This window comes from Papaver somniferum, chromosome 9, assembly GCF_003573695.1.
Source record: "Papaver somniferum cultivar HN1 chromosome 9, ASM357369v1, whole genome shotgun sequence".
NCBI classification, from domain to species: Eukaryota; Viridiplantae; Streptophyta; class Magnoliopsida; order Ranunculales; family Papaveraceae; genus Papaver; species Papaver somniferum.
This window is the reverse complement of record NC_039366.1, coordinates 92,508,021-92,580,109: the sequence shown is the minus strand read 5'-3', so window position 1 is coordinate 92,580,109 and position 72,089 is coordinate 92,508,021. Positions and strand designations below refer to the sequence as shown.

Here is a 72,089-nt window from a genome sequence, read left to right as displayed (position 1 = left end):
TCTCTTCATCTCAAACTTTATTGATTTCACAGGTTATATACTTGTGAGGTGAATAATAATCTAGGCTACACTTCTGGTTGCGTAAGTATGGATTTTGAGGTTAGCTAGACTTTGTCTATTGTTATCGATTTTTACACCTCTGATCAAACGTTTTGATTGTAAAAGGAAATCATATATAAATTAATCTATGAGAGGGGGATTGGTTCAAAGTATTCAATTGATTTGAAGCAACTCTTAGTTGGTGTGACGTCGACTAAGGGAATCAATTGTGCGGAGTCCTGCTGAGATTCAAGAAGCGTAAGGAGCGTGATTGTACCTTAATCGGTGGAACACCTTTTAGGGCTCAACTAAATTCTAGTCCGAAGTTAATTGGTAGTAGGCGAGTGCCTGTAGCGGATTAATACAATTTGGTGTTCAATCTGAACTAGGTCCCGGAGTTTTTCTGCATTTGCAGTTTCCTCGTTAACAAAACTTCTGGTGTCTGTGTTACTTCTTTTTCCGCATTATATTTTGTATCTTTATAATTGAAATATCACAGATTGTGCATTTATCAATCATAATAGAGACATCTGGCCTAGTTTGTTGGATACGACTTAATTGATTTTTGGACATTGGTCTTTGGTACCGTCTAAGTAATCTCTTTGTGATTAGGTTCACAAATTTGTTTCTGTAAATGTTTTAATCGCAAGAGAGAGATATATCTCTAGATATTATTCTTGATTGAGTTTGACTCTCGAAGTTGTATTGAGTTTGTCCATACAAATTGCCTAAGAAAAAAGTGGTGGTGTATTTTGGTACCCCCGCGTTTTCAATTGGTATCAGAGCAGACAAGCACGCTAAGACCTAATAATTCTGTCTCTGAAGCAGTCCGACTATATGGACAAATGCGAAATCTCGAAAAACGTATCACCAGTTCAGAGTCATACATACATGATTCAAGAGTTAGGTTCACATGAGAAAACTATCACATCATCTAAAACTGTGAATAACTGGGAGACACGCCTAGAAGAAAAATTTATGAACTTTCTGACGAAAGTGATTCTGATATTGATGTTGATAAGGAAGTCTCACAATATATTAAGTTGTTTGACCATCTCTTAAATGGAAAAAGACCAATATATTGTCTGACTCCGTTTATGATTCCTTTCTGTCAAGAAAATAAGAAATTGAGAAACATATTAAAGTTTATGATTGTGATTACCACCTAATACAATTCCTTCTTAAAGATGACGAAGAAGAAATACGTTCAAAGAACTCTGAATGTGAAAAACTTCGTAAAAATCTCATTGTTTTTGAAGAAAAACTTGTAAGGAATGAGGCAATGTTTGACTATCAACAGATCATTTTTAAAGACAAAGAAAGTTTTTTTCCTCACTCGAGAAAGACAACTTGAGACTGATTTAACTGCTAATAATAATAATATCAAGTTGTTGGGAAAAAAAACTTGAAAAAGTTCAAATCTAGTTTAAACAAATCATCTTATTTTCTCGGAGCAAGTAAATATCATCGTGACACACGAGGATTGAGCTATAAGGGAATAAATGCTCCAGGGATTAGCAAAGAGATAAAATTTGTCAAAGCTAGTGCTTCCTCTCAACCAAGGGTTTCCATTGATGACAAAAGTGAAATACCTATATCATCAGATGATGTTCGAAAGAACAAACTTTATCAACCTCCAAAAACAACACACGAGGACCTAGGTAATAACACTTTTCGTAAGTGTTATTATTGCGATAAAAACAATCACCTGCAAAAGGAATGTCGTTTTCACATAAGGAATGGAAAACTTCATAATGTTCTTATTTGGGCATCACAAGAAGTAATCAACCCAAAATCATATGTTAAGACTAATACTCTTGACATTATGGGTGGTCAACATCTAACTCTTAGGCAACGGAATCAGTGATGTGATAAACCAAGATTTGCCTATAAAAGTCCTACCAAGCCTTTTCACAGTTGTAATGATTTTCAAAAGGTTAAGCATATAGTGACAAAGACAAGATCCGATGCTCCCTATTAGATAAAATCCAACTTGAATGGTCATCCAGATCTCTATCCGAGATACCTTGAAAAAAATTGACGGAAAGAAAAGATTACCGAAGAAGGCTGTCTCAGAAACACATATAACCACATTGTTTTGATCCTTCGCACAAAGGTTGAACATACTATTTCTGAGCTCAGAAAACAGATTTGCAAATTCAAGGATTTCGGGAAGGAAGGGAGAAGGCCGAATACAGATAACAATTATACATCCTCTTCCCTTAATAATGAAAACTTTTTATTCACTAAAACAGGTACAAATCATGGAAGCTTACCAAAGAATCTTGTTGTTTATCATGGGCATTTGACGGATACCTAGCATAAAATAATTTGATTACAGTAAATTGTGTTTCCTCCTGGCATGAAAAGGGGGAAGCACAATATGTTCAAGAATGATATTCTTCTTGACACATGATGTTCTTGGTATTGTATACCTTATATTCAGTTTTGAATTTCACTTTTTGTAATTCATCTTTGGTTATGTCTTCTCAACTATCTCTTGTGCACTAGATTTTTCTTATCTATCGAGCTAAGGACAAGGTTGATTATATTTGTATGCTTAAATGAGTCTAGACACAATTCTTGTGCTTGCGGACCTATATGCGTTAAGTTCCGAAACCGGCCCAAACCTACGAAAGTAACGAGTCAAAACCTCTTCAGAAGATTCTAAAGAATCTCTCTTCCCTCAAGTTTCTTAACCTAAAAAATGTGACATATATATATACAAGGTTTGCTTACCTTGTATTATATAAAATAGTGCTAGAATAACTCATGAACATTCACGAACCATGGATGCTTCTAAGTTCTCAAACAACATAAAGAAAGATAGCAAGAAGAAGAGGATGATGGTTCCACGTGTATTGTTGAGTTATACGATAATCCTGTTACTTTGCTCAAGAACATACAAGGTCAAGACCAGTTCAGATGTCCCGAGATTTGGTTGGAAACATTATGAGCGACATCAAAGTGGTGTTCGAACAATTGCCTGCAGTCAAAAGGGATCTCAAACTTCTCAATTCGGAACTGAGAAAATCCTCTGATGACCTCGGCTCTCTCAAAACGCAAGTCGCAGACTACATATGAAATTATTTTTCTTTTTTATCTAGGAAATTTCTTGTAAGAATTTATTCTTATTTTTGAGAAGGATAACTAGGGTTTGGTATAGAAAAACTTGTGATTACACAAGCTATTTCCAACATTTTTCATCTTGCATGTTTTTAGATTTATTTATTTAAATTCTAGAGTTGTTGGAAGATGAACTTGCAACGTAATCATTTTTAGTTTAATTATTGCAAAAGTCTTATGATATATATGTGCCTTTACGTTTTCGTGAATCGAGATGATATTTCATATATGTCCAGAATTTAAATCTATTATGTTTTTTATAAACGGAAAATAGAACAAACTCTTTGAGAATTTTCTCGCAGTATTGATCTACTTGTGATCACACTTTTGAGTTTTTAATGCTTGACACACTCCGTAAGATTTTATTTTGTCGAGTCATATCGATCAAAATTATCTTTTTGTCCGTAACTGGCGTTGAGATTATTTTGAGTCTATTTTCGGATACAAATCCATGTGATTTGTTAATGTCCAACAAAATCCTTCTTTTCATAAAGCAATGTCATTCATGTTGTTCTCTTGGGAATGACATCAAATGGGGGAGAATTCTTAAATGAACTTGTGCTTAATTGTTATATCTTTGTGGGGAGTGTGGCTGTGGAATTGAAAAGGGATGCTTGTTTCTTAAATCTCCTAGATAAGCGCTAAGTATTTTCTTACTATGTGGTATCATCTAAATAAAGTTGATATGAGGAGTTGAATTTGAACTATGTTATAATGTGGAATCTCAAGACTTCCTTTAAAATTTCACATATCTTTTGATTGTATTCATTACAATCTCGCGATTTTTCGTACCTTTGTTAATTATACTGAAAAAAGGGGGATAATTATGTAGTAGTTTTATACTACATATATATGGTTTATGGATCATTATGTGTGTGGCGTGGGGTGGGGTGGGGGTGGGGGGTGGGGTGAATCAATCATCTATAGGTTTCACCTATTATTCAAAAGATGTAAGTATTGATTAAGGGGGATAAACATATCACTGTAGTATATTACTAAAAAGTTGGGATACAATTGAACTTTGGAGAAGGAATAATATTATGTTTCTGTATAACGAAGATTAAGAATATTTGTTTTCAAAAGTTGTTATCGCTATGGAATCAGTTCTTCAACAACAACGATGTTGAGTTGAACACGTTCAGAATCATTGCAGCTTGAAATTATGAAGAGTTGAAGGAGTTGAAGAAGCCAAGGAAATCAAGACATGATGGATTTGAGAAGTTGTCAAAGATTTATTTTTTATCCATATGTATTGATAGTTTTGTCACTAATATTGACAAAGGAGGAGATTTTTAGAGCATTGCTCGGTCGAACTCACAAGTATATATATCTCAAGCTTGTTATCAAATTTAGTTGTCAAAACTATATCTTGATTTCCAGTCTACAATTAGTTAAGTCTCAGACAAGGATAAAAATGTAGTTGAGAAACAGTGAATCACGGAAGTTATCATTACGTTCTCCCATTTGAAGGCGAAGATCAACCGAAGATTTTGGATAACTTCATCAACAAAAGGTAAGGAAAGACTGAACCACCTATATTTCAAGTTATATTCACTTTTCTATCATTTGAGACGATGTCGCATAACTAATTAGACTATTATGCATAGACAAGAATTTCGAGTCAAGTTTATCTTGATAATTAATTATCGAAATATAATGACTAAGCTTAATGAATATTTGTTCATACTTGATGAATTTCGGTTAAGGACAATTTATTGTTTGGAATCAAAATCATGATTCACGTTTTATCGCTCGAAAATAGCCTAGAACAGTGATATGTGTTGTTGATGTTATTCTGGAATGTTTTAAATTGATTTGGAGAAAAATATTGAACAACTGTGGATTCAGATATAAGACAGTGTTATAAGTCTTACAAACAGAGAAAATTGTTATAAGTCTGAACCCGTATTACATGTACTCGTACAAGTAGAGGTGTGGCTATATATCAACTTCAAATTTTGGTACACATGTTCTTATGTATATTAAATGAAAAATATGTTTAACTCGTGAACCGGATTGGTATGCATACTCGTATGCAAACCATTATGGAACTGTGGTTACGGAACCGAGATTAGTATCCAAACCGGTACACAAACTAAAACAGTTTTGTGTTCCCGAACTCGGCTGTGTATTCAAACCGGTACGTAAAACATATTAGTTTTGTGAACTCTGGAGCCGGTGACAGTCTTAAGGTTTCCAAACCGGTACGCAAACCTAAAAAGTTATGTTAACTATGAAACTTGGTTTGGTTAAATATCTACAAACCGGTACACGTACTGTGACTGAACCAACTCACGAACGTCGATGGTATTTGTACCTTGTACACCTACTAACCCTGTGGATTATATTTTCAAGTGCGATTTAATTATTACGAGATAATTTGCATTTGATTAATTCTCTAAATACACTAGACTTGTTTGACCACATGTTTGTGACTCAGAGTTAATGTCTTATGTGTTCATGAAAATGAATATTAAGCTTTTAAGTTCAAATCGGCTAGTTCCGGCTAACCATGTTGAACATAGTCTTTTTACACGGTTCGGTTACGGTTTCACCTACCATAGTGTATATCTTTTTTATGTAAATCAGATTCAAAGATTCATCTAATGGTGGATATTGTTTGCTTGGTGACAAAGCTATCTTAGCTTAAACCTAAAGAAACCTATTCTTTGAATGTCTATAAAAGGGGAACTTCAAGCAACTGGAATATTTGAATCCCGACACTACGTTTTGGTGTGTCCTAGTTGTATCTAGAGTCGTCCTCTTCCTGACCCTTTTAAGGTTTAGCGACTACAAAGACTTTATAGAGATTCATGAAGCCAGGTCCAATTATCTTTCCTTGATAACTCGTGTATCTTGATCTTGATCGATTGTTAAGATACTCAGTTGATCAAAATACATAGAAATCATCAAAGTTCTCTTCGTCTCAAACATTGTTGATTCCGGGTTTTATACTTGTGAGGTGAATAATAATCTAGGCTGCACTTCGGGGTTGCATAAGTCCGGATTTTGAGGTTAGCTAGATTTTGTATATTGCTATCGATTTCCACACCTTTGATCAGACTACTTGATTGTAAAAGGAAATCATATATAGGATTAATTTGTGGGATGAATATTGGTTTAAAGTCTTTAATTGAATTGTAGCATCTCTTAGTTGGTGTGATGTCAGCTAAGGGAATCAATTGCACGGAATCCTGCTAGGATTCTAGACGCGTAAGGAGCGCGACAGTACCTTAATAGGTGGGATACCTTTTAGGTATCAAATACATTCCAGAGCAAAGTTAATTGGTAGTATGCTATTGTCTGTAACGGCTTAATACAGTTTGGTGTTCAATCTGGACTAGGTCCCGGGGTTTCTCTGCATTTGTGGTTTCCTCGTTAACAAAACTTTTGGTGTATGTGTTATTTATTTTTCCGCATTATATTGTTTATCTTTATAATTGAAATATCACAGGTTGTGCGTTGATCAATCATAGTAGAGTCATTCGACCTAGTTTGTTGGATACGACTTGATTGATTCTTGGACATTGGTCTTTGGTACCGTCTAAGTAATAACTTTGTGATTATGTTCACAGATTTGTTTTTTGTAAACATTCTAATCGCAAGAGAGAGAGATATAACTCTAGATATTATTCCTTGATTGAGTTTAACTCTCGGAGTTGTATTGAATTTGTCCATACATATTTCCTAAGAAAAAGTGGTGGTGTATTTTGTTACCCCCCACGTTTTCACACACAATTCACAAGATACGAAAAATAATAAGAAAAACTCCATCGCCTTCATATCTTCGTTTGTCTTCAATAATAACCTGCACAACACCACTTGAATCCTCTTGTGATCTATCACACACAGAACGGAGTCCGTTAACAATGGATTATCACAAGATGTCTTTAGATTCGAAAATGGTTCTAAAGATCCCGTCGATACTTTGATCTAGTGTGAGTGAGCCTTATATCATAAGAGAAGGTTCTCAAGAATAAACAAACTAGGTGCAATCAAAGTTTCAAAAAACGTTAATAAAGCAACTCAATAATCGAAAACTACAATAACAATGCAATTATCTAGTTTGAAAAGACGAGGCTACCCAAATACACCACAATCTTTAAATTATCCACCTGTAAGTGCTCTTATCGAAAGTGATTTTCTATGGACAAAGTCGACACAATACGACAAATCGCTATTCACACTTTGTGTGATCATATATGGATACAAGATAGAGACAATACAACAAACAAAGTGTGATTACTTGATAATACGTTCGAACTTAACTAAACTCTATAGGATCACTATCAAGTAATACAGAGTTAACGTTTGTGTGATTTACTTTAAATAATAATAATTACACTTATAATTGCGGAAAAGAAAAGTAAATGACACAGCAAGATTTTGTTAACGAGGAAAGCGCAATTGCAGAAAAACCCTGGGACTAAATCCAGAATTGAATACTCTCAGAATTAAGCCGCTATACAAAATCTAATCCAAACTTCGTATAGTTGAGACCAAGCAACTAAATCTAGTTCACTGAGTTTCTTCAGTATCCCTGCACTTCCCACATTAAATAAGTGACGCACTGGAACAATTCCTTTGGATTGTATTCCAAACAGTAAAGGAACAATAAATCTGTTTGGTAACAGCTCTATTGTTTCTTTCCAGATAAAGATATCTCAAGTCATATGCAAAGGCTCTTCCTTTTAAACTTCTTTGCCTGGTTAGATCAATCAAATCTTTATTACCTAAGTAATAAGGTTCGTATTTGTAACAATCAAAATAGAACTCAAGAGAACTATTAGGTGTTACCGATCTCACGTAACTAATCAATCGAATAAATGCGATTCTAGTTGGATCCCATCCGATCAAGGTTTGTGCTACACAAAGATATGAGAAACCAATAAGAAATCTTCTTCGTTTTCAAATTTTCTTTAATCTTCAATTAAACCTGCACAACAACACTTGAATCTCTTATGATCAATCACGCACAGAACGGAGTCTGTTAACAATGGATTATCACAAGATGTCTTTAGATCTACAAACAGTTCTAAAGATCCCGTCGACACTTCGATCTAGTTTGAGTGAATCTTATATCAAAAGAGAAGATTCTCGAGAATAAACAAACTAGGTGCAATCAAAGTTCAACAACCGTTAGTCAATCCAATCAATCGAAAACTAATAAACTGCAATTATCTAGTTTCACACCAACGGTACTCGTAGAGCTTCTATCCCACAGAAGTATTTAAACGAGCGGTCGTAAGAGATTTCGCCTAATTAGGGTACTTTCCTCTTCGGATAGACGGCTCCACCAGAAACAACAAAAAGATGAAGTTTTCCTGGCTCTTAGGATAGTTTGCTAGAAATGCAAACTTAGGTATTTATAGACCAAGGATGTTTGGACACCAAGGAATTTCCGAAATCGAAAGTATTCTCAAGATATGCAATAAATGACCAAATCGGCTTTAATAATTCCTGGAAATGCTTTGTCTAATATGTTCCGAAATCTCTCAATAGAAAATCTCCAATTAGTAAATGCACATTACTAATTTTTATTCTATAGTAATATGCATTTAATTTTTGGTAATTAAAGCATATATATAAAACTAACAACCTTAATTAAAAGATTCTTAATTTATTTCGGACCGGGATCTCCTTGAGTAATTAAGGAATAACTTTGAATAATAAAAGATAAGAGTTATTGTTCGTATTCAAAGTATGTTGACATATTTTCTTTGTAAATCATCTTTCATATTTACAATCTTGGAATCGATTATACCATACTTCCAAACAAGTTTAACATTAGTTCATCTGTATTCCAAGACAACTATGTGATTGATCAAATAACAAATCACAATCATGGGTTCAATCGGTTTTACCAATCACTAGGATCGGTTATACCTTAATATGGATTACTTGTGATCGGACACACAAGTTACCAGGACCGGTTACATCAGTTACCAGGATCGGTCACATCAATTACCAGTACCGGTTACCATATACCCATGGTATTGCTTGTGATCGGTCACGCCAGTCACTAGGATCGGTTACACCAATTACTAGGACCGGTTACACCAATTACAAGTATCGATTACACAACTCTGTTGTGATCGGTCACACCAATTACTAGGATCGGTCACACCAATTACAAATATCGATCATACCATCTCAGGTGATTACTTAGGATCGGTTACACTAATTAATCAAAACTAGTCATACCAAATCATAAGTCGGGCATTGTGATTAGTTATATCACAATGCATAAAAAGTTATGATCGGTTCTACTAACTCACACATATTGGTAATCCAAAGATATGCAATAAATAACTATACCAATAAGCCTAACGATTTCCCTTTCGATTCATAAAACAAGTTCATGAATATACTTCCTTTAGACAAATGTAGACATTGTTTCCTAGGATGAAATCTTCACCTTTACCCATACACATAATCACAATAGCATTCATAAGATTATGTCGATGTCATATCTACGAAGTTCAAAAGATAAGTGTTATACTTCATAGTCTAATTCCTTAATACTATGATCATATGATCATGTCTCACTACATTCATTCACAGCTTCGCAGTTATGTTTTTAATATAGCACGACTTGAAAGATATGTTAGAAATGAAACAGTTCAAGTCAATATTACTAACCTCAAGAGGAAGGATGATGTTGTCGTTGTAGCTCGTGACTTCTTCACGTGCTTCAGGTCTTCGAGTAATACTTGTATGTCACATATTCTTAGACTTTCTAGTCTAACCTATACGAAGTTGTCTCTAGTACATAATCAAGCGACTCTTAGATGAGTTTTGATTCACTAAAATATGACAACCAAGCTTGACATACCAACGCTTGGTGGGTTTAACCGAGCTATGCTCTAACAATCTCCCCCTTTGTCAATTTTAGCGACAAAACTCTTAATACATATGGATAGAAAAATTACAAGAATTCATTATACACACGCTTGATTTCAAGTTTCAACAGCACGATAACCTGCATATATTCAATTAATAAATGTCGTTGTTGACATCTGAATAACAAAGCTTATACTCTCTCTAAAGGTAACATAGGTAGATATTCAATCCGAACATCTTTGTTATTCCCCTTTTGTAGTCAAGATAACTACACAACGATATGAAATGTTTCTCCCCCTTAGTTAATGCTTTACTCTTTCATTAGATATAACGTTTAAGAACAATTGTCATTTCCTTAGTGATTCCAAATCCCTTGATTACTTCATATATTTCTCCCCCTTTTTGTCACAAAATGACAAAGGTTCGAGCAAGACAATGACTAAATGCAATCCATGTTTAGTTTAAATACAACCTTCTTTTAAGTAATTGATAGTTTTATTCAAAAATAGACCTTCTACAATAATCGAAGTAAATCAAAAACTGATGTCTATTTTTCTTGGAAAGATCTTTAAACAGTTTTTCTCAAAGATCATCTTCAATATCCTCAAATTTCTCAGGATCTTCATCAACAACATCTTGAATGATTTCCCGGATTTTGTACACAGTACCTTGATTATGTTCACAGGCTAAAGCATTAAACCTTTCGATTAATATTCCGAGCATACTCCTATAGATGGTGGATTTTCAACAAAGGTCAAAACCGTAAAATCATGATACTGCATGTTTCTGACACGGCTTTCAGGCATTTCGTATTTTACGATCCATGATGAATATGTTTCTTGAAAATCCTCCACTAGCTGAGCGTTCGATGCCTCGCATTTCATCATGCCCTCTATGTAGAATAACATAATTGGGCGGTTCTCCGTAAGATTGAGAGCAGTAACGCCTTCAGGACGTCGGTGATACTCGATGTTCCCTGACTACATGAGAGAGACCCCCCTCTACATAGAAGAACGATTGGGCGGTTCTCCATAAGATTGAGAGCATTAACGCCTTCAGGTTGACAGCACTATGCACCTCTCAGAATGGGTATGACGCTTTAACTGGCTAATATCCCTTCTGCAATAGATTAATTCTACCGTGACATTCACCACTGAATTCCTAGAAGATAATCTATTTTATCTCATTACTTCGATTCCATGGTCGAATCAACGGCTTGATCTCATGGAATGGTAATAGATAATTATCTTATCTCATTACTCCGATTTCATGATCAAATCCACGATTGATCTCATGGAATGGTAATAGATAATTTTATTACTCTGATTCTATGGTCGAATCCATGATCCCATGGAATGATAATGCTCATTTTATTATTCCGAATGCATGGTCGAATCCACGTCTGATCCTATGAATTGATAATAAATAACTACTCACCTTTATTACTCAGTTTCATGAATCATTCTCCACTGAACTTCATAAATTAGTAATAAATACTCAACAACCGGGCATTTGGATTATCACTGAGTAAGCCCCAAGAAAATGGTGCAAGTGTACTCGACAATGATGCAGGACCGAGCACCCGAATGCACGAACGAGCATTCAAAAATATGGACAAACGAGAAATCCTACACAAAACAGGAGAGACAGAATAATAATATTAAAATAATAAAAAAGAGGCGCTCATGGGCCGGGCCCACCGGCTGGCCGGCCGTGCCCTAGCCGTGGCTGGTCCCATGCCTCTTCCATTATTTTTCCTCATTTTGTTATTTTCATGAACTCATGAAAACTCCTTCATTCTAGCAACTTTCCTTGTTTGAGCAAAACTCGCAGTTTCTCCATATTTTCATGGTTTCATGAGAAATAATAATATAAAATAGGGAAAGGTATCGCGGGACCGGGAAACCTAGCCGTCCGTCCATGCCCTGGTCGTGGCCGGTCTCAACAGACATGTTCAATCCATGAATCACTGAACATTCGTCACTCATGCTCAATTCAACAAAAACCTAGACTCATTGTCTAAACAGTCAACAACTGACTAATTAAATGCACGTCCGTCATGCAGACTCCACGATTCGTGAGACATCAATCACGTCACATGGGGGGATATCAATTAGGGTTTTGGTCTGGCGGCCTACGGCACGTGGATTCATCCACGATGAGAAATGTGAGTAAGTCGTGCAAACGGTTGAAGGAGTTAGCAAAGTAGTGTGTGGATGGTTAACCAAGTCTCCGCATGGCCTGGAACTGGTTTCACCACGATTTACCACTTCCCCACTCTTTCACTCAATAAACCGTCACACTTACAGGGATCAAGGTGTTTTACTATTCTGACAATATAAATAAGTCTCTGAATCCATGATTGAGGGGACATCAACATTCGTCTACACATAATTTCTCGAGCAATTACTCTCAAGAATTCGTCAATCTCCCAGAACTTATTCGAACTCGTCAGTTTACAGAAAACTTGCAGAAACCTTCAACACATCCACAATCCTTGATCATCATTGATCCCACACAATTCTCAGCTTTCCTTATACAGATCAACCCATCTCCCTCTTTGTGACCGAATTGACTCTGGAACGGCCATTGACTTGGTTTAGGCCGGAGTCCTACAGATTGATCTCTCGAATCCAAGCACTCCCTTTGCAGTGCATCTGTGTGAGGTTGAATAGTTTGCTCGGTTGAGGAGTCTCGACAACACGCTCGTCTCTTCAATTACCTGAAAAACCGGCAAATCGTTTTTCCCCATCTACAGATTGGCGACCACAGTGGGAGATTAATCTCTCGGTTGCAATCTCAAACTTTCACAAAATGGTTGATCTTAGGTCAGGATCAGTTACTAATCCTGACACAAACAACGCCAGCACTAGCAACAATGGTGGTACTCCAGAAACCGTTCCTGCTTCCAACAATGGTACTGGCGGCACCACCCCTCCTCAAACAAACATCAGAAGTAATCCGCTCTTCGGCAGGACTCTTGAAGAAGTCAGAAAAGATCCGCCTACCATAATCGATCTCATGAAGATTCAATAAATTCTTGACAAGAATCAAATAGATATGGAAACAACATAAAAGCAACTATGCGCTCATCTCAAGGACCTCACTGACAAGATGTCAGAGACGACTCAGGAGAAGGGAAAAGCCAAAGAAGCATCTCCAACTGCTGATCCTGAAGTTGTTCCAGTAGTTGACAATGATAAAGTCCACAAAGCTGCGGAAAAGTCATCAACAAAAGAGCCTGCCGGTTTCATCACTCATGAAGATCTGGAACGTTTTATGAAGGATCAAGGGAAAGGCAATGCACCATCTGTCTGCCGTCATCAACCTCCATAACCTGCTGCTACGCAGAGAATCCCTCTCCCAAAAGGCTACACTTCTCCTATGTTCACACTGTACAACGGATCAGGGAATGCTCGAGAACACGTCTCTCGATTCCTGGAGGCACTAGGAGAGCATGAAAACAATCATGTTGTCTGTCTGAAAGAATTCTCGAAATCTCTGACAGGCCGAGCATACACCTGGTACAACAACATTGCACCTGGGAGCATCGCTAACTTGGGAGAAATAGTTAACGCCTTCTACAGGAAGTACTTCTTCGTCTCTGAGCAGATTACTCTTTCTGACTTAGGAAGGATGGCTCAGAAGAACAATGAACATCCGAACGATTATGTGAAGCGGTTCAGAGTCCAAGCTTTGGATTGTCATGACCCGAATGTCACTGAACAACAAATGGTGGACTTGTGAATCAACGGAACGATGCCGGTCTACAGAGCCTTGCTGGAAAATCTCCGGTTCCAGACTTTCTCAGAGCTTCATGAAGCACCCAAACGATCAGCGACTACTGCACCTGCTTTACTGGAAAGAGCAAAGTCTGCAAGGTCGAGGAACCTCGAAGCAGCCGATGTTTAGTCAACGATCAGTACAATCCCCAGCCTTTAACAAACGTTGTTGCTGAAAGGAATGAAAGGAAAGCCAATATACAACATCGGAGCGCTTCTCCAACATCCCAGGCTTCTTTGAAGGCGCAAAGAAAAGATAACCAATCCTAAAATGCGCAAACCTCGACCAAGCATCAACGAACGGGGAAGTGATTAGACAGACTCAAAATTCTCTCTTCTCATGAAGGAGTGATCGAGTTACTGGAAGTCTGAGTTCAAGATGGTGCAATCAAATTATCGTTCATCAGGAGAGAGCCAACCGAAGGAGAAATGGAGAATCTCAGGTACTGTCACCTTCATAAGTCCATCGATCATCCAACAAGTAACTGAAACATTTTGAAGCACATCTTCAAAGAGAAGGTTGATCGATAATAGCTTCAACTGGGGACTGAAGGAGTACATAAGAATCCTCTCCCAAACCTTTACACTCTCTGAACAACCAGTCAAAGAAGCAGTCCAATTATTGATCGAGCATATCTGTGAAATTGCTCTATCTGTCGAAGGCACAAAGGAAAGACATGTTCACGACACCGAATTACATTGTGTTAGACGTCAGTCCATCCCAGAAATGCTCCTTGAACCTTCATCCGCAGACAAGGAGATGTACGACTGGGGACTGCTTACCACAGTCCATCTTAGAGGAAATGAATTCGGAAGAATGTTGATTGATGCTGACACCGCCATCAACATCATTCTACTGAAAATCCTCAGAGCCGCAAGCATCATTCGACAAGAAGCTACTCGTGATCCCATCTCAATCAGAGACCTTGAAGGAATGCTCAGAAAGATCCAAGATATGGCATTGTCTTCAGAAGAGCGTGGATCCATGCTGAAAAGATGGCTACTGAAAAAGTGCCTTTGGTTGCACATCTCTCTGAAGAAAGTTCTGATTCAGAAGATTTGGCGGGCGTTCCATCATCAGAGCACTTGGAGGAATTTCGAACTTTGACGAGGTTGAATCAAGAACCTGCAAAATATGCATAAACATTCATCAAGAGGTTCCACACTCAGGCAAGTCTCATTCATTCCATGTCTATGTCATTTATTTACTCACATGTTATCCTAGCATGGGGACTCAATTCTGCTAGCAACTCTGTTATTGCAAGACAAATGGTAGCTTCACCGTATTAGTATTTTACCAAGTGGTTGAGTCTGACATTTCTTCGAATCGAGCACTGAGACATTCATTACTGAGATGATGTCCAAGCATGGAAAATAATACTTTGGACATTTCTCCATAGCCTTGCAGGAGTGTTCATGTGTGCCACAAAATCAGAAAGCTCTGATGTCTGCACAAGTGTTGAATCCCGCTATCGCAGTGAAAGGAATGCTGAATCAACAGAAGATAGTTGGGGCCGAGACGATCAAACCTAAGACATGCTCAAGGGATATGACACTTCAACGCTCAAGCATCTAAGAGGCCTTCAAATTGTACTCCCAATCGAAGAGTACACCTTCGATAATAGCGCATCTAACTTTAGCACAAATATCTTGACGATGACGCACTGATCAACACCAGCACGATCGAAGTGTAACTGAACTACAATCGATAAGTCTTTACTGTCCCATGATAAGACTTTTGAAGCATATGCAACATCATTCATAAATGAATGGCACTAACTCCTTCAACATACACTGGGCAACCTGAGGTGATTCCGTGAAACTTCATCAACGAGACTCCTCTACATCATAAACCCTGCACGACTGAGGAACTTCTTCTCTTTACTGATCACATAAAATCATGGTTCTAGCCTTTTCATTTTCTAAAGCAACTTCGAACCGGCATCAACAAGAATTTATGGAGAAAATTCAATCGCGATCTCAGCATCAACAACGGTCTCAGGAGCAACATCCTCATGACAGGGCTTCATCAACTAACCATTCTCTGAAGCATCGCTCGATGAAGCGGACTTCTCCAAGCATTAATGATTCGTATCAAGATGTGTAGACATTAAAATATGTTCACATGAAAGTCTTCCCAAAGCTTGCACGACTGGTGGGCACAAGCCAAAGACTTCCACAAGATGTTCTCATCACCTCTACAAATGAGATACAACACACTTCAGGCCATGGGTTTAAAAAAACGTACCAATGGGTGAGGAATGAGACAATTCTTCCTGAACGAAAGATGTTTTCCTATGTCTCTTCTACAACGTACCAAAAGGGCGCATCAATCGGACATACGAGCTGAAAGATATGGCCTTTACCGTCAGGTCTACGAAATCTGAAAAAATTTATACGGGATTACAAATTACAAATGTGCACGCTTCGTTGGCTGACCTCTACAACCCCAAATCAAGTGATTCTTGTCTCATGAGATAATTCAGTCTCTTAGATTCAAAATTTGGGTCAAGCATCAAATTCCGACGTCGTATGAGGTTCCTACAACTTCCAGAGCATACAACATGCAAGCAACAATTCTTAGACGGGATTCATAATTTCCACAGTCGATCGGTGTCCACCAGGTCTTTCCACTAAGTCCTTCATCAAGGTACCTTCAACTTCGACCACCTGGGTCTTTACATCAATTTTTCTACCCGGGTCCTCTATCCAAGTCTTTCCATAAGAAGAGAAAACGAAAAGGAAAAATTTAACAAAGTACTGGGGACTGACGGTCCCACTGATCATGATGATCAGTTTCACAGTCCAAGACCCGTGGCACCAGACTCTCATGTGCTAATCATTCATCATAAAAGGAATGCTACGACCAGTACATGCAACCATGGTCATTATATCATCCCCTCTTGAGAGAAACCTCAGTTATGGTTCCGTGACTAGGGTTTCAGAAGTAATGTTTCTACGTCTGCTCCCTGACTATGCACCTCAGAATGGGTATGACGCTTTAAATGGTTAATATCCCTTCTACAATAGATTAATTTTATCGTGACATTACCACTGAATTCCTAGAAGATAATCTATTTTATCTCATTACTCCGATTCCATGGTCGAATCCACGGCTTGATCTCATGGAATGGTAATAGATAATTATCTTATCTCATTAATCCGATTTCATGATCGAATCCACGGCTGATCTCATGGAATGGTAATAGATAATTCTATTACTCTGATTCTATGGTCGAATCCATGATCCCATGGAATGGTAATTCTCATTTTATTATTCCGAATTCATGGTCGAATCCACGGCTGATCCTATAAATTGATAATAAATAACTACTCACCTTTATTACTCAGTTTCATGAATCATTCTCCACTGAATTTCATAAATTTGTAATAAATACTCAACAACTGGGCATCTGGACTATCACTGAGTAAGCCCCAAGAAAATGGTGCAAGTGTACTCGACAATGATGCACGACCGAGCACCCGAATGCACGAACGAGCATTCAAAAATATGGACAAACGAGGAATCCTACACAAAACAAGAGAGACAAAATAATAATATTAAAATAATAAAAAAGAGGCGCTTATGGGTCGGGCCCACCGGCTGGCCGACCGTGCCCTAGCCGTGGCCGGTCTCATGCCTCTTCCATTATTTTTCCTTATTTTGTTATTTTCATGAACTCATGAAAACTCCTTCATTCTAGCAACTTTCCTTGTTTAATCAAAACTCACGGTTTCTCCATATTTTCATGGTTTCATGAGAAATAATAGTATAAAATAGGGAAAGGTGTCGTGGGACTGGGCAACCTAGCCCGACGGCCATGCCCTAGCCGTGGCCGGTCCCACACCTTGCAATTCCTTGTCCTTTCATAATTATTATTTCCCTAATCTCATGAAACTTCTCCGTTTCAACAAAACTCATGGATTCTCCATAGTTTCACGGTTTCATAAAAATAATAATATAAAATAGGGAGAGGTGTTGCGGACCGGGTTACCTGACCGCCCGGCCATGCCCTAGACGTGACCGGTCCCACACCTTACAATCCCTAATCTTTCATAATTATTATTTCTCTCATCTCATGAAACTCCTCAGTTTGAGCAAAAATCATGGTTTCTTCATATTTTCTCAAATATTGCTCAAACCATGAAAAAGCCAAAAAGTCAAATGGTCACATGACCGACTAGGTTATTCACGAAAAATATTAAAATATCATTGTTTTAATATTCTCAAAATTTGATGAAACGAGCAAAGTTCTACTTTGCTCATTAGAGCAAAATCAAGAATTTCAGTCAAAGATCAAAATTCAACATATTGCTCAAACGCACACCAGAAAATACCGAAACTCTCAATACTGAGATACGAACATTATGGTGACATAGGCATGCTCCCTTAACCGACCAAGGGCGTCTCTAAGGATTGCAACGAGCCGGTCCCACACGTTTTCATAATTTTGACCTAATTTGCGCAATCGCTCATACTGGGTCCAAACTCTTTCCAATCAACCTGGAGTTGGCTCAAACGACCATCAGCTGGTCCCACGACCACCAAGGGCCAGTCTCATGACCTTTTGTTCGGTCCCTTACTTTTCCATAATTAGGTTTTATCACTTAATGCTCAATCGAGCACTATTTCAATAAATGATGAAACCGGCATTTAAATCATCCTTCTTTCACCAACTGGCGAACTAAGGACCCCGGTGCATGCTCACTCGAGCACTTGGGAACCACATGGAAGTATATCATCCCATGTGGTCGGTCCTTCTATCACTCATGACCTATTTTCAGCGATTCATCAATTGATGAACAATTGATCAAAAACCAGGGTTTCGAATAAGCGCTCCACAAATCATCATTCTGAGCAAGATTCAAACACTAATGAATTTATGTTGATTCAGCAATCAACATCCGGATTAATCATATAATGTTTGGTAGTCTACCAGTATTTTAATTAATATTTTATTGGATCACGTTACCAATAAATAATTCGTCGAATTGAGCAATACTTGCTCAGTTGCTCGAATACTGATCCAACTATCAATATTCAGTAATTTATCAGTAATTCGTCGAAAGAAATACTTGATCAGTTGCTCGAATATTGATCCAACTATCAATATTCAGTGATTTTCCGAATTGAGCAATACTTGCTCAGTTGCTTGAATATTGATCCAACTATCAATATTCAATAATTCATCGTCGAATTTACAATCTTTGCTAATACGCGCAATGTCAACATCATTCAAAGAACTACGTCTCAATAGACATGTTCGATCCATGAATCACTGAACATTCGTCACTCATGCTCAATTCAACAAAAACCTAGACTCATTGTCTAAACAGTCAACAACTGACTAATTAAGTGCACGTCCGTCATGCAGACTCCACGATTCGTGAGACATCAATCACGTCATATGGGGGGATATCAATTAGGGTTTTGGTCTGGTGGCCTACGTCACTTGGATTCATCCACGATGAGAAATGTGAGTAATTCGTGCAAACGGTTGAAGGAGTTAGCAAAGTAGTGGGTGGACGGTTAACCAAGTCTCCGCATGGCCTGGAACTGGTTTCACCACGATTTACCACTTCCCCACTCATTCACTCAAGAAACCGTCACACTTACAGGGATCAAGGTATTTTACTATTCTGAAAATATAAATAAGTCTCTGAATCCATGATTAAGGGGACATCAACATTCGTCTACACAGAATTTCTCGAGCAATTACTATCAAGAATTCGTCAATCTCCCAAAACTTATTTAAACTCATCAGTGCAAAGAAAACTTGCAGAAACCTTCAACACATCCACAATCCTTGATCATCATTGATCCCACACAATTCTCAGCTTTCCTCATACAGATCAACCCATCTCCCTCTTTGTGACCGAATTGACTCTGGAACGGCCATTGATTTGGTTTAGGACGGAGTCCTACAGATTGATCTCTCGAATCTAAGCACTCCCTTTGCAGTGCATCTGTGTGAGGTTGAACAGTTTACTCGGTTGAGGAGTCTCGACAACACGCTCGCCTCTTCAATTCCATGAAAAACCAGCAAATCGTTTTTCCCCATCTACAACTCCATATTACCGATTCCAAGTTTAATCAGCTTTCTTTGGTTACGGATAACAGTTCTTAGTAATGCTGCTTGTCTGTGATGAGTTTCAATAGTACTGAGGAGGACTTGACGTAGATTGAGAATATCAACCTTAGCATCCAAACTGTTTTGAACAAGAAGATGAGTCACATCTTTCCTTTCTTTTCCTTTATCTCCACAATTAGATTTCTTGAAGGAATCATCAAGATTAATAGTTTCATTAGAGCCATTCCACTCAAAGCTTTTAGAATCTTATCTTGAGATCTGGTTTGAGGATACATCTTTTAGTATAAGTTCTCAAACAGATGAGTACATATACTAGAGAATTTTAACACATACCAAACGTAGGTGTCATCTTAGAATAAATAATTATGACCAGGTTTGAAAAGATTTTCGCATCTTATGAGTTATCAAATCACAAAGATTCTTTAATTAATCTTATAGATCATGTATCTAAAAATAATTTAGACAAGAAACCTTATCTTATTTACACAAGCTGTTGTAAGACAACTTTTCTACACGTGAGGACTTATTAAGTATCTTCAGGTAGTTGTGTATACTCTTTATGTTGAATAAGACATATTAACAGGATACAAGATGCCCAGATACTTGTGCTTCCTTACATCAAAAGATTTGGGCATTGCAAGGATGCACTTTTCAACACGTTTAAGTGTTACGGTGAGAAGAACCTTCCTCACCAAGTACCATTGAAGTAACATCTTCCTTCTTATCTTTAAGGACATGATCTTGTGCCCTTGTGTAGGATTCGAATTCATCCTTTTTATCATGAATATTGCATGATGCTATATCCTTGATTACATTTTGAGCCCAGGATGGCATGTTCTTTGTATTCGAACCCGTGTGATCTTGATCTGCCATTAAACAGATTGCAGATGTTTTTCGTTCAAGATATTCTATATGTCCCCTTAAGGTATCCATCCCTTTTTGATAATATTTTCCTTAACACTTATCAAGGTATAACTTTCGACATGTCTGTGTAAGAAAATCTTCTAAAAGGATTTTATTCCTTATTTGTGAATGTTCCAGCGACTGCGTAAGATATTCACACTCTGAAGTTTGCTGATGTACTTCGTTGCTGAAAGCCAGTTTTTGTTCCAAATAATCTGCTAGATTATTTTGAAGACTGAGTGTTTCTCGCTTTCCTTCACAAATTCATACATTTAGTCGAATAATAATTTCTAGGACATCATCCAGGTTATCAATGGTTTTTCCTGCTTCTGAATATGTTTCAATATGTTTGAAAAACCTTTCTAATATTTTACGAAATTCAGATTTTGGGAAGGATAGTGAATCATATTTCTTCTCTCTTTCTGGAATAGAAACAGAAGATTTTTCACCAGTGATTGGAGTCAGATCCAAAACATGTGTTGGTTTTGGATACATTCTTTTCTGATCATGATCATGATTCTCAATCAAGTTATCAGTTCTGGACTTTCTTCTTGATTTTCGAAAAGACTTTCGAGACCAATTTCCATTGACCTTCTCCGAGAGCTTATTCTCACCATCTTGATGCTCGTTAACCGAGTTCTTAATAAGTTTGGCTTTGCTTTTCTTATTTTGACTCAATTCTTATAGGTTTTGGATCGTACCAAACACATATTGTTAGATATTTTCGTGTTTGCCTGCTCTGATACCAATTGAAAAGATGAGGGTACCCAAATACACCACAATCTTTAAATTATCCACCTATAAGTCCTCTTACCAAAAGTGATTATCTATGGACAAAGTCGAGACAATACGACAAATCGGTATTCACACTTTGTGTGATCGTCTATGGATACAAGATCAAGACAATACAACAAACAAACTGTGATTACTTGATAATACGTTCGGATTTAATCAAACTCTATAGGATCACTATCAAGCAATACAGAGTTAACGTGTGTGATTTACTTTAAAATAATAAATGACACAACAAGATTTTGTTAACGAGGAAACCACAAATGCTAGTTTCCTAGGATGAAATCACACCTATATTCAATACATAAGGAGTAACATAGATTATGTCGATGTCGCACTTACGAAGTTCAAAAGATAAATGTTATACTTCGTAATCAAATATTATTCCTTGACGCATTATAATAAAATGACCAAGTATAATACTAGAGTATTAAATATAGCCTCACATGTTATATTTTCAATATTAAAAGACTTGAAAGCAACAATAAGAATGAAAACAAGTCAGTATCACTAACCTCAAGTAGAAGGATGATGTCTTCATTGTGTTCGATACGTTTTCACGATCTTCGGGTCTTCAGAGTAATACTTGTATGTCTCAACATTCATAGACTTTCTGGTCTAACCTAAACGAAGTTGACTTTAGTACATTTAATCAAGTGACTCTAATTGAGTTTTGATACTAAAATATGACCACCAACCTTGAAATACCCACGCTTGGTGGGTTCAACCGAGCAATGCTCCAACAACCATTAATTTTAATTTTTTTATTATCTGATACTGTACATTCGACATGCTCGATAAAAAATATTATATGCTGACTGTGATTGTAAGAACAAAATCATAAAAGAACAATCTGCATAGTTTCGAAGATATTATTTGTGTCGATTGTGGAGCAAACAATCGACATTGTTTTATATATTCGAAAATACCGACTGTCCCTAGATATCGGGGGAATACGGAACGTCAGCATTGTTTTGAGATAAAACCAATACCAATTTCTTGTCGTTGGTATTGCATTCATCCTAAAATAATGCTGATTGTAACTCTGAAAATACAAAATCAAACGCACATAAGTCACCCCTGACACACTAAAATCAATTGGGAGCCATTAAAATCAATATAAGCACCTTTTATTTAGTGAAATGAGGATTTCCCAACATCAAATTCTTTACTAGAATCTCTCATATCACTCAGATCTCCCAAAATTCTTCTTCTACTTCTTCTATAACCGATACTCAAAAAATAAGATCAAAATATAAGTTTAACCTTAACATACTTGAGGAATACTCAAGGGTAATTTAGATGTTACCAAATTTATTTGGATAAGGAGTTCTTCAAATTACTTCATAATTTTTTTTTTAATTTTTTAGTATCCCCCAATTCTGGCTTCATTTTTATTCCTATGAATCAACCCCTACAATTGATAAACATGTGAAAAAAATTAGGAAGTATTTAGAACCCTCATTCACTTTTCTCTCTCTTATGTTAAACCCTTGAGTGTCGTCTGCTCCTGCTCAGATCCATTCCCATAAAAGCTGATCTGGGTAGACCATCACAAAAAAAATCCCCCCTTTTTTTGCTTCGTTTTAAGTGTTTTTTAAGCTTTAATCTTCTGGTTTTAGTTTTTATTTTTAGGGTTTGTGTTTGTTTGATTTTTCCCTGCTTTTGTGGGTTTTGAATCATGTGAATGATTGATTCTCTTTGGGTGTAAGGAAAATCTCTCGATGTTATGTGCTTCAATCACACAACAACAACAATTGCTTAATCAACAAATCCAGTCCTTTCCATTCGGCTACCCAATCTCTTTTGGTTTCGACAACTCAATCATGTTCGGTTCCAACAACATCATCACCGGATAGTAGAACAACAACAATAATCTGCATCTTCAGAAACTCGATTCGAAGGATCACTCTGCTCGATTTACATCGATTCCCTTTGATTCAGACCGATCCAGACTACTATTGCTACTTCCAATTTAGTTATTTCAGTTACTTTGTTCTTGATATTATTCACCTACAAAATGGTTGGGTCATCTATTGATCCTAACAGTTCTTGAAGATCGGGTTGGTTTTAATAGGGAACCAAACATGCCCATTTAACCTTATTGTAGTTGTTTTGTCTCTGTTTCACTCAATTAGGATCCTTAGAAGGGTTGTAGATCACTTTCTGATCTATGGTTGTAACTGGTGCAATCTGTTTATCTTTGATCTTTCAGACGAGTTTGTCGTACATGTAATAACACCAATTCTGATTCGGTAGTTAGCTTCAATGTTATTTAGGGTTTCTTAAAGAAAAAAAAAGTACAAAGATTCATAGCTACGTAATGGGTTTTGTATATTTTATCTTTAACCACACATCACAAATCTGATATATCAAACCGCTGAACCTCCCTCTCCAAAATATTCAGTGAACATGAGATGGAAAATCAAAGAATGAATTTATTTAGTTGATCTGCATCACTTGAGAATTTGAACGTTTTCTCTAAATTATGTGGAGCGAAAACCAAAGACGTAGCGGAGATTGATGAGAATTTGAGAGAAGTTGTTATTTTTGAGAAAGCCAGTAATTCTAGATGAAGGGAGATATAGCCTGCGTAAATTTTAGGATATAATTCGTTGGGGAGTTTATTTGTTTTAATATCTTTCGCATAGGAGTGTTGACATTTTTGTCACTCTAATTTTTCACATTTGAAGGAAAAATTAGATAAATATTACATAACCATTTTTCGCGTAGGAAAACGAATATATAGGGTAATGTTATATACATATACATATTCATCTAAATTAATTCTAAAAAAATCATTAAGAACTTAGTATAAAATGCGTGGAATTCAGCCTAATCAGATTTTGAGGACACTTATATTGCCACTAAAGATAATAATAAATTAGATAAATATCAAATAACCATTTTTTTCTTTTTATTAAACATTATTAGGATACCATGTTACATGTGATTTTCAGTTTGGTTTAGGGTTCAACATATTATTAAATAAATGTTACAACATTAAATAAATGTTACAACGGATGACGTTATGGCACTAGTTATTTATAGTTTGTTACAAAAAAAAATTAACATTTTTTTTTCTTTTATCTAACAACATAGTATAGTGATTTCTAGGCTATATCCAAACTCCTTTATATTGGAATTGGTCCCGCAATTACAGGTTCAAACCTCTCCATAGTGAGAGGGAGCACGAGAACCATCCGACCACTATGATGGTTCTCAAAATAACACTGTCCTACTGGCCAAACTTTTAAAAATCGTCCCAATGGCAGTCTGAGTAGCATGGATAAGGGGAAACTTGATGAGATATCCTGTTTATATGTATGTCGACGGCCTCGTGGTATTGAACGAACAAGATGATTCCACGCGGCACATAATAAAGATACTGGATAGACGGATCTCAAAACAACTCCAGAAGTACAGAATCCACACTGATAGTTTCATTTGAGGTTAGTTTTTTTCCTGAGAGAGAAAAAGGAAAACCAAATAATAAAATTGGTGATCCAAGAGAAAACCAGGGTTTCCATTTTGGTTGCACCACCACCGCTCGCTTTACTCCCGCGGTGTCTCTGTCTCTCTTCCTCCGGGAGACGAGAACGTTTATTAACAAAATCGGGTCAGGGTTATCTTGATTCATTTGTTGGTTGATAAGAAGAAGAAGAAGAAGTAAGAAGGAAAAGATGAGTATAGATGTAATAACTCCCAACTCTCATGGAAATCTTGATGAAGAGATTGCTCAGCTTATGCAGTGTAAACCCTTGTCTGAGCAAGAGGTACGTTCTCTCTACGTCGTCTCTACCTCTTCTTCTTCTCTCTCCATTTCTTTGAATCTCATTTTCTGAATCTTTGTTTTGAACAAATCAAATTAGGTTTTTTTATGGAAATGAGCTATTTTTTGATTCATGTTTGAGCTGGTTTCATAAGATCCGGTTCATTTTATGGATCGGGTTTTTGTTTTGTGTCATTTTTATCATTTTCTTGGGGTTCATTTGGGAGTGATCTGTTAATTACCGATGGGTGTGAATTTCTATCTTGATTTGTACTAGATTTTTCTTGGAGATCAGGGGGTTTTGCCCTAGATTTGATTAGTTTTGAGCCAGATCGGCTTTGTTTAGGTGTAGGATCTGTTTGGAAATGGTGGAGATTTAGACTGTTTCTCTCTTTAGTTTATAGAAAGAGAGTGCTTGATGTTGGAATCTGTGCAGTAGTTGAATTTGCTTAGCAGTTTTAAGGTTTTTTTCACTATTTTCAAGCGCAGGATTTGGGTTGAGATACTTTACCTTCGTTTTCAGCTACTTCCTTGCGTACATAGAACTTCTCGTTGCTTTTTTAAAAACAATGTCCAATATAAAACTGGCCTGTTCCAACTTTTTGTTAAAAGCAAGATGGCTATTGTGCAGGATGACAACACTTTTTCAATTGTACTTCTGTATTAATCTGTAATCGTTGCTGGTTGATATTGTTGTATTGGTGAATATAAAAACTAGATCTGCAGGGGAGAATTTGGCAAAACTTCTAAGTTACATCTATTCCTTCTAATGAATGCTATTTCTGGCTTGTGAGAGTCATATTAAGCTTTCAACATTTGTTTTTTGCTTGACTCTAGGTAAGGGGATTATGTGAGAAAGCAAAGGAGATACTAATGGAAGAGAGCAATGTACAGGTATGACATTGTTTTCGCTCTATATTGCTACCATATCTCATGGAATTCTGAACCCTATTGTAATTTTCATATGATCTGACCAATAAGGTGTGGCTTACTATATACTCAAAATTCTCTCAAGAGTAACGTTGTATATTGCAAACATTTAATGAGGAGTAGCCACCTTTAATGGTTGCATCCTTGCTCACATTGTGTATATTGCAAACAAAAGAGTAAGGTACACCATCAAAAGCTATTTAGCATACACATGATCCTCGCTGTGGTTTTGATGAAGAATCTTTATCTTGGGGTTTGTTGGTAAATATAAAATATCAAAGTATGTAGCGGAAGTTTGTGGCGAAGCTATGTGTAATACGTTAGGTTTAAGTTAAATTTACATAAAACAGAAGTAAACTTGAGTACCAATATACTGAGAAACGAGCACACAATGTTCCATGTTTCCTTCTTTCCAATACATGCTTCACTGATTTGTATTTCATCCTTTCCTTAGCAGCACTTTCATGAAATATTATAGGTGGTTGTATATCCGTTCGTTGTATGGAGCAAATTAAAAGCTGTATATTAATCTGGACTTTCTTTGATGTACTACAGCCAGTAAAAAGCCCCGTCACAATTTGCGGTGATATTCATGGGCAGTTTCATGATCTTGCAGAACTTTTCCGAATTGGAGGAAAGGTATTTGCTCAGTCTAGCATTTCCGATTCATCTTGTCTTATGTTGCTGCTATTATGTGATCAATAGATGTATTATCTCATACAACACCCAATTTGGAATCTAATGGTGTTTTTTCTTTTATCTTTCCGGTAGTGTCCAGATACCAATTACTTGTTTATGGGAGATTATGTGGATCGAGGTTATTATTCCGTTGAAACTGTAACGGTAAGCTCAATCAGACTGTTATTACTTTTTATGCCAGTCATTGTAAACGTGTGAGTTGTTAACTGTACTCAGTTTTGCTACATATTTGAAGATGATAATACACTACACATGAGTATGTCCTTATATAGTAGCATCACACTTGTATAAGTGACGCAGTTTCTAGCATGTGCCAGTTCTGTATCCTCTTTGTCTTTTTCAAAGTTTTCTTTCTCTGATCCTATAATACTACTGTTAGAACTTCTAAAATGTTAAGTATGCAGCTCATTTTTTAATCTCACTACGTGCAGATAATACTTACATTTCTGTATAGACCAGTGCCAAAGTCGCAGGGCCTTTTATCTCTTCATACTTACAGTAGTTCCGCACGTAATACTTGTTTCCATGCATAGAAATTATTTCAATTTGCTTATACTCGGTTTTAATAGATGGATAAGATTATTTGATGGATTTGGTTGGAGTTGTATAGCCTCCTTAAAATGGTTATTGGTTCTTACAGTATGTGCTTTTTGTAACTTAGATTTTCATGATTGTGCGTGCTGTTTGATAGTACTGACTAGATTGCATATTCCAGCTGCTGGTGGCTCTGAAAGTGCGCTACCCTCAGCGAATTACCATTCTTCGAGGAAACCATGAAAGTCGTCAGGTATTTGGTTTTTATACCCATGATTGAAGTCAAATGCGGAATAGGCTGAATATAGATTCTAATTTATAGTGGCTGTTTCCAGCTTTGTGATAGAGTGGTACTTGTGCTTAAAAGATGTAATATCTGTGACACATGTGCCTCAATGGCATTAGAGTGTGTATATTTGGTTCACAAATACAACTAGTTTGAGCTGAACAGTCTTTTCACTTCACTTTGCAGATTACACAGGTTTATGGGTTTTATGACGAATGCCTACGGAAGTGAGTTTCTTGTGCGCACTGATTTATCCACGGCAGATTCCAATGTGAAAAGTTATTTATTACCTTAAGTTTTAATTATAAAAATCTAATAGTCTGCATATTGTGGTCTTAATATATTATCCTTGTCTCTATCTTTGTTCTTTGGATGATCATTGATGCGGTTCAATCTTCTTTGTAAGACTAAGCTACACATTAAACTTCTGTTTCTTTAGAAACCTCAAGCTGTATATGGAGTTGTTTTCAGTTTTACGTGTATACTTGCCATTCACCATCTCTTCTCATTTGGTCAGATACTTGTTTCATTTTGAGATTCGGGGGGCGAAGAAGTCCACATGTCTTGCAATAAGTTTAGCCATCTTTTGGTATTTACATATGCATCTTTTGAGTAAGAACTTACTGAAAGAGTAAAGTGCTTATAGATCTCCTACCAAGCAATCGACTCAATTGTCAGGATATGGGTAGATGTGTCTGCTAGGATGTGGGCGGTTTTTGTCTTCTCGTTTACGTGGCCTTCAGTTATTCTATATCGTTATTCTGTACCTTTGTTATTCCTCGCGATATATTTTTTTCCTTATTGCTTTCATTGTGTAGTAGTATGAAAGTAATCGCTCTTGTAATCCATATTTTACCTGTGAAAACATGTGACTCTATTCCTCTAAAGTCGTATGAGCTAACGCTTCTTTACTAATATCTGTTGGTAGGTATGGCAATGCTAATGTATGGAAAACCTTCACGGATCTCTTCGACTATTTTCCATTGACAGCTCTGGTCAGTCGAATTTTATTACCTTTATTTGCTGTCATTTTTTGGATATTTTTTTCTCCTTAATTGTTGTTACGATTTCACATCTTTTTATTATATTTAGCATGTGCATGTTAGATTTTTAAGATAGCCGTCCTTGTAGAAGCCTTGGATGCTGGTTACCAATTTTCAGTCAAGTTAACCGGCTTTATCAGCTGATTGCTTGTCATTTTCCCCCCTATTGGAGTATTATCTTATTGTTCATTTGGAACTTTGTGAAAGGTTGAATCGGAAATATTTTGTTTGCATGGTGGACTATCTCCGTCTATTGAGACCCTCGATAATATACGAAATTTTGACCGTGTTCAAGAAGTTCCTCACGAAGGGCCTATGTGTGACCTCTTATGGTCTGACCCTGATGACCGATGTGGATGGGGTATTTCACCCCGTGGAGCTGGATATACTTTCGGCCAAGTAATCAGAACCTCTCTTCTCTCTCTTCTTTCTCTCTCTCTCTCTCTCTCTCTCTCTCTCTCTCTCTCTCTCTCTCTCTCTCTTGTCTTCTCTTCTCTTATTTGATGTGCTCACTTGGTGTGACTGATGGCAGGACATATCTGAGCAATTTAACCATACCAACAATTTAAAGCTGATTGCTAGAGCGCATCAACTTGTCATGGAGGGATTCAATTGGGGACATGTAATGAATGATGCACTCTACCATTTTTCAAGTTTTTGGCTAGTTATTTTGCTGCAAGTTAATGACTTGGGTTCTACTATCTCTTTCTTACAGGAACAAAAAGTGGTTACCATATTTAGTGCACCTAACTATTGCTACCGTTGTGGAAACATGGCATCTATCTTGGAAGTTGATGACTGCAGAGGGCACACATTCATCCAGGTCTCTCTCTCTCTCTCTCTCACACACACACACACACACACACACACACACACACACACACACACATTCATCCAGGTATCTCTCTCTCTTTCATCATGAAATTGACGCTCGAGGGGTATGATTGTTTGTTATTGCAGTTTGAGCCAGCTCCAAGGAGAGGAGAGCCTGATGTGACTCGCAGAACTCCCGACTACTTCCTATAATATAACTGGGCACAAGTTTATTGCTGATCTCCCAGCGGCAAATACTACCTACAGATCTTGCTTGCTTGTTAACACATTGACATCAAAATGAGGTGGCTCCATTCCCAATTCTTGTTTAGAGGTCTCTGTATTGGATATATGATCTGTAAATTTTTTTACCCTGCTATGCCTACTTTGATGGTGGTGGAGATGACTTCAGAAAAAAAGAAAAGAAAACAATAGCGTATGTAATGCTCTGAAACTAGTACTAGTGTACTACTGTAATGGGTATCCTTGCGAACAGTGGCAGTGGAGCTAGCAACGCTGCAGCAGCATGTAACATTTTGCAGCAAAAAGAACATGTGTTTATTTTTGTTTTTTGTTTTTTCTTGTTATTTATGGAATATGTAGAGGGAAGAAAAGGGGATATTACAATTATTATTCTTTTTTCTTTTTCTTGGGTGTTGTAGTGAAGTCAGTTGTTTTAGGGTTTTGTTAATCGTAAGTTGATTGTGATTTGATTCTAGTAATGATAGCAGGTTCCCTTCAAGCTCTCATATAGTCATCCTCCAACTCAAGTAGTCTGTTCCAAGCCAACTATTTTTCATATTTTGTACTGTTACATTTTTTTTGTGTCTCATTTGCTGTTGCATATGGTATTTGGATACTGGAGAGTAGTCGTGATGATGGCAAAGGGATAAGTTGTTGTCAACTTGTTCCTGTGTAGACGACATCTTATACCCCAAGGCATGCTTATAGTTTCTTTGAGTCGTCTCACAAAGAATTATGCATACAAAAATCAGTCCCATTTAAAATACGGTGAAATAATTTGGCTTACTGTTTTCATTCAACATTCTACCTATTGTAAATAGAGAATGTAGAGCAGAACCTCTCCATCTTTATTTGAGTGGGTTCATAAATTCTCTACAAAGGGTCATTCGTTTAGTCCAGTATGCCATCTTTCTGGCCTTTTTGGCTAGGATTACTTGCACCTTTTTTTTAAAAAGAAATCTCCATGTTGTAATCTACAATTACGAGGTGCATAACTATTGAGCTCCACCAGCTGCATTCGATTGAGTTCAACTCTTTGTCAGAAAACTCAAGAGGACTCGAAAATGAATACTTCTCGTTTCTACTGGACTTTCAAAAATGTTTTTGGAAGAAAAACATTCTTTGAACCTTATATTAATAAAAGCAAATACATTTGAAACTTATCATAAACATATGATTTTAAAGAACACTAGACCTTCAAGAATATATATACAAATAACTTGTTGTTGGATGAATCAATTCAGCCAATACAAAGATTCCGTAAGAATAAATAGCGGGTACCTTCAACTAACCCGAAGAATGATCGTTTCTTTCTTCATTTCTATCTTCCAAGTTTCTCGTAGCTCATGTTTAGATAAGATGTTAAAGAAATTACAAAAAATTTAATCAGCGCCATCTTAGTCGTTGGTGGAAAGTGTGAATAAGGGTGGCAAAAAGAGAGCCTCTTTGTGAAAAAAAACAACACATTCTTCAGTTATAAATTCATGCCACCTAACTCACATCTTCTTCACCCTTAAAACCTCATTCCCCCCCACCCATCTTTTTCATGTCACCTATCCATTGTTTGTTTACTACCTTTCTAGCCGTTTTTTAGTTTTCAGGAACTGTTTAGCTAAGTTTTCAGTACAACAACCTTTTGTTTCAAACCCATTAGTTTTTGTTTTGTTTTCTTTTTTTTTTGGTTTTACATTTTTTCATCTTTTTGCAGTCATTATGAGAGCTTTCGTCCTCCATAATCCCATCTCATTGGAACCAAAATTGATTACAAAGAGGTTGGATTTTACATGCCATAACCGACGTTGCATGGATAATGGGTTACTAACGTGGAAGAAAAGTAATAAGAATATGGTAGTGTTTTGCCAAAGCAGCAATGGAAATGTAAAAACTTCTAATGGGTTACCTTCAATACTGACTGAAAGATCACCAGCATTATCATCTGTGCCCGCCACACTTGCCGCGACAGTTGACCATGGTACTGCTACAATTTATGCTGGCAGCTTGGTTTTATCATCACAAACTACTGCAAACCAAGAAGATGTAGCATTGAAGGACTTGGTTCCTTACAAAAGAATCAATAACACATTCATGGAATTCCCTGAAGGAATTGGGATTGTTAGATTTCTTAAAGGAAAAAAACTTCTTATTACTGGGGCAACTGGGTTCTTAGGCAAAGGTATACAAATTATTTCAAAATTTGTACATTCAGTTTTGTTTACTTACATTTTTTGTGTGCATAATGTGGTTGTTGATTTCAGTTCTAATTGAGAAGATTTTGAGGACTGCGCCCGATGTCGGTAAGATATATGTTATGATAAAAGCAAAAAACAAGGATGCAGCAGTTGAGAGATTAAAGAAGGAAGTATGTCTTTTTATAGAGAAAATTAAACTACTTTTGCCAATTTTCAAATGTCATTGTGTTTACTCAGAAATATGTTATCTTTCAGATCATAAACACAGAACTTTTTAAGTGTCTACAACAAACCCATGGAAGATCTTACAACACTTTCATGCTGAGCAAATTGGTTCCTGTTTTGGGAAATGTCTGTGAAACTAATCTTGGTATTGAACCATACTTAGCTGGTGAAATTGCAAATGAAGTCGATATAATAGTTAATTCTGCGGCTAATACCACATTCGACGAAAGGTGCATGTCCTGTGTATTTTGATTCTTTACACTTACGGCCCTAGTTTAGGCAAGCAACATACGCCGATACATGTAGTCTCTCACAGATAGTTGTGTGATTGCAGGTATGATGTTGCTATGAACATAAACACCCGAGGACCTTATCGGCTTATGACCTTGGCAAAAAGGTGCAAGAAGCTTCAACTATTCTTGCAAGTATCAACTGGTAAGAATACAAGTTAACAGTCAAAACAAACTCAAAATATGATTTTGTTTCATAATTAGTGTATTTTAGAGTTTGAAATATAATTTACTTCTGTGGATGTATTCTCATTTTATTGACAGCCTATGTTAACGGACAAAGACAAGGTAGAATCTTGGAAAAACCATTTTCTATCGGGGATAGCATAGCAAGGGAACAACTCATATCTGATACCCATGCAAGAGCTCCGCCGCTGCTGGATGTTGAAGCTGAAATGAAGTTGGCCTTGGATTCAAAAGAGACTTTTCAAGAAAATTTAGTATCTCAAAAAATGAAAGAATTGGGTTTAGAAAGGTAAGAAGATACACACTTGAGTTCAAATTACTCTTACATGTTGCAACTTTCTTCAATAATGCTCAATCTTTACCGGAAGATGGTTTGTCATTGTAACAGGGCGAGGATCTACGGTTGGCAAGACACATATGTGTTCACTAAGGCCATGGGAGAAATGGTGATCGACAATATGAGAGGGGATATACCTGTAGCCATAATACGTCCGAGTGTCATTGAGAGTACTTACAAGGAACCTTTTCCAGGATGGATGGAAGGAAACAGGTGACTAGCTGCTGCTTCAGTTATAACTTACAAACATGCAGCTTATATCATATTTTTTTGAGGATGTGTTCCATTTGCTGTCTAAATATAAGTGAATTTCAGGATGATGGATCCAATAGTCTTATACTATGGTAAAGGCCAACTAACAGGTTTTCTAGTTGACCCAAAAGGAGTTCTTGATGTGGTATGTACTATTACATTTCACTTTTTGTCTTAAAAGTACTTTTAGTTTAATTCATTCATTAGATTGCTCATAGATACGATTTAACATCGTAGGTACCGGCCGACATGGTGGTGAATGCAACCTTAGCAGCCATGGCAAAGCACGGCGAAGCAGGGAAACCAGGAATAAATATTTACCAAATTGCATCTTCTGTAGTGAACCCATTGGTGTTTCAAGAGTTAGCTGGTCTGCTTTTTGAACATTTCAGCTCCTCACCGTACATGGATTCAAGAGGAAGACCAATACAAGTACCTAAAATGAAGTTGTTTAGTTCAATGTGTGATTTCTCTTCGCATATTTGGTCCGAGGCAGTTCAAAGAAGTGGCCGAGTATTGGTTCCAGCTGTTGCATCTTCACAAGGGAAGTTGTCAAAAAGACTTGATGTTATTTGCAGGAAATCTGTTGAGCAGGCGAAGTACTTGGCTAATATATATGAACCATATACATTCTATGGCGGAAGGTTAGAATTTTACCACATACTACGTATTCAAGTTGAAATTACTAACAAAATGAAGATATACTAACAGAACTATTCATGTATGACAGATTTGATAACTCAAATACTCAGAAGTTAATGGAACTGATGTCCGAGGAAGAAAAACGAAGCTTCGGGTTTGACGTTGGAAGCATAGACTGGAAGGATTACATATCAAATGTTCATATTCCTGGCCTGAGGAGACATGTCATGAAGGGAAGAGGAATGAGCAATGCTTAATATGATACCATAAATAAAAACACGAAATACATGTGTGTAATATAGTAACTTACTAATTACGATCAGCATGAAATCTCCTCTTATATGTATATCTATCTATAAATGAATCTGTCTTTTTTTCATTTCCAAATTCTCTTCTCCATTTCCAAAGTCTCAGTTCCAGGCTTCTAGCCTTCTCATCACGGCTGAAGGTGCATAAAAAAGTCACTATACCGGATGTCTTATTTTGACCAAATCCTATCCTGACTGTCATGGTCATGGGGCTTATGACTTGACATGATTACATATAAATATGATATAACTAGCAGTCCTTTGTTGACCAGTGATTGCTCAAGTACTGTATTATGCAGGAGTAAAAATCAATCATTTTTCTACAAAATGATCTTTAGTGCACTCAATCATAAGCTCAAATATTTCTTCAACTAAAAATCCAACAGAATTTTGGCCGAGTACTGTATTTACTGGTTAAAAGAACTAACTAGTATTCATCATCATGTCTAGTGTAAAATCTGGAGGTGTTGTAGCTGAAGAAACTCTTACAGAGTTGCACACACAAGATGGTTCTGTTGATCTTAAAGGAAATCCCATACTGCGATCCAAGAGAGGTGTATGGAAAGCTTGCTCCTTTCTCGTTGGTCTCTATCTCACACAATCCTCTGGAATAGAGCTTGTTTTGGTTTGGGACAATGATCTTTGTTTCTAATTTCTTTTGCATACTTCTTGGTACTTGTTCTTGCAGTTTATGAGGTGTTTGAACGTTTTGCCTTCTACGGCATATCGTCCAATCTTATCTTGTACTTGACAAAGAAGCTTCATCAGGGGACGGTTACCGCAGCAAACAATGTAACCAATTGGAACGGCACGATTTGGTTGGCACCAGTGATAGGTGCATACATTGCGGATGCTCATCTAGGACGTTATTGGACGTTCCTAATTGCGTCTCTTATCCACGTAACGGTAAGTTTTTGGTTGTCTTTTGCAACTTTTTTTATCTAATTTCTTCATTGTAAATGACTAATTTTTGGGTCTTGGCCATTCCTTGCCTTCAATACAGGGAATGTGTTTGCTAACCCTATCGGTTTCCGTGAAGGGACTAAAACCACCATCTTGCACACTAGAAAATGTTGCAGAATGCAAGGAACCATCAACACTACAATTGAGCGTCTTCTTTACTGCACTCTACATGTTTGGTGTAGGAGCCGGTGGAACCAAGGCCAACATGATAATTCTTGGTGCTGACCAGTTCGACGAATTTTATCCGAAGGAGAAACTTCAAAAGTTCTCATTCTTCAACTGGTGGATGTTTACCATATTCTTTGGAGCGCTCATGGGTAATACCTTCCTTGTTTATATACAAGATAATGTAGGCTGGAGCCTTGGTTATGGGATTCCAACAATCGGTCTCGCGATTGCAGTTTTAGTCTTTTTAGCTGGTACACCATATTATAGACATAAATTGCCCATGGGAAGTCCCTTCACAACTACGATTAATGTCTTATTTTCCGCATTAAGAAAATGGAGGCTACCTTTACCTACTGATAGCCAAGAACTATATGAACTCAACTTGGAAGAATATAGCAAGAAAGGAAAATGCAAAATAGCTCCCACAACTACCTTGAGGTTTGTCAGATTTTATCTAAACAAGGTCATCATTTTTGAACTCTTTGTTGCTAATTTATTCTGATATCTTTGAAATGCTTGCAATTTGATGCAGGTTTCTTAACAAAGCTGCTATAAAAACTGATTCAATGTCAGCGTGGATGTTAATTCCGGTAACTCAAGTAGAGGAAACTAAGCAAATGCTTTGTTTGTTTCCAATCATGATAACGAGCATCCTACCTAGCACAATGGTAGCTCAAGTGAATACCTTATTTGTGAAGCAAGGAACTACACTTGATAGAGGTCTAGGGAACTTTCAAATCCCACCAGCTAGCTTAGCGAGCTTCGTCACAATTTCAATGCTTATCTCTGTCATAATTTACGACCGCTTCTTTGTTCGGATATGAGGAGATGGACAAAAAACCCCAGAGGGGTTACACTCCTTCAACGAATGGGATTAGGACTTGTTCTTCACATTATAGTCATGGTAGCTGCATCTTTAACAGAAAGGTGGAGACTATCAGTTGCTAGAGAACATGGTTTAGTGCAAAATGGAGGGATAGTTCCTCTGAGTATCTTTATTTTACTACCTCAATTCATTCTCATGGGAGTGGCAGACGCAGTTTTTGAGGTAGTCCGGGTCGAATTTTTCTACGATCAAACACCCGAAAGCATGAAAAGTCTTGGAACATCATATTACATGACTAGTTTAGGAGTTGGTAGTTTCCTGAGTAGTTTTCTTTTGAAAACTGTTGCTGACATAACACAAAAAAATCATAGAAAGGGATGGATTCTCAATAACTTGAATGATTCTCATCTAGACTACTATTACTGGTTCTTTGCAATTCTTAACATATTGAATTTCATTTTGTTTTTAATGATGGCGAAGTTTTATGTTTATAAAGCCGAGGTATCTGACTCAATGGAGCTTCTTAAAAAAGATCTAGAAAATGATAACTAAACATGAAAATCAGAGGCCTGCATTGAAAGTTGGATTCTTCGGTTTACACTTGACAAGGAACACCTACAACGTGCAAGTACTTTTGAAATTTGCTTCATTACTTAAGTATGTATCAATTAGTTTTACAATCTAAAACCTCAATCGAAAGATGTGCATGTTGATGTAAATGAATTAGACCTGGCACTGGCAAGTTATTATGTTATCTGGTCGCTATTCTTGCAAAATTTGATACTTGTAACGGTACCACTTTCATGCAGTTTCCCTGTAACATAAGAAAATTGAAGTTGCTTCTTTGTTGCTCTAGTCTAGAAAGTCTCCAGAATCAGCACAACAAAGCAAAACATGAGAGGTAACAAAGTGGGAAGATATACAAGACTCATCTTGGAAATTTCAGCAGATGCAATTTTGACCGAGTGGTGGAGATTTCAAGCTGGATGAGCTTAAGTAGTATGCAGAAAAACAAACTTCAATTGTTACCTTGAAGCTAGAGTCAGTCTCCAACCACTTCAATCTAGCTAGCTGCAATCTCCACCGTTATCTTTCCTGAAAATTCAATCCAAAGCTTCAAAGATAAAATGCATGGTAAGTTCAGTCAATGGAGGACACATAAAGAAAAGTGCATGTTACATAGATGGGATTCATGGGAAGACATGGCAAAAATTTTTTTTTGATCTATGAGCAGAAGAAGAAGTCCCTTGATGTTACAGATCACAAAACACGGAATATTGATTATTGATAGACACATTTATGTGTTTGATTTGTTTAATTTTATATATTGTTTAGTGCTCAATTTTGTACTTATATTTTTTTTTGGAGAAATCGGCTCGAAAAATCACTAAAGGCACCCGTAAAAGTAGTAAATGCATCCCGATTGTGGATAAGGGCACCTCGGAAATGTGTTAAGAACATCCGGAAAAGTTGTTGAGCACATCCAAGAAATTTGGTAAACGCACCCAGAATTTACTAAGGGACACCGGATTTCGATAAGGGGCAACCATCATCTTCAACCTTTTGAATCTGAATTTTGGCGGGAAAAATTGATTTTCAACAGGCATAATTAGGGTTCGTGATTTGGATGAGTTATAATGAGACTAAAACGCTGAAATTAAATGGGTTTGTTCTAATGGGATAGACAGAGCTGGTAATGGTTTTTGATTCGTGTAGAATTGGATGGAATGTCGAGATTAAGCAAACCATCTTTTGGCGGAAAAATAATTTTTCTACCAGCTGAATTAGGATTCAAGATTTGAAGGTGTTCTGAAGAAACACAATGGCTGAAATTGATTGGTAAGACTTGATCTAGCCTAACAAGACTGGTAAGGGTGTCTGATTCGTTTTAAATTGGTTGTATTGTCGAGTTGAAGCGCGGGAAAATATTTTCTTATAAACAACGAAATTCTCTGTTTCGATTTTGGTGAATAGCTTGAGAGATTTAATCGTAGGATTTTATTGATTTGGGCCTGTAGATATTAAATAGGGCCGGTGAGGGATTTGGATTCGACTAATTTAGCCACTAAAAATCGTTGTAAGCAATTTTTTTGAATACAATGATTAATCAAATTTTCTCCATTTTTCGATTCATAAGTAGTTAAACGTATTTTCTAGGGTTTTGGAAGAAGCTATTTTTCTATGAATAATTCTTAATAATCAATTCCTTTGACATACTTACTCCATTTTGTCCTTTCAATTGCTTAAAATTTTCTCTTCTTTACATGCTTCATAATAATTGTTTTGGGTTGTTTTTAAACTATTGATCTTTTATAAGCGAATGAAAATCAGGCTTTAGATTAACGATGAGAGTCATATTTATTGTTTGCAACGATCATCCAAGGCATGAGATTGGGTTGGAAACTGCCTCGAGTATTTTGGAGTATTATGTCAAGGTTGTTATTATTGAATTTACAAACATTAAAAGTAGTGGAATTGAAAACCCTAGATCTATCTCTCTTTGGCCAACAAAATTAGTTTTTCTTTAGTATTTTCTTTTATTAGTCTTAAAACCGAATCTTAAAAAGTCCAAGTGACAATACATTTCTTACCACCTGTAAAAACTACATCAATTATCAATATTTTACTTACGTTCCACATGAAAATTGAATCTTCCACTTTTTCAATTTTACAAAATATTAAAATCGTATATTCAGATTTACTCCCTCGTTTCTGGAAAAAAATTACTATCACTTTTTCATTTGAGCTTAAAGTTAGGTCAAGTTGGAAAAGTAATAATAACTATTTTTCAGAAATAGAGGGCGTTTTTTTTTAAACTTTAGCATATAACTAACGTTAAAAAATAATATTTCTCATCCTTTTTCCCGCCAAATCTATCAATTTTTTTTCCTTTTTATTTATTTTTTATTTTCGGATTAAAAATGTACGTTTATCATAGGGGTTCGACCCCCAACCTATGTTTTAAGAGTTAGATTGAGAACCATCAAACCACTTGATTATTCTCAATTTTTTTTATTCTCCATAAGTATGAGGTTGCATTTTTAGCTTTTTTTTTTTCGAGCTTGGAGGAGTTTTTCTTCTCCAAATCAGTCATGTGTTAAGAAATTTTTGAAGGATGGATCCACTGCTCCGGATCTTTCTATATTTAGGTCTTCGAGTTATTATGAGGGTATTGTGGGTTTTTAAGATTTTCCTACACCGTATGGAGTTTGTATTGGTAATGCAGTTTCAATTGGGGATTCTGAAAACCCTAGAGTTGGAAAATAAAGATCTATGTTTGGAAAAAACAATGATAGCAGTGCAGAATCATCAACTTGCAAACTGGCTTTTCACTAACCGCAATCATTTAATGGTAATGAAATGACGAGGGTACCCACGTACACCACAATCTCTTCGTTTTAACCTATAAGTCTGATATCTTAAGTGATCGTCTATGGACAAAGTCGAGACAATATAACTCCAAGATATTCACTTGCTAATAGTTACGGTAAAAGACTATGATCAATGTCAAGTGATTAGGATTTAACGTACAAGTGTTATTTACTTTATTATAATAGAACAATTATAATGCAAAAGTAAAGTAAATGACACAACAAGATTTTCTTAACGAGGAAACCGCAAATGCAGAAAAACCTCGGGACCTGGTCCATCTTTGAATACTCTTAGAACTAAGCCGCTATACAAAGTACAATGCCAATTTCGTATAGTTGAGACCAAGTAATCTACCCCTAGTAACTTAATTCCCTCAGTATCCCCGCGTTTACAACCGTCTGATCACGCACGTAAATCCCATGAAAGAAGTAACTATCTTGAGTTGCTTTACCGATATAAAGTTTTAAGCACTCAACTCCTTTTGATCGTTTTTCAAAATGAACAAAGTTGTTTGGTAACCACTCTATTCAATTTTTAAGATAAAGGTTTGTTGAGTACGACAAAGGCTCTTCCATTTAACAAGTAAACTCTTTTGCCTGGTTTAGATCAATCAAGATCCTATCCATTCTAGACATGACCATGGCCTCCAATGTATGAAATCTTGTAGAACTTACTAATGAGGCCATATCCATTAGTATTACACAAAATAAATCCATTCTAGACACTATTACAATTAAATCCGCTTTTCATAGGCAAACTTGGGATTTGCGATCCCAGGTAAGATCGGTTCAGGATCATGGGATCCTTTTCTATCAGATAGGAAGGGTTGTGGTACAAAATATACTTCTAATTACCGAAGTAATTAGATCTAGATTCTCAAGTAATCTAAATAGATCTCAGAGAGAAATATAAAGAGATGCCCATCTAATCAACTAGATAATCAAAATTCTATCAAATATAAACAAGATCTACCTGGATCCCATCCGATCAAGATGTGTGAATAAATCACGAGATACGAAAACCAATAAGAAAAATCTTCTTGTTCTTCAAATCCTCAACTACCTTCTATTGTACCTGCAAAACACAACTTGAATCCACTTATGATCGATCACGCACAGAACGGAGTCTGTTAACAATGGATGATCACAAGTTGTCTTTAGATTTAAAAACAATTCTAAAGATCTCGTCAATACTTTGATCTAGTTTGAGTGACCCTTATGTCAAAAGGGAAGGCTCTCAATAATAATCAAAGTAGGTGCAATTAAAGTTTCAACAACCGTTAGTCAATCAAATAATTAATCGGAAAATAATATAACAATGCAATTATCTATTTTCCTACCAACGGTACTCGTCGAGCTTCTTGATCCTGCAACAGTCTTTAAAAAAACAGTCGTAAGAGATTTCTCCTAATTAGGGCAATTTCCTCTCCGGATAGATGGCTCCACCAGAAACAACACGAATGAAGTTTACCTGGCTCTTAGGATAGTTTGCAAGAATTGCAAACTCAACTGTTTATAGACCAAGGTTGTTTGGACAACAAGGAAATTCCAAACCGAAAATATTCTCAAGATATGCAATAAATACCTAATTTCGGTTTTCATATTTCCAACTAATATCCAACTTGTAATTTGGAAATATCTTTTTAGAGCATTGCTCGGTCGAACTCGCATGCGTTGCTATCTCAAGCATGTTTGTCAAGTTTAGTTGTCAAAACTATATGTCTTGATTTCTAGACTACTTATATCTAAGTCTCGGTTTAGGACAGTTTAATGTAGTTGAGCTCCAGACTCCATGGAGATCATCTTACGAAGACGAAAAACTACTCAAGGACCAGTGGAACTTCATCCGACTAAAAGGTATCTGGATACTTGAACTTATCTATCACTCAAAAGTCTATCTACTCTATCTCCTACTCTTGAGACAAAGTCGTATAAGTATGATAGTTTTCATACATACACATTTGCTATTTCGAGCCGAGTTTACTCGCCTATCTTTTTCTCGAAATATGTGTTGGTAAGCTTTCGCTTTAACCACTTTTCACCTTAACCCGTGACGAAAGTCATGATGACGTGTCAATCTTGAAAATAGCTTTGATGACGATAGTTGTGAATAACGACTGTTATAACATTATAGAAGAATGTTTCAATGATTGAAATGTAGAGTTGAGATTACGTAACCAACTATGAATATAAGCATATATAGTATGTTCGCACATTAGTGTATAAATCCATGTGCCAGAAACCAAGTGTGTGCATATGTGTGCATACGGTATTGGTGAAGGAGACAGGTTGGGTACGCGTACCAGCGGAAGTTTTCGAACCGAAAATTTCTGCTGAGTTTGTAAGTTTGCAAACTGTTAAACCAGCCACCTTAGGTACGCGTACCCAAGGAAGTTTTCGACCGAAAATTTCTGCTGAGTTTCTAAACTCAAATCCGGTAGCTATGGTACACGTACCCGTACGCGTACCCAAGCTGGTTATATTTCTCAAATCGGAAGTTCATGAACTTAAACAATAAATCAATAAGGAATGCAATCTTTGCAAACCGTGTCTATATTGTTCATGAATTGATTCAAGTGAATCAAACCGATTTTGTTTCAATTATGTCTATTCATAAAGACCTAAGCAATTGAACAACTCTTCAACTAGTTCTTATGAGTCATTTGAACTAGTTATGTGAAGAAGATGAATACGGTTAACATGAAAGTACTCATATGGCTAACCATTGGTTAACCATTTTTGAACCAACTAAGTGTAACGTTTAGCTACGGTTACTCAAACCTAAATGAAATACATTTCTTTTTTGTGTGACAAGCTAAGTTTCAATCTAACGGTTGAAAGATATTAGCTTGGTTAAATCAGGTTTTTCATCTAACGGTGAATATTGAATGCTTTTTTACCAAGGTAACTTGGATTGCAAATCCTGATTTGAAAACTATATAAATGGGACATCTAGCAACTGGAAAAACTAATCCCCACACCTCATGTGTGATACTAGTTGGTTTTGCTATAGTCGATTCTATTTTAACTTTAGGTTTCTTCTCGAGACCCTGTAGGTTAACGACTGAAAGACTTCATTGGGATTGTGAAGCCAGACGAAACTACTTCTCTTGTAGTTGAGCGATCTGATCTTGCCATTTTCTATCGTACGAGTTCAATTGAATAATTGACTTGAGATTATATCTCCGATAGGGAAAGATAAAAAGAAATCACAAACATCTTCGCCTCATCGTTTGTGATTCCGCAATATCTAGTTTCGCTACCATACAATTTAGATTATTGTGAGGTGATTGATAATTCTAGGCTGTTCTTCGGGAATATAAGTCCGAGTTATCAATTAGTTTCTGTTCACCTTGATTTTATCAAAAGACGGAACAAAACTCTTAGGTTTATCTGTGGGAGACAGATTTATCTATCATCGTAGACTTTTCTGTGTGATACAGATTTGTTTATTAAAGTCTTCGACTTTAGGTCGTAGCAACTCTTGGTTGTGGGTGAGATCAGCTAAGGGAATCAAGTGCGTAGTATCCTGCTGGGATCAGAGACGTAAGGAGCGCAACTGTACCTTGAATCAATGTGATATTGATTAGGGTTCAACTACAGTCCAGACCGAAGTTAGTTTGTAGTAGGCTAGTGTCTGTAGCGGCTTAATACAGTTTGGTGTTCAATCTGGACTAGGTCCCGGGGTTTTTCTGCTTTTGCGGTTTCCTCGTTAACAAAATTTCTGGTGTCTGTGTTATTTCTATTCCGCATTATATTTTGTTATATAATTGAAATATCACAGGTTTTGCGTTAAGATCAATCAATTAGAATATCAAACCTTTGGTTGTTGGTTTAAATTGACTGACACTTGGATATTGGTCTTTGGTACCATCCATGTTTATCTCTCTAGTATTTGATAAAGACTCGCATATTTCCATTTGCTTGAGTATAGATCAAATCGAGAGATTGAGATATTAACTCTTTGATATACTTTTTATCTAGATTGAGTCTGACTGTCTAGTTGATTATCTAGAAAGTATATTGGAGTTAGTCCATACAGATTGCTAATCTAAATATTTGGTGAGGTTGTTAGACCCACGCTTTTTCAACCTAGGTACCTCGTTTGTTTCTGGATCGAGATTGAGAGACTTCAACTAGTGCAAATAACAAGCATTTACCTTATTTCCCGAGAAATTGGGAAAAAAACAGTGCCAAGAGAGTGCAACAAGTAAGCTATAGATGTATGTCTAGCTCTTGCTTCGTCCATCACCACCTCTCCACTAGCAGCCTTAGGGCCAGAATCCTCAAACTTTTCCCTCAGACGAACCATGTTAATCTTCCTTGCAATCTTAATTGATTCATGATGTTCACCCGGTACACTGAATGGCCTTTTAGCTATAGGAAAGGCTCCACCACCTATCTCAAACTCTTCTTACACTTCAATTTTGCTCCACCCTAGACAGTCTTTCGCCAAGACTTAAAGCTCTTCAAAAGGAATAGAATTGTTGTAACCCTCAAATACAGCTTTTCCTTCCAAAGCAAGACCGGTAATTTGCTTTGCATCATCTGGAGTGATAGTCATCTCGCCGAATGAGATTAGAAACGTCATGGTTTCAGGCCAGAATCTTTCTCTAAACCCATAAACAGTTACAACATCATAGGTCTTTTGCAAAGCCTCGATTCCAGACCATAACGTTGAAGCTTTTACCAAGGCTACCACATCTGGATGCTTTTTATCCAACGACCAAAACTTTCCTTGCTGGTGCTTTAGTTTAGGGACAGCTTTATCGGGAAACTACAAATAATAAAAACAGTTGTGTTGTTACAATTAACTATCCATAATAATATTAAAATAACATATATTAAATTTGATTTATTACCTTTGCGGCACAAACCCTAGCAGCCCACGATGACCGGTAACAAAACAAGATGGATCGATCTCTTGGCTCACCCCAAGGTCTCTCATTCTTCTTGGAAGGTAAAAACTCCATAGCATCAATGATTTTTCTTGCTGAGTCTTTTGGTGGATACTTATTCTTCTCTCTCTTCTCCTCCTCCACCACTACGGCTTTACCCTTATCATTAGCAGCATCAACACTTATTTCAACAACCACAATTGTACCTTCATTTCCTCCACCAGTGACAACTCCACCATCAGTTCCTCCACCAGTGGCAACTCCAGCTTCACTTCCTCCACCAGTGGCAACTCCACCTTTATTTCCTCCACCAGTGGCAACTCCACCTTCATTACCCCCACCAGTGACAACTCCACTTGCATTCCTTGCATTTGCACCCAACGGTTTTGTGTGATTAGGTTGTGGAGTCGGGACATTACAACGTGTTACTCCTTGTGATATTTTCTTTCTCCTTTCATTTCCTCTGTTCAAAGTTGATTACATATCAAATTATATATAACGATGTTCAAATCGATACAAATAAGACTTCAAATAATAAAGCAGATACGGTTGGGAAAGCTGGACAAAACCAAGCCGTAACATGAAACAACGACCATGAAACATTGACATTCCCAGCCGCAAACATGTTTACAGATGAGACCTTCAACAATCAACCAAGACGTAACACTAACACCGTCTAGAAAATAATATATACGACTTGGTTTCTCAAATTACGGATAAGAACAACCTAGCCGTAAACACTACCGATGGATTAATTTTCAAAACACATAAGAAGTACGGCTAGGAAAAACCTAACCGTGACCACTACATATGAGACTTTGAGCAATTGACCAAGACGTAACATGTATAGCGGTGAGGAAATAAAATATACGGTTTGGTTTCTCATATTACGTCTAGGAATAACCTAGCCGTAAACAATACTGCTGGATTAACATTCAAACACAAAAAACTATACGACTAGGAATAACCTAGCCATAAACAATTAGTTGCGGTTAGGATTTCTCAGTTCCCATCTGTGTCACCCTTATGTTACGGCTCAGAGTTCTTAGTATTCCTAACCGTAAATAGTAGTTACAGTTAGGAAAACAAGAACTCCAAGACGTTAACGGTTTCTGAAACTGTTTTTTCAGACTTAATTTTTTCGAAATCAACCAAATAATCATTTAAATGCTTAAATAAAGAGTGGGTTTTTCAATTCGTACCTTATTGCAGTCATATCAGGAGTCTCGGCGGCTGGTTTATCTCCTTCATTCACTTCTTCTTGATCTTCATTTTCATCTTCACTTGATGAATTTGGTTCTTCTGATTCAGGAGGAGGTTGTTTCGGATTCGATCCTGACTTTTCCTTTGTCTTCACCATGGCTTATACAATGAATTTATTCGACGATGAATTTTTTTTGAATCAACAGTTAATCGTTTTCAAGCGAAGAAGATGAAGAAGAAGAAAAGAAAGAGGAGAAGAAGATGAGGAGACTGAAAGACTTTTAGTTTTTTTTTTTTAAATAAAAAAAATTAGATTAATTAGTTAATGGAAGGGGAAAAGGGGAATAGAAAAAATTTATTGAGGATATTTTTGATCTTTTGCATAGATTAAGTCCCGATATCCACATTTTGGTTATAACTATCCTATTAAGCCCCAAAAACAAATCCTAGTGCAGCTCCAATAATAGGATTCATCACTTAACCCTTTTATTACTAAAACACAGTTCTCATCAAAACATTTCGATGACATTTAAGGCATAAACTTGAATTACATATACAACACGGATTCATACATTACATGCCCAGAGACATGCACCGGTTGATTGATTACATCTTTATTAACACGAAAATTTATAAAACAATTTGCATGAATAGATGATCCAAACGTGAGACTTGGAGCTCCATATGTGCTCTCAAAAGACTCATTTATTCCCTAATTCAGCAAGCAAAATATTAGGCAGCAGTAGTGATGAACGAATCAGACCAATCACGGGTTTTGTTGTCTGCAATTTTCCTCGCAAGCCTTGGGGCATATGTCATCACCAATTTTAGCGCTGTACTGTTTTTTGCAATCAGGCACACATATACCCATGCACGAATCATAATCTCCAAGCACTTCAATTGTATTGCTACTCAACATTACCACCATCAGAAAACACAGCACAAGCATCTTTTTGGTACAACCTGCCATTTTCGTTAATTATTTCTCTGACTCTCTAGATTTCTCTCTTGTAATCACAAAGGAAAGTGAAAATATGCAATTGATGACTGAATATTCATTCTGCACAAAATTGGGATGAATTTATAGCACAGGTTTGATTGTTAGTACACTAAGTTTGGATACAAATTGACCGGGTATTGTTGGAGAATAGTGTGGATGATTTATTTAGAGATATAGGAAATGGTCAAAGCTGTATGGTTCACTAATATGGGTCTTTCTTTAATCTTCAGTCTCACCTTACGAAATTAAAAACGAGCAAGATTTGTGAACCTGTGCATGCCAAAGACAAAATTAGTTATAACTCATAACCTTTTATTAGATGTGTTTGCATGAGATTCTACAACACCGTCATCTTCGCACACGTATGAAGAGATCAGGACAAAAAAGGTACCAAAGACCAGATAAATAAGGACATTGCACCCTGATAGCTGTGTGTGGAGCTCATCTCCTCACTCATGATGTTGATCACCTTCGCCAAATCAGCTTACTTCAAGTTTGCAACTCTGCTGTCTAACGATTAAACAATTTGATGACTAGGTAAACTGATTGGAATAGAGATACTCATGAGCATCACACCACGTGACAAAAACCATACCAAGACCCACAAGTGAACTCTAATCACCAGATAGACACCGCGGGCATTTGCAATGAAACCCAAATCCTTCAAACAGGAGGTTTTGTCGCGCACCATGATCCATGCTTGCATCAATATAGCAAATACGAAGCTCTTCCCCTGTTAAAAACATGGGAGATTGATCACTGATAGCTTAATGTATATCTATTCAGAAAGACGGCGCTAGTACAAAAACATTCAGAAAGTAACAGAAATTTAGTAATAGTGATCGTATAATTCGGGAAAAAATAAAATAAAACAATCATGCTGATCTAAGATATATGATACGAACCTGCTTCAATGTCACGAAGAGCCTTCAATCTCGCATTTACATTCTCTATCCATATAATGTGACTGTTGGGATCTGAAACACATAACCATGTTATCCATGCAGTTGTATACATATAAATAATCAAGTTCTTCAAAAATCACTAATTATGTTTTTCCCATAGACTGTCAACAAAAGTCTTCACCATTTATCTGGTTCACGAGCCACCTTTAAGGGGTTCAACCAATCCCACACGTTTCATGTCAGTCACTCGTGGTCAAAGACTTTCATTTTTTAGTACTGATTACGGTGAAGGAATTTATCAGATAGGCGCTAACATATGAAGCTCTACATATGTGAAGGATGATTTGGTGATATAATAGGGATGATCATGTCGGCCACATCTCTGTTATAGTTAATTTCTTTGCCAGAAGCTCTGTAAACTCCAATATGATAAAGGATAAGGTTACCAATCACAAAATAAACTATAGAAAGATGTCATATCACTAAATTACCGTGTAATGAGTGTAATCACCAATTATCATTTTTTAACCGTTTCGATCAAAACCTATCTAGTTTTTGAGTGCTAAACTAACTCCTTAACAAACAACTAGATAATCGACAAGGTATGTTATCACAGGGCAACCTGCAAATATATTCAGTAGTCACCAATTCTTTCTTATTTACTCAAATTTTGTGAATTGTGATTACTTAACCATAAGAAATAATGCGCTCACCACAATCATGATTGTAGAAGGAAGGAAGGATATAAACAGCATTTCCCACAGCAGATTCAGCGGCAACAGATGCTGCTGCAGATAAAAGTAGATCCTCGTATGATCCTCCAACCAATTCAATGCGAAACGCATTGATTCGTATACGCGCCAAAACACCAATATACCACTGTTTCGTTAGAACTAATAATGTCAAAGAAAATGCTGATTAAATGAATTCTAAGGATTTATAGACAGTTACCAATACAGCCTATGTGATACTAAGATACATTTTTTCTACCATATGGAGGATACATTCCATCTGTGCGTCCTTAAAGCCTGCTTTCGTAAGCGTGCTCTTCAACAAGCCAAATTCATTCTCCATCTGGAATAAAATTAGTACACCTTTAAGATAATGATGAAAAGAAAATAAACAACGGTAACATAGGTTTGACATAAATCTAAAATCTTCGCAGTAACTAGGGTATCTTTTGGTAAACGACAAGAGCTACACACGTGGCATGCAAATGCACAGGGAGGGGCCAAATTTGAGTTCTTCCGATTAACTTCAACACCAAATTCAGAATAATAACATCATACAATTTTATAACAGTTTTTATTTTTGTATTAAGTTGCAAAAGGTAGCGTATGTGTTAGTCATGGTATGTCAGTCTGACTGATATCCTACATGTACTTAGAATTGTTTGAATGAAGAAGAAAACAATATTCAACAAAAAGAACGCAACTTTAGCAGGGTAGCATGCTATAATGGATTTTGGTATATGTTGTAGAGAAGTGCGGTGCTTCATAATGATCACTTTCTTACACTTTCTGTCTTGAAAGGGTTTCTAGTCATTACCATAAAAATTTGTGAAAGGTTCTCACCTCTAAAATCATCTCAGGAATCAGCCCGGCAGGTTGAAGAATGTCAAGACTTTCTGCAGGTGCTGCTCCTGATATAACCATACATGCCAAGCGCTTGACAAGATGTGGATATTTTAAACCTAGAACCCTTCAGTGAATAGTGGAATCAAAGTCAGAATCTTTATTTTTAATTTAGCCATAAGAGGTTAATATTACACCATTGTTAGTCCTTACAAGCAGCGGTTAAAATTAACAGTTTCGCAATGTTGATTCTGTTAAGCATCCATGTCATAATATTTTATTAAATCAGGAATAAATTCACTGGGACACCTCATAGGTGTTTGGTCAAGTGTTTCTGATTGAAAAGTCAATGAAAAATTTGTGGGGATTTACCTGCAGTGCTCATCATAGGCTGACCAATCCGCCTGCTTTTCAACTTCGTAAAAACCCTGAAAGTACAAAAACTAGTTAGTAGAGTGAAAGAATTTTACCTTTCCTCGGAAAATGAAAAACTCGGATTGAGTAGGTGTTAACAAGATGCTAGAGAGTAGATTTATAGTATCCGTAACAACAGTTTGGCGCTAACCAGATGTAAGCAAGCATCCGACAACAGATGTACAGTGCCACCAGCATTGGAAAACGAGAATCTAATCTCTATCACAGACAATGATGAAATAAATGTTTATATGAGGCGAGGTGGTTTCATAAGCAAGGTGAGAGATTGCCTCAGCATTGCTCAAATAAAATGCTAGAAATAACAAGTCAGTAAACATTACTCTACAAAAATATACTATGAAATAACAAGTTAAGAATTAGTCTCACTCAAACATAGAAAACTACTGCCTTAAAGATAGAAATTATAGTACAAAACTCGGTCAATTTATCTTCTCTCCATGATAAAGCAGCATCCTTTATCACTTTGTTTGATCTCCACTTCAGTCTTCCCACATTTATGCAAAGAAACTCATATATAGGGTTTAACCCAAGATTAATTTTAAGCTTTAAAATAGATACTTAGTATATAAAAGCCCTACGGAATTGAGAGCAAAATATTTTCTAGATACGCATTGGAAAACACAGTTCAAAGTCTTCTTATCCGAAAATGTGGAAGCATCTAGAGAAGCCTAGGAAGCATAAGCACACATGACGATCAGCTTTTGAAGCGAAAAGGTGCAAATCAGACAACCTTTTTTACACTGGTTCCAGATGCAATAGAATGCTGAAGAAAGTACCAACTTATCTGGCAGCTGAAATGCAGAACAAAGTCGCGAACATGCTACTTCACTTCAGCTGCCAAATCAGTTTTAGAAGCACTGAATCAACTTTTGGACCCTGTAGAGATACTGAAATACTAGACACAACTTGCTCTAATCCTATCAAACTAAGGTGAGCTTATAATCCATCACTTGCATTTTAGCCATTTACAAAAAGCCCGTTATCTTTGCGGATCAGTAAGCACCTTGCACCAAAAATACAGACTATAACACTACATTTATAAACATCAGATTCATGAAAACCCCTAAAGTAACAAAGACAAAACAACTAGGGTTTATATCTAATTCTCAATTAAAAAAAGAAAGATTATTTACACATTCTTGATCAATTAAGCATCAAACCCATAAAGAGGGATAAGAAATGAAATACCTTTGATTGTTGAATGCAATCTTCACTGCAGAAATGAATAGTTTGATATCTGGCATTAACTTGAATACTTCCTCCACCAGAATGTAACCTTTTGAGACAAAAATAACAGACATCGGAGAGTTGAGATACGGAAGGATGAGTTATCAAGGGTTTAGCTGTGTGGATTAAATCTCCTGCTCCAATAGAACGAGTCGCTAACACACCTCTTCCAGCTGATTCAGTAACAGAGACTTGAATTGGTGGGGGTAAAGGGCGATTCGTCTGTTGATCGGTAGTATTGTAATTTGGGGTGGTGGTGGAGAAAGATGAGAGGGCTGCTGGGAGCTTATGAAGTTTGTTTTTCAGTAGTGGAGTATACAAACGAGCGAGGGGAGACATCTTTTTACGACTTCAAGCAGCAGATCTCTCAATCCTACTACAGATATTCACCTGGATTACATAACATGGGATATGATATGAAGGCGGGTGCGGCTTCCAGGGTGAGGCAACATTTGTGATTAAATAATTCCCGGATACAAAGGTACGTCGTCTACTTAGGACTGGCTCTGATTTAACAGACTACACACGGAAGCAAAACAAAAATAAAAATAAAGTCGGGAAGGACAGCACTAAACCGTTAAGTTTAAAGTCAATGATCTCAAATTGTAATTTTCTACTCACTATTGATTGACATGACCAAGACCCAGTTGGTGTTTGAATATTTTTGAAAGCTCCACCTATATTTTAAGATGCTCTTGAATCTTGAATCTTTCCTCGTCTCCTTAATCCTTGCTTCGTAAAGAGAGAGAAAGAGAGGTAGAATCTAGAATGGTGAACGGGTTATTGGAGGTGGTGCTGGTGGATGCTGCAGGATTAAAAGATACCGAAAGTTTCTTCGGTAATTAGATCCATCATTCCTTCGTTTTTGTCAAACTTTCCTGTACTTGTCTGTTCCCTGTGTATATATTTGTTCCATGGAGATGTACACAAGTAGTTGATCAGTATAATATTTGTCACGCCCGGTACGTTATTTTCAATAATCAGCCATAGACCTCATATATGTTTATCTGGTGAATTATGAAACTGTATAAACAGTTTAGATAGTAGGGATCAGGGAATCAACGGATTTTCGGTCACTTTTTATTTTCATTTTGTTGGAGTTGTTTAAATTCTAATTAACTCGTGAATTTGTATATATTGCAGGAGGGATAGATCCGTATGTGTTGATCAAATATAAAAGTCATGAGCGAGAGAGCAGTGTCGCCAGAGGTATGACTAAAAGTTTTTAGCTTCATGATTATTACTTTGTGCCCACTGTTTCAATGTCTAAAACTAAGAGTCTTGGACGATGGTTGCAAAACTGCTTGGCACAGGAGAAGGTTCCAAACCAATGTGGAACGAGAAGTTCAATTTCAGGGTGCAATATCCGGATGATTCTGGGGGAAGTGACCCGTACAAGCTATTCATCAAGGTCATGGACAAAGACACTTTCTCCGCTGACGATATGATTGGCCAAACAGTGTAAGCAACTTAACCATCTTATCAACAAACATAACGCAACCCATTTCTTCTCCAATTGCATCCAACAATCAGCTTAAAACAGCAATACTCATGAACCATACGCCAAAACCAATTTACATGACTACTACTTAAGACGACCAGATTTGTTATATAAATTTCGGCTTAGTGGATCCGACTAAATGCATACAGGATATATCTGGAGGATCTGTTGGCACTAGGAGTGGAGAAGGGAAGGGCTGAAATACACCCTCGCAAGTACAGCGTTGTTAGCCCTAATCAATCTTATAACGGAGGGATTCGAGTCGGCCTCATTTTCACCCCCAATAAGGTAAGGTGTATTAAACTTTTTTATTAGCAATTGCGAAATCCCGCGAATATTATTTATAATATCCAAGAAACTGTGTGCCTGATGCAACCCCTTGATGTGATCAGGTAAGTGAAGATGAAAATGAGGGAGAATTTGGCGGATGGAAAGAAGTCTTCCACCTCCATCACACGGATGATGATGAGGAATAATAAGTTGCATTCTTTAAATTCATGTAAAAGTTTGTAAAGTTTCATATTGAACTCCGGTTTTGTGTTGTGTAACTAATCAAGAATCTTTTAATCGATAACGGTGATTATTACTTTTTTTTTTTCTTTTTTTGAAGCATGAAAATATTATTAGTATTTAGCGATAATTACATAAGGGTAGGTGGTATTAAAGAGTCATCCATTATTATTTGAGTGATGTATGGTGGGATTGTATTACAGGTCAGGCGAATGATACATAATGATTGCGCGTTACAGTATTGCAGGCCGAGTCAGTGTCCGATAATGATTGTGCGACACTACATAGATGTCAAGTGCTAAGAATGACATAACCCTACAGGGCCGGTGAAGCGCAAAGGTAGTGCTACACTGTAAAGACATTTGGCTAAGTAATGAAGCTTATTGGCCGACACAATGAAGCTTCATTGAGGAAAGACAAGACATAGCCAAAGTGACAAGATGCAACATGCGATGCTGACATTAAGGCATATCCATGGAATTGAGTTGGCCCAAACTCAAGGATGATGCAAGAAGGTAGAATAGGCCAAAAGTTGGTATATGGCATTCGTTCAAGGCTGAACAAAGCTTGAACGATGCAAACAAGCTAGTAATGCAAGAGTGGCATTGTTATTGTCGAACAAATTGGCTAAGTGAAGAATATGACGCATGAATAACCAGAATGAGCTTAAATAGTTGGCCTTGATGATTGAAGCAAAAGGATTGTCCAGGCATTAGCTTAGAGCAATAAGAATGCATGGCCAAGTTGACTGAGCATTGGATCAAGGAAAAATTCGGTAAAGCACAACAATGGTGCAATACGACTCAAGTGGCGATTAGGAGTTGGTTACGAGCCTCACAAGCATGCCAATGACGCTAGACAAAGAAGAACGGTTGTAAAGGAAGGTTATAACAATGTGGAATGCTCATAACCACCAAGAACAGGTGTGGCACCATTTGGCGTGACAACACAAAAGGTGGCAATTGAAGTTGGCGTTTATGGAAACCACTTATAGGACACATGGTTGTTCCATGCAGGTGCAAGCGGTTTCACAGAGTTTTGGCCTGATCCTAGCATGTATAAATAGCTTAGGAATCAATAATGTTGGTGTTGTTTAATTGGAGAAGAACCACTGATTTTGGAGAGAGAGTTAGGCATTCACCAAGAGGGTGAATGACCTGTTTTGGTCCATGTGATGGACGAGTTTTGTAATCTTCCTTTGGTGCAATAAAATGGGCGTGTGACAGCTGGTATCAGAGCTGTGTTAGGGGACACAATTGCTGATTTTTCTCTCTTTTACTCAAGTTGGCTTTATTTGTTTGTCGAATTCAGTGAAGAATTGTTTGGGTTTCGCTAGTATGGAGACTAGAAGAAGTTGGTCTTGTGTGGAAAGATAAATTGGAATGAACTTGAAGCTTGATGTACAATTGTTGATGGTGGGTTTTAGTTCAGGGATAAAATTGTAAAACCAAATTTACGCGCTGACATTCTGCAAAGGATAAAGCCACTGATAAGTGATGAATACTTCTCCACTTTACTAATTCACCTAAAATGGAGCATGTAGCAACAATCCCATATACCTTGTGAATTTATAACATTATTAATGTATGACCAGCCTTGTATTCCTTTACTGCTCCACTCTTATCATTGGTGCGGCATGACGACTGAGTGTTGCTCTCAGCAGAGAACACAAATCTCCAAGCATTAATAATGAAGCATGTACGAAATACCAGTATAGGATATAACTCTCGGAGTGTTATACTAGCCCGATTGAGCATCTGGACTGTCCATATCAGTCTCAGAAACGATCACGACCATCCAACTTCACCAGCATGATTGGATGGCTCAGATCGAATCCATAACCCTCAAGCAGTTATTGCAGTATTCACGACCGGCCCAATGCGGACCCGCATGGTCGGCCTCCCCAAAAGGGTAGCATGGCTTGCCGATACGTCCAACCAAAACAACGTGGATGAGAAACTCTAAATTAGGGTTTGCGACATATTACATGTATCGCAAAGTAGTCTCAACCATCCATCTTCGCAGGCATAGATGAAGGGTGTAGATGTAGATTCAAAGGGCCCAGAGCATGTCAACACATTCCCCGTGAGCCCTCCTACATACATGACCGATCGGTCAGGACCAACTATAGTTGGTCGTTCCAGTTCGTACGCCCAAACAAGGCATGACGCACGGCCGGTGAAACCCTAATTAGGGTTTGAACATCACGAGCGTCCATTTTCTCCTACACGAATGAAGGGTCCAGGAATAGACTAGGCAGGTCAGGTCCAGGAATAGACTAGACATGATCACCGTGGGCCCATCTATCTCCACACCCGATCGGCCACGGCATATCATGCCTGGTTGCCTCGATTCGCACGCCCAAACTAGGCGTGGTCACACCTCCCAATTGCAAACTAATCTCGACCACTCAACTTTCCCGGACAAATTGAGTGGCTTAGATCACGTTTCTATGGGAAAATGAAATACAAGCGTGTACATCAGCCCGTCGTCTGCACACCAGACTAATCGGCCAAGACCGACCAGGCTTGGTCGCCTCGAAACGCGCGCCCAAAGTTGGCATGACGCGCGGCCTTTGCGGCACAAAATCTCTGTCGCAAATCAATCCTAGCCGCTCCTCTTTGCCGGACAAATTGAGCGATCTAGATTACACTTTCACGAGACAATGAGGTATGGGCATGTACACAGGCATGTCGTCTACACACATGCCCAATCGGCCTTGCCAAAATCATCCCAAGCTTAGATTAGACCAAGATGAAGAGTGATGCTTGCGCACATCTTCATAAACCCTAATTCCACAAACGGTCGCAGATGAGTGTCTCAAAGATCATCTCGTCCGTTCAACTTCACCTGCTTGGTTATACAGTCCTGGTCAGGAGTTAGTTGGTCAATGAGGTGTCGTGGTGATTACCATCCGCCACTCTACCACACCATGTGGTCGGCCAAGAGAGGACTTGCTTGCGCAGCCTCCAAACCATCACATGAAGTAGGCTGGACATGATGCTATTTTAAGACGCTCAACAACGATGCTTCATACATGCTGAATATATTCGATGCATTACACGCATAGAATTCACGTGATATTTTACAAGTATCAAATTCCCAAATAACTTAGTTATTTAACCTAGCATTACATGCTACCTTTTGTGGGTCCCACGATCCGCACATTCGAGACATCAATCATGTCACAAACTGGGGGATACATACTGGGGTATTGGTCTGGCGGTTTACAACGTGCAGCGCACAATGCGTCATCACAAGAACGTGTCAGGAAGTCATGGACGGTTAATGATGATGGGAGAAGTGGGCAAGACTGATCGTGTAACACTAACACACGCAACTCCACTACTCCATCACTCCACTTTCTCCACTTCCCATGAGAGACGTGGGTTAGGCTCAATGACTTGTATAAATAGGTTCTCCTCCCTATTTTCAAACAAGACAACAGAAACCAAGTGTTGATACAATCGTATTCCAACACCAGAACTGATAGCTTTCATTCTGTAAGCCAGTTCAGCTTTTTGATACAAGTCATACATAGCAAACACCTTCACCATCTCAACACCTTCTTCGCTTCCCTCCCTAAGATTAACCCCATCTCCTTCACTTTGTGACCGAAGCAAGTCTGGAACCGCCATTTCTTGGTTTAGGACACAATTGTACAGATTGATTTCTCGAATCACAAAGCACTCCCATGCAGTGCATTTGTTTAGGGTTTAGATTCATTCCTCATCCACACACCCCAAATTACCAAATTCGGCAGGAATAGTTTTCACCCGTAAACAACAATAGGCCATGAAAGTTTATGACAAAGGTGTTAAAATTCCATCCCAAAGTGTTATACAAACATGCGAGAATCATCAGAAACTGGGTTTTCAAGTGATGGCATGACAAAACTATGGAGTATGCTGACTTCTATGGTGCAAGTCAGGTATTAAAGTACATGTTTCTCACAAGTATATAAAGATGATGCATTAGGAATGCATATGTTTGTGGTGTTATCAGTAGCGAGTACATTACGAGTTGTGATGGGAATTTTGCAAAAATTCCTGAAATCAAAGAAGTTGTTGGCCTTTACAGTGGCAAAGAAGATGAAGAACATGTCAATGCCATAAATTTGAAGGTGTTTTCATCGTAGCCAGTTGATGGAAGATTATAGTTATCTCTCTCGAATGCATGTACCTTGGTGGTATGCAAAGTCTGGTTGAGAACTAGCATGTTTGTGGCAATGTGATGCCATGAAGGAAGAATTGGATGGCTAATTCTTATCTAGCATAAAGCTTATGGAAAGGCTGAAGACGGAAGCGCAAGTTAGGGGAAAACCGATACACCACGGTCTTGCGTTTGCAAAGAGTTCTTCGTTGATGCTAGATGTGCACAAAGAGTGTGAAAAAGCGGGGGTCTAACAACACCACCCAATATTTCAATTAGCAATCTGTATGGACTAACTCCGAAATACTTTGCTAGAGAATCAACTAGACAGTCAGACTCAATCTAGATAAAAGTATCTCAAGGAGTTAATATCTCTCTCTTGATTTTATTTTTACTCAAGCTAAAAACAATAGCGAGTCTTTATCAAATACAAGCAATACTTGGACGGTACCAAAGACCAATGTCCAAGGATCAATCAATATCAATCAACAACCAAAGGTTGGATTACCAATTGATGATCACGAACGCACAACCTGTATTATTTAAATTATATAAAATATAATGCGGAAAAGAAATAACACAGACACCATAAATTTTTTTAACGAGGAAACCGCAAATGCAGAAAAACCCCGGGACCTAGTCCAAATTGAATAGACACTCTATTAAGCCGCTACAGACACTAGCCTACTACAAACTAACTTCGGACTGGACTATAGTTGAACCCCAATCAGTCTCCCACCGATCCAAGGTACAGTTGTACTCCTACGCCTCTGATCCCAGCAGGATACTGCGCACTTGATTCCCTTAGCTGATCTCACCCACAACCAAGAGTTGCTGCAACCCAAAATCACAGACTTGATAATAAACAGATCTGTCTCACACAGAAAAGTCTATAAAAGGATAAATATGTCTCCCACAGATAAACCCTAGGTTTTGTTCCGTCTTTTGATATAAAATCAAGGTGAACAGGAACCAATTGATAATCCGGTCTTATATTCCCGAAGAACAACCTAGATTAATCAATCACCTCTCTACAATCCTTCCTGACTGCACAAGCGGATTGTCGAGGAATCACAAACACTGAGACGAAGATGTTTGTGACTTCTTTATCTTGCCTATCGGAGAACTCACACGAATTCAATCCAATCAATCGATTGTACTCGTACGATAGAAGATGCAAGATCAGATCACACAACTACGATAAAGTAGTATCGGTATGGCTTCACAATCCCAATGAAGTCTTTAAGTCGTTAACCTGATTTTAGAGAAGAAAATCAAAGGTTAATGGAGATCGACTCTAGCGGGCGCACTAGTAGCACACAAACGTGTGGGGATTAGTTTTGCACAATGCTAGATGTCTCCTTTATATAGCCTTCAAATCAGGGTTTTGCCTTAGTTACAAAGCAATCCTTATTCACCGTTAGATGAAAACCTGATTTAGATTCAAGCTAATATTTCTCAACCGTTAGATCGAAAACTTAGCTTGTCACACATACTTGGATAGATGTTTACTGGGTTCGTGAAAACCATGCCCAAACGTGTACGTGTATGTTGGTTCAACATAGTAACCCAAAAGGTTAACCATATGAGCATTTCATATTAACCTTGTTCTTCTTCACCATAACTAGTTCAATTGACTCAAATGAACTAGTTAAAGAGTTGTTCAATTGCTATGAGATCTTATGTAACTACACAAGACACAATTGAAACAAAGATGATTCGATTCGATTGAATCGGCTCATGAACATTATATCCACGGTTTGCATAAAGCATTCCTTAGTAATTTAATGTTTCATGTTCAGAGCACATCTTTAGATCATTACCTCTAAAGTTCACAAACAAGTTCGCAGACTTAAGTTAATCGGTTGAGTTTTCCAAACTCAGCAGAAATTCTCGGAAAGAGAACTTCAGCCAGTTCGCGGACTTAGCACACAAACGAGTTTTGGAAAATCCATCAGAAATTCTCGGTCGAGAACTTGCGACAGTTCGCGGACTGAGTCTGCGGACTGGGTTCGCGGATTTGGCATGCCAATTCCACAATCCTACCGATTTCTCTTGATCAATAAAGTTCGAAAACTTCGGTTCAAGGAATACATGGTTATGTAATCTAAACTCTCATTTCAAACATTGAGACATTCTCAGAGGACGCTATGTAGCCGTTATTCACAGACCGATTCACGTCAGAGCAATTCTCAAGGTGATTGAAACTTTTCATGACTTTCGTCACTAGGTGAAGAAAAACTTGATCAAAGCGAAACGCTTTACCCACACACGATTTCGATATAAAAGATAAGCAATGAATGCTCAGCTCGAAATACCAAATGTGTATGATCTAGTCTATATAGCATACGACTTTTGTCTCATAAGAAGTAGGAGATAGAAGAGATAGATTTTTGAGTGATAGATAAGTTCAAGTCTCCACATACCTTTTTGTTGATGAAGTTCCACGGTTCCTTGTATAGATCTTCGTCGTTGTATGATGAATCGCCATGAAGTCCTTGAGCTCAACTACACTTGTCTATCCTAGTCCGAGACTTAGCTATATAGGTTAGGAATCAAGACTTATAGTTTTGATCACTAACATTGACAAACATGCTTGAGATAGCAACGCATGCGAGATTGACCGAGCTATGCTCTAACAGAGTGTGCTTGCGCCTGGTTTATGAGTGGGATCAATATGCTTGGACAAGGGTGTACAAAGACCTGCATTTGATCATAACCACAAACAGATGTTCTTGTCGACTGCAAATCAACAATTGTTGCAGCTAAAGTTGATTTTGGAGAAGGGGAAAGATAAGAGTTTCCAGTTGTGCATGGACAGTAAAAATGAGTTCCAAGCTTGATGAAGAATGCGACATTCTTGCTTCATGGAACGTAGGCAGTGGCGCCTCATTTGCAAGGATTATGGCCTTGTTTGCAACTGTCCAAAGTGTTTATCTGCATAAGTCATTGAGTGATATGACTTTGCTGAGCTCTATGGTTATGCTCAGAATTACCAAGTTAAGTCTGTTCCAGTTGTGCAAAGGTGCACAAGTTTGCATTAAAAATTCGGGTGTTGACTGTCATAGCAAATATGCAACAGTAGCATGCACCAAATAGGATTTGGGCATGGCCAAGATGCGTGATGCGGTTGGAGATGCAAGTTAGGAGAATTGTATATGCATGGAGAAAGAAGGAAAAAGTAGTGGTGATGCATAAAGGTGGCATGTGGCCATTATTGAAGAAATTTTCATGAAAGCTAAAGCAACATGATAGCATCAATATGAAGGAGTATTTAACTAAGTGTCAATTATATTATGCTTCGTTATGGGGGTTGCATAAAAACGTTGATAAATAGAAGAGCGCATGTGGCAAAGTGAATTGCTACATTGGGGATAGTAGGTGCTGTCTCGCTTCCTTAGTTGCTTAGAAGCGAAGATGAAGTCAGTATTGCAAGGCTTGTTAGTTCTTACAAGTTGTTCAGTTGGTGCGAGTATTTGCTCAAATTTGAGTATACTTTCGGTTTGGGTCGAATGGACCTTGGTGTTGGAATGAAGTCTCTCTATGTAAGGTAGTAGTGAATGAGGGTATTTGAAGTGAAATATCTCGCCTCTTTAATTCAAAGTAAATCTAGTTCGTGTGGAATATGCTACATAGCATATTTAGCCAAAATATGCAATAGATGACGCTGGAAGTGAAAGGAGCAAATAGAGTTGGTGGCATAATCGAGTTTGCTATTGAGAGTTGTGTGGAAGTGCGAAGGAATTTGAAAGCGATAGCATGGAGTAACACAGCAAGAATGAAGATGTAAGTCCACAAGTATATGAGTTAAGAGTAACTCATAGTTAGGAAGAACATGATGTTGTTTTTCCGCCACATTAAAGCGTAGCAGTTTGAAAAAGCAAGTGATTCCTAAATTGTTGGTTTCAAAGGCGCGTAGAGAGGATACTTTTCCTATCCTAAGTCATGACTATACCAAAGTCATGCATTTAGATCAAGGTGTAGCAACAATGCAAGCAAACGATGTGCTGGTTCTTTGGCATACAAATGGTGCAAAGCTAGGAGGCGTAATTTACAATATGATTTGAAGGCCAAATATAGTGTAAGTTTTGTTACATTGCTGAAGACAACAAAGGCTATGGGTTGTGGCGCATACAATAGTGGTATGGAATCATAGCATGCATACCTTAAGGCATGGCATGATTTGGCGTAGGCGCATATGATTGAAGAACACTTAGTATACAGTAAGACCTGTTGAATTGCAAGAGTGCAATGTCAGTCGGAATTGAAGGAAGTAAGCTAAGTTATGCATATCAGGGTGATATGTTGGTTTTTTGGCGTGTACACTTAGGCACAGAATGACTGGAGAGAAGATTTTTGATGAGGATGTATTCAAATGTGGAAAATTGGCTTGGGGTGCAGCTAACGAGTACTGCTGGATTTCAGACAAATTCTGAAAATGCATAACAACATATCGCAAGTGCATTTGGGTATTGATGTGCGATTGCAGTGGGAGTTGAAGCGTAGGCCAACGGGACAACAATAGTGAAAGTTAGTAGGATCAATGGCAATGCAGTAAGGTAAGTGATGACATTTGGTACTAGGCATAAAAGTTTTGGCAAGGGAAAAGGCCAAACAAGTTTGTTGATTTCTGAGATAGGCTCAGAAGTATACAAGGCCAAAGACCAAGTATAGAGAGTATACTTTGTTGCGTTCAAAGAGGTCGTTAAACGAATTAGGTGGGGGAGGTCTATTATAGGTCAGTCAAGTGACACATAATGATTGCGCGTTACAGTATTGCAGGCCAAGTCAATGTCCGACATTGATTACGCGACACTGCATAGACTGACAAGTGTTAAGAATGGCATAACCCTGCAGGGCTGGTGAAGCGCAAAGGTAGTGCTACACTGTAAATACATTTGGCTAAGTAATGAAGCTTATTGGCTGACACAATGAAGCTTCATTGAGGAAACGCAAGACAAGGCCAAAGTGGAAAGATGCAACATGCAACATGCGATGTTGGCATTAAGGCATATTCATAGAATTGAGGTGGACCAAACTCAAGGATGATGCAAGAAGGTAGAATAGGCAAAAATTTGGTCTATGGAATTCATTCAAGGCTGGCCAAAGCTTGAACAATCCAAACAATCTAGTAATGCAAGAGTGGCATTGTTATTGTCGAGCAAATTGGCTAAGTGAAGAATAAGACACATGAATAACCAGAATCAGCTTAAAGAGTTGTCCTTGATAATTGAAGCAAAAGGATTGTCCGTGCATTAGCTTAGAGAAATAAGCATGCAGGGCCAAGTTGGCTGAGCATTGGATCAAGGAAGAATTCGGTAAAGCATAATAGTGGTGCAATATGGCTCAAGTGACGGTTATGAGTTGGTTACAAGCCTCACAAGCATGCCAATGACGCTAGACAAAGAAGAACGGTTATAAAAAAAGTTTATAACCATGTGAAATGTTCATAACCACCAAGAACAGGTGCGACACTAGTTGGCGTGACAACACAAAAGGTGGCAGTTGAAGTTGGCGGTTATAGAAACCTCTTATGGGACATGGCTGTTCCATACAGGTGCAAGCAGTTGCACAGAGTTTTGGCCTGATCCTGACATGTATAAATAACTTAGCAATCGATAATGTTGGTGTTGTTCAATTGGAGAAGAACCACTGATTTTGTAGAGAGAGTTAGGCATTCACCAAGAGGGTGAATGTCCTGTTTTGCTCCATGTGATGTACGAGTTTTGTAATATTCCTTTAGTGGAATAAAATGGGTTTTTTTGCAGTATTCTTTGTGTTCATTGTTTTTCTGATTTGTGTGAGAATTGTTCAAGTATATGGAAGAACCTCTTATGCTTATGGGGGCATGAAGAGTTACATAGAAAGAAGAAAAGACTTATGTTGTGCAAAGCCTTTATAGTGAAGGCAGATGCGTACTTTGATGCAAGTATGCAAGGATGAGTACTTGTGGGTGAAGTTGATTCACTGAACCACTGAGTATTTCCGGTCATGTCCCATGAAAATTTTAGGCGATTAAATGGGCGTGTGACAGATTGTATGGTCCCAAAATAAAGTTGTAAAGTTCTCTGATTGATTGTTATTCGCCGGCATATTGGCCATCCCGTCTTCCGCTTGATTTCCTTCCTTGTGGTTGTGGTTGATGGTGCAGTGAGAGATATGGCTCATGATTTGTTTGGTTTTAGAGATTATTCTTGAGATGCACCAAGGCAGATTGGCGTCTGAGGTTAGGAATCGAAACAGGTTTTCCGAGTCGGTTTAAAATTGAACCTTTGGCCAGCTTTGTTCTTTTGTCATCCTGGATGCGATGAGCATTTCCCATGACTCAACTGTGAGGGAAGTGGTGATTCATAGCGGATGTGCTACTGCTACCAGGGTGTTGGCAGAAGCATCCCTGCAAATGAAACCTGCTCCAGTTAATATGGGGTGTCCTCGCGCTGCTCCGTCTGTGTTGATCTTGGTCTAGTTTAGATTAGGTTTGAGTCAGCCTATTAAGATCATTATTGACATTCGTGTTCCACTTTCTGGATTTGGGGGAGCTGGTATCCCAGATCGCACGTGAGGGAAGTTCTCATGTGCCCAAGAGAACTTTTATTGAATAGTGAGAGTCATCTGGGTAATGTCACCTGGATATGGTTGTCTTTCTCGATAAATATAATCATTCCTAGATATCCGTAAGGACCAGAAACAAAACTGAAGGTTGTTTTGACAGAGTGAGGAGTTTTCAGTTATAGAATTTGTGAGATTTTCATTTGTGGGTTTGGAAAGTTTGAAGATTTTGGGTTGTGGCTGAATAAGTAGGGAGTCTTGTGAGGAGAATTTTTCTTGCGGACACAACACCACTTGACAATGGCGGAGAACGTGACCAATAGATTCTTGATCTAAGTTACATTGTGGATGGATGTTGGTATCGGTGAGGTGGATATAGTTTGGGATGGCGAAGGTCAGGAGGCTGTCGTTGATTTTTTTTCACAAGAAAAGCTGCAATTTTGGAAGACATGGAAGTGTCCAAAGAAACTTAATTGGTGGCAAGGGGTTTTGGTAGAAATGATCAAATGAGCAGTGATATACAAATGTTATGGTGTACTTTCAAGATTTAGTGAAAGTACGGATGATCCTATAAGAGGGATTGTTTTTGGGAGGTGGATATTCGCAGTTCATTGGACTAATGTGGGGTGGTAGGAGGTTTAACTTATCGTGATTCAAGGTGTGGGTGAAAGGATCAATGCGGTCGGTGACTGTCTGGATTGGGTAACATCTTGTCGGGTCCAAGATGTTAGTGATTAGAAGGATAAAGTTTTCTTAAATAGGGGTTGTCAATTCATCTCCATTTTTTTGTGGAAAAGATGTAGTTTGATTGTGGGAATAAGTATTGGGGACTGATTGAAGATGGGGTAGCTAGAGTTCCTAAAAAGAAAGGTTGTTGGTTAACATATTTTTCGTTGCAAAGGCTAGCATAAATTTAATCCGATTTCTCATGGATTTTTTTAGGCCTGCTTTATGGTTAACGCTTTAATATGATTGTTGCTTATTCGAATTCCCAGACCTCCTTCTGATTTGGTATTAGTCATCTTATTATAACCAATCAGGTAAAGATTCTTGATTGAGGGGTCATGTCCCCAGAAAAATTTTCGGGGATACAATCTATTTTCATATTCACATTGATAGTCAGATGTTATGCTTGCATGATTTGGTTCCACGTATGGGTTAGGGAAGATTTTATGGGAGCTGATTTTTCTGTAGGTGTTAGGCATTTCGCCATCCAACCCTTTAATTTGCGTGCCGACCGATTCAGCATATGTTCAAATATGTGTCGAGAGGATCTTCCATGCTTGGATAAATCATAACAAAAATCCTAACAATCCCGTTAATGACCAAAAAACAATAGATATCTTGGCACCCCTTTGTTCTTTGACAAGAATATGAAATAAAATTTTGAACCTCTTCTCCAAAAATGCTATGCCACTCTTCAAGGTTGAAATCAAAGCTCCTTTCACAAGCAGGTAGAAAAGTGTTAATAAAATCTATTCTACAAGCATACCCAACTTACCAAATGCAAATCATGACATTTCCCAAAGAAACTCTCGATCAAATGGATCGTATATAAAGAGACTCATGGTGGAATAAGGATAAGTCCAAAAGTAGAGGAGGATACATAAGAGCTTGGGCCAGTATATGCAAGCTTATTTCTCAAGGAGGGTTAGGAAATTAAAAATCCACACCATTTCAATATAGCATTCCTCACTAAACTAACCAGCATACTAATCACGGAATGTGATCAACTTTGGGCCCAACTATTAGAAGCTAAATACTTCGCAAACTCTCACCTGCTAAAATCTTCTAGATCTTTTAATATATTAGGTATTAGACGAGTGTCCAAAAAGGTTTATACCTAATTAAGGATGATTTTGTCTGGCAAGTAAAAAAAAAGGAGCTTCTACATATCTATGGGAAGACCAGTGGATATCTAACACTGACACAATCACACAACCAACCAATTTAAAAGAACCGACATCGCAAATGGTTCAAGAGTTGATGACGGAAAAAAATACATGGAATCAAGAAAAAAACGGACAAGTATTTTCATCCAGATGCCAGAGAAAAAAATCAAGATTTTTTTCTTAATTGGTTTTGACACAATCAGCTGGGTCATACAACTTTTACCCAGAACCAAAAACAACAAATTTCTTTTGTACAAACTAAATAAAAAAGAAACAACAAAACCAAAAAAGAAAGCTATTATCTATAGTAAACCTTACCACTACCATTTTTCTCAATAAATTCCTCAACTTACTATCAAAACTACCTGGATCCACTTCAACAAAACTCTCAGCAGGATGAATATTGGAAATATAATCAACTGCCATATTTGTCTCTTTATACACATAGGCATCTTACCCGGTGCATACACACCGGTGGTTTCGAGATTGGTTGAATTGCAGGGGGGTTATATTTGTTTCACTAGACATAATATTATCATGTTGTCGCAGAGAAAATGTGTAGTATCCACTTTCTCAACACCATTTTTCTGCATGGAGCTTAGGGTAATTGGTGTTGTATTGTAAACAATGGATTTATGGTATGAACTTTATTTATTTTGAAAGTACCTGTTGAAATTCCAACATTTCTGTTGCGTCGTAATGAATTAACTTATTTATCTCCTCTCCGGAAACACCGAAAGTAGTGTCACCGCTGTCATCTTTAATTTCGATCTCCAATATGTATCTTTTTATTTGTGGGTGAAAATTGTTTCTATTGGATTTGGTTAATTTGGGTGTGTGTGGATGAGAAACGAATCTAAACGCTAAACAAATGCACTGCACGGGAGTGCTTTTGATTCGAGAGATCAATCTATACAATTCTGGCCTAAACCAAGAAATGACCATTCCAGACTTGCTTCGGTCACAAAGTGAAGGAGATGGGGTTGATCTTAGGGAGGGAAGCGAAGAAGGTGTTGAGATTGTAAATGTGGGCTATTTATGACTTGTATCAGAATGTTGAACTGGCTTGCACAATGTAAGCTATCAGTTCTGGGTGTTTTCTGGATATTGTAACAACACTTGGTTTTTTGTGTCGTTTGAAATTAGGTGAATGACCTATTTATACAAATCATTGAGCGCAAACCTTCATCTCCTAAGAAGTGGAGGAAGTTGAATGATGGATTAGTGGGGTCGTGTAGGTAGTTATACGATCACGTCTTGGCCCACTTCCCTCATCACCTTAACCGTCCATGCCTCCTGTCACGTTCTTGTAAATGGGCGCGTTGCACGCCGCACGTTGTAAACCGCCAAACCAATACCCCAGTAAGTATCCCGCAGTTTGTGACATGCTTGATGTCTCGAATGAGTGGATCGTGGGACCCACAGGAAGTAGCATACGGTGCTAGGTTAAATAATTGAGTTATTTAAGAAATCGATATTCATGAAATATCGTGTATACTTTATGCATGTAATGCATCGAATACAATCAATATGTATGAAGCATCGCTGTTTTAAAGCTTAAAGGAGTAAGTCGCGGATTAAGCGTCTTAAAATAGCTGCATGCCCAACCATCTTCGAGTGATCGTTGATCGTTTGAAGGCCGCATGGGCGGGCCATCCCTTGACCGATCACTCCCTTGTGGTAGAGTGACGGACGGTGATAACCAAGGTGCCTCATTGGACGTTTAACTCTTAGCCTAGGCTGTCCGACCAAGCTGGCAAAGTTGGACGGACTAGATGATCTGCGGCACATGTTTGCCACCGTTGATGGATTTTAAGGTTTTAAAGAGGTGCGTAAGCATCACTTTTTAGCTTGACCGAAATCAAGCATGGACAAATTTTCTGGTGGGACCGACCGGGCATGCGTGTAGACGGCTTGCCGGTGTACAAGTCCATGCCACTCTGTCTCGCGGAGGTGCGATCTAGGCCACTCAATTTGTCTGGCATAGGTGAGTGGTCGTGATCGATTTGCGATAGAAATCCTTTGCCGCAAAGGATTTGGGAACTGCGGGACATGCCTCCTTTGGGCGTGCGTTGCGAGGTGCTCGGCCATGGTTGGCCTAGGCCAATGGGTCACACGCATAGATGGGCCCACGCTGATCACGTTGATACTCTTGGTACCTCTTAAGTCTACATCTACACCCTCCGTTTAGGATGACGAAGATGGATTGACGCGATTGAACTGTGACAGTTATGCAGCGCCGCAAACCCTAATTAGGGTTTCAGAACGGTCATGCACGCGTGTCTTTGGCCAATCGGCTTGGCAAGCTATGCTTCTCCTTTGGAGAGGTCGATTGTGTGGGGCCCACGTTGGGCTGATGGTGAACTATGTGTTCCTGCCCGATGGTCATAGGCGTGATCTAAGACATCCAAACATGCTGGCGAAGTTGGTTGGTTGTGATCGATTTAAGACGCTAGTGGGATTTACGCGACCCTTTAAGCATCACGTCAGCCACACTTCGAGCAAGCGTTCATTTCTCTAGGTCTAGGTCGTGAGAAAACCGATCAGGTGGGTGAGGAGTGGGCCCGCTAATGTGTTCATTAGCGCTTCACTGATCAATCGTGGGATGATCTAATCCGTCCAACCAGGCTGGTGAATTTGGATGGTCATAATGATTTTAAGACTACTTTGAGCGGTCTTGCTCGTTTGAGCCTTCCCCAAAGCAACGCGGCCATCCCTTTTTGGGGTCGGCATTTGACAGGCGTTAGGGGTATAGCGTGGTGTTCTACCGGCTTGTCATAGGCGGACCTTCCGGTGAACATCACGGTGATTGCCTGCTCCTGTTAGGGTTCGTCTAGGCTAGTTAAATTATGCGGCTGATAAGTGCATAACTCATATGATTTTAGTGTCAATTCCATATTTGTTTTAGCTATTATTTTTTGCATATTTTCGTATTATTACTCTTGTTTTCTCTTGTTTGTCTCTATTAGGTGAATCATCCAAAAAAGAGCTACAAAGTGCTGAAAAGACCTAAAAAGATAAGTATTCCAAGTATCCAAGTGTCAAATTCCAAGAGAAGTGGAAGAAAAGCAACGAAAAGGAGCAAAACACACATAATCAAGAGAAGGGCCAAAGATCGATCTTAACTCATTCAAATTAAGTATTTATCATCACCATCTCGAAGATAATTGAAAGATAAAAATAATTCAAAAAGAATGAGGTCATTCCGAGTTTGGATGAAGAAGTTGTGGCCAAAACAGTTTTATTGAAAACCGAAGATAGTGCAGTCCGCGAAAATTTGCGGACGGGGTTCGCAGACTTATTTCCGAATTTTTTTGATGGATTTTGAAGTTTGCGGACTAGGTTCGCGCACTTAGCAAATGGGAAACGTGTATTTACTTCTTGGAAGGCCTAAGGGCACGTTTGGGAACGTTAATTCGTTATTTTGGGTCGGGTTCTTGAACCGAACCCAATACGTGAACTCCAAGCAATGTAAAACCTATAAAAATATATTAGGTTATGTGAAATCATATCATATCATTAGGTCACGAAATTGTTAGGGTTTGGAGAGAAGAAACATCACACGGAGCGATTATCAATCGTAACGTTATCTCTTACTTTTCTCATATGTATATCATGGATGTTTCTACATCCATGAGTAGATAAACACCTATTGATTGAAGATGAATTCTAAGTTGTAAACAAGATTTGAGTTATTATATTAATCTACTTTGAATTTCTTCATATGATTATCGTTTGTTTATACTATTTGAATATTTATGATTGATTGATAGATTGTTTAGGTGGCCCACTAAATTGTTTTGTTGATTCAATCTATTGCTAGTATTGAGTTAGGAGATAAGTGATCGTCGAATAACTTGTACGCAAGTAGAGAACACAAAACCTTGCAGAGGGATTCTGTGGAGCGATTGTGTGTATGAACAACACTAAAAAGTGGACCTTGATCTAAGAGTCTAACTAGTAGGGTCAACCTATAAATTCACAAAAGATAAAGCATTCGATTGGATTACACCTTGAGTGATCTACTACTTGGTAGTTCGTTGAATAGAATCTGGTAGGCGAGAACTTCCGTATCCAGTGATATAAGGGATTTAGGGGATAGCACTGATCTAGCTGTTATTCTACGGTTGGTGATAATCTATGATTAACGACGAGTAGGAAATTATAATAACTCATTGACGGTTTATATACAAAGAAGGATTCCTCGATCATATCTCTTTTTATTGATTACAATACAATTTTATTTGCTTTGATTATTTATTTTGTTCACAATCTAAAACAACCCCCCCTCCCCTTGTGATACTTTGACAACTAAAACTCACTGCTCTTCGTGGGAACGATCCTTACTTCCATTATATTACCAGTTAATTGTGTGGAAATAAGATTATTAATTTGATTGCACTTACGACACGCATCAGCGGCCAACTTGCGTGGCCGTGATCGTTTCTGAGACTGACATGGACAGTCCAGATTTCCCTTAGGGAATTAAGCATGCTCGATCGGGCTAATATAAGCGCATCGACACAGGGTTCTCTTTGGTTAGAGAATGGTATGGCCTGCGGGTATTTCGTGCATACCTCACTATTGACACTTGGAGATTCGTTTTACTCTGCTGAGAGTAAACACTCAGTCTTCATGCCGCACCAATAATGAGAGTCCTGCTGAGAACAACACAGGAAATACAAGGCAACTCATGCATTAATTAATAATGCTATAAATACACAAAATATTTGGGAGTGTTGCTACATGCACTATTCTGAGTGAATTTTGTATATCTATTGAATTGCTTCAAATAAATATTCTGCGCTCATCGTTTGTCAAATGACCTTACCCTTTGCAGGATGTCGGCACACTAAATCTGGATTTACAATTTTAGCCCTGAACTAAAATTCACCATCAACATTAAGTCTCTTGCCTAGCACGTAATAGTTACACTATTGTGGGGTAGGCATTAGATGGTGACAAATAAAAAGAAATTCACAAGAAAGGTTTCAGCGTGTGTTACCAAGATGGAGTCTGGCTCGTTCTTTGGGCGAGATGCATTTCTTCTTATTGCACGGCAGCAACCCTCAAATATTCGATAAACATCCACTGATCTATCCCTCATTTGTAGCCTTTGCAGACGGCAAGTGGAGACTCCTTTTCTTCCCGGGACCTTGTTAACTTGTGAAATATAAAGAAGACCCCGAGTCTTCTCCCATCGCAGAATTGTTTCTTTCCCTATCCCAGGTATTGCTCCATCTCTATTACATAACTTGATCTTCCGATTGATCATGATTTTTTTTATATAATCATAATCATAACCTCTTCCTGCAGGATCTCATGGAGGCTTCTGGTAAGGACTACTCTGGTACCTCTCCAGAAAGAAGTTTGGAAGTCAACAAACCTGAGGTTGATGATGCGTTCGAGGAGGTGATGGCTAAAATTGATGTTCCGCTTCGCGAGGCTGATCGCGCTATACGGGGCATGTCGATTCTGCATCTGCGCATTTCTCGAGAATGCACTCAAAACCTTTTGACTTCAATCGATAGAGAGGAGAAATGGAGACATGATGAGGCGTCGCAACCACCGGTAAGCACGAGAGCTGAGAGGTTTGCAGCGCAGCTAAAGAGGCGACAGGTTGAATATGAATGGCGGGGTGAGGATAAGCGTGATTATGTGATTCGTGATGGTGTGATAATCCTTGATTCTGATATAGATAAACCCGCGCGTCCAAAGGTTGTCAGCACAATCTCCCATGCTGCGTTGGTCTTTAAAGAAGATACGGAAGTTGTTCCTACTGAGGACGTTGAAGTGGAGAACGTTGCTGACTTCATAGAAATATCAGAGAGAGAAGCGGAGGTAGATCCGGAAGAAGGAATTGCTTCCCATGACAACGATGTTGAAGCAGACTCCAGGAATAGTGAAGGCACAGTTGATCTCCTTGATGATCAAACCTCCTTATTCCCTTTTTTTGGACGAGTACTTTCTCGTAATTTGCGAACACTTACTCCTTGTACTCAGTGGCGGCTGAGTTCAAGGTCTTCCCCTCTTTGCTTGCTTGCTTGAATAAGTGTTCCATATTGTTTTGATATAAATCTTCCAATATGGGTGTATCAAAGTCTTCTCAGGTTCATGTGATTGCACGTTATTCTTGTGATGAAACACTACGAACCTGCCTGTGCTCCTGACATGAGGTCTGCCTTATTTCCGTCGGAGTAGACTGCTCAAAGCGCTTTTCCTTCTTCTCCTATGTACATATTTCTATTCCTCCAACGTTTTCTAGGGGATACGAAATGTTTCTTTTAGGGTTTTTTTTCTGGTTTAATCTAGTGTGTAATGATGGTTTAGGCTGACTCAGAATTTTGTGTCATGTTTTAAGAGGCAAAGAAATTCCTAAAAGGGAACAGTACTTTGATTAATTGAAAATTGAAACCCTAATAATTATGAATGCAAGTAGTGCAATTATTTTGGAGTAATTAAAAACATTACATTAAAGGAAAATTGTTGGAGGAACTACTACCGAGAATATTGGAGAAAAGGGGTAGTACAACGCTTCTAGGTATTGTAGGGCTTAAGCCATCGTGAGTGAATCGTCACGCCCTCAAGC

The 72,089-nt window shown here is 37.9% G+C and overlaps 5 protein-coding genes and 1 pseudogene across 6 annotated transcripts; 4 read left to right on the top strand and 2 right to left on the bottom strand.

The window, feature by feature from the left end:
* Positions 1-25,038: 25,038 nt before the first annotated feature.
* LOC113308742 (serine/threonine-protein phosphatase PP2A catalytic subunit) lies at positions 25,039-30,403 on the top strand. The gene is made up of 11 exons (XM_026557208.1): positions 25,039-25,353; positions 26,187-26,243; positions 26,835-26,918; positions 27,051-27,122; positions 27,694-27,765; positions 27,985-28,025; positions 28,727-28,793; positions 29,049-29,240; positions 29,374-29,463; positions 29,557-29,664; positions 29,802-30,403. Exons 1-11 carry the CDS (start codon positions 25,261-25,263, stop codon positions 29,865-29,867), a joined length of 942 nt encoding a protein of 313 aa, XP_026412993.1. The 5' UTR covers positions 25,039-25,260; the 3' UTR covers positions 29,868-30,403.
* A 1,101-nt stretch (positions 30,404-31,504) lies between these two features.
* Positions 31,505-34,333, top strand: LOC113307884 (fatty acyl-CoA reductase 2-like). Its single transcript, XM_026556351.1, has 9 exons — positions 31,505-32,070; positions 32,153-32,256; positions 32,342-32,541; positions 32,646-32,746; positions 32,866-33,076; positions 33,176-33,337; positions 33,440-33,521; positions 33,614-34,020; positions 34,107-34,333. Exons 1-9 carry the CDS (start codon positions 31,611-31,613, stop codon positions 34,273-34,275), a joined length of 1,896 nt encoding a protein of 631 aa, XP_026412136.1. The 5' UTR covers positions 31,505-31,610; the 3' UTR covers positions 34,276-34,333.
* Positions 34,334-34,697: 364 nt separating this feature from the next.
* LOC113314129 lies at positions 34,698-37,237 on the top strand (annotated as a pseudogene).
* Positions 37,238-43,913: 6,676 nt separating this feature from the next.
* Positions 43,914-45,989, bottom strand: LOC113309534. Its single transcript, XM_026557964.1, has 3 exons — positions 45,755-45,989; positions 44,517-45,015; positions 43,914-44,431 (listed from the first exon to the last, which is right to left on the bottom strand). Exons 1-3 carry the CDS (start codon positions 45,910-45,912, stop codon positions 44,114-44,116), a joined length of 975 nt encoding a protein of 324 aa, XP_026413749.1. The 5' UTR covers positions 45,913-45,989; the 3' UTR covers positions 43,914-44,113.
* Positions 45,990-46,216: 227 nt separating this feature from the next.
* LOC113311104 (histone-lysine N-methyltransferase ATXR4) lies at positions 46,217-51,382 on the bottom strand. Of its 2 annotated transcripts, XR_003341552.1 has the most exons (8): positions 50,858-51,267; positions 49,607-49,662; positions 49,235-49,361; positions 48,665-48,734; positions 48,374-48,553; positions 47,661-47,732; positions 47,147-47,488; positions 46,217-47,025 (listed from the first exon to the last, which is right to left on the bottom strand). XR_003341552.1 is itself a non-coding variant. In XM_026559955.1 (7 exons), the coding sequence occupies exons 1-7, from the start codon at positions 51,233-51,235 to the stop codon at positions 47,370-47,372; spliced, it is 1,002 nt and encodes a 333-aa protein (XP_026415740.1). In that variant the 5' UTR covers positions 51,236-51,382; the 3' UTR covers positions 47,047-47,369. The 2 variants fall into 2 exon arrangements, 1 of the variants encoding a protein (XP_026415740.1); XM_026559955.1 differs by lacking the exon at positions 46,217-47,025 and having other exon boundaries at positions 47,047-47,488; positions 50,858-51,382.
* Positions 51,383-51,538: 156 nt separating this feature from the next.
* Positions 51,539-52,992, top strand: LOC113311105 (elicitor-responsive protein 1-like). Its single transcript, XM_026559956.1, has 5 exons — positions 51,539-51,734; positions 52,040-52,105; positions 52,210-52,357; positions 52,547-52,685; positions 52,790-52,992. The coding sequence occupies exons 1-5, from the start codon at positions 51,665-51,667 to the stop codon at positions 52,871-52,873; spliced, it is 507 nt and encodes a 168-aa protein (XP_026415741.1). The 5' UTR covers positions 51,539-51,664; the 3' UTR covers positions 52,874-52,992.
* Positions 52,993-72,089: the final 19,097 nt, after the last annotated feature.

Coding starts and splice junctions, on each gene's coding strand:
- LOC113308742 (XM_026557208.1), top strand. CDS start 25,261: ATGAGTATAGATGTAATAACTCCCAACTCTCATGGAAATCTTGATGAA. Junction 25,354..26,186: donor AACCCTTGTCTGAGCAAGAG/GTACGTTCTCTC, acceptor GCTTGACTCTAG/GTAAGGGGATTATGTGAGAA. Junction 26,244..26,834: donor TGGAAGAGAGCAATGTACAG/GTATGACATTGT, acceptor GATGTACTACAG/CCAGTAAAAAGCCCCGTCAC.
- LOC113307884 (XM_026556351.1), top strand. CDS start 31,611: ATGAGAGCTTTCGTCCTCCATAATCCCATCTCATTGGAACCAAAATTG. Junction 32,071..32,152: donor AACTGGGTTCTTAGGCAAAG/GTATACAAATTA, acceptor TGTTGATTTCAG/TTCTAATTGAGAAGATTTTG. Junction 33,522..33,613: donor CAAAAGGAGTTCTTGATGTG/GTATGTACTATT, acceptor TTAACATCGTAG/GTACCGGCCGACATGGTGGT.
- LOC113309534 (XM_026557964.1), bottom strand. CDS start 45,912: ATGGTGAAGACAAAGGAAAAGTCAGGATCGAATCCGAAACAACCTCCT. Junction 45,016..45,754: donor CCTGATATGACTGCAATAAG/GTACGAATTGAA, acceptor AACTTTGAACAG/AGGAAATGAAAGGAGAAAGA. Junction 44,432..44,516: donor CTAGGGTTTGTGCCGCAAAG/GTAATAAATCAA, acceptor TATTATTTGTAG/TTTCCCGATAAAGCTGTCCC.
- LOC113311104 (XM_026559955.1), bottom strand. CDS start 51,235: ATGTCTCCCCTCGCTCGTTTGTATACTCCACTACTGAAAAACAAACTT. Junction 48,554..48,664: donor TAAGGACGCACAGATGGAAT/GTATCCTCCATA, acceptor TGACATTATTAG/TTCTAACGAAACAGTGGTAT. Junction 47,489..47,660: donor TCTTCGTGACATTGAAGCAG/GTTCGTATCATA, acceptor TGTTTTTAACAG/GGGAAGAGCTTCGTATTTGC.
- LOC113311105 (XM_026559956.1), top strand. CDS start 51,665: ATGGTGAACGGGTTATTGGAGGTGGTGCTGGTGGATGCTGCAGGATTA. Junction 51,735..52,039: donor AGATACCGAAAGTTTCTTCG/GTAATTAGATCC, acceptor TATATATTGCAG/GAGGGATAGATCCGTATGTG. Junction 52,686..52,789: donor TCATTTTCACCCCCAATAAG/GTAAGGTGTATT, acceptor TGATGTGATCAG/GTAAGTGAAGATGAAAATGA.